The 72,089-nt window shown below is 33.4% G+C and overlaps 2 protein-coding genes across 2 annotated transcripts in view; both read left to right on the top strand.

The window, feature by feature from the left end:
* LOC142335003 (uncharacterized) overlaps positions 1–9,360 on the top strand; it is a 25,001-nt gene extending 15,641 nt beyond the window's left edge. Inside the window, exons 6-10 of the mRNA XM_075383331.1 lie at positions 220–513; positions 5,831–6,016; positions 8,383–8,564; positions 9,169–9,190; positions 9,285–9,360. Coding sequence (XP_075239446.1) covers positions 220–513; positions 5,831–6,016; positions 8,383–8,564; positions 9,169–9,190; positions 9,285–9,304 — 704 coding nt within the window. The 3' untranslated portion in view covers positions 9,305–9,360. The remainder of the gene's footprint in view (positions 1–219; positions 514–5,830; positions 6,017–8,382; positions 8,565–9,168; positions 9,191–9,284) is intronic.
* A 5,187-nt stretch (positions 9,361–14,547) lies between these two features.
* On the top strand, positions 14,548–59,973 carry LOC142335002 (neuronal acetylcholine receptor subunit alpha-6-like). Its single transcript, XM_075383330.1, has 4 exons — positions 14,548–14,896; positions 34,353–34,549; positions 37,009–37,168; positions 59,304–59,973. The coding sequence occupies exons 1-4, from the start codon at positions 14,617–14,619 to the stop codon at positions 59,933–59,935; spliced, it is 1,269 nt and encodes a 422-aa protein (XP_075239445.1). The 5' UTR covers positions 14,548–14,616; the 3' UTR covers positions 59,936–59,973.
* Positions 59,974–72,089: the final 12,116 nt, after the last annotated feature.

The following is a 72,089-nucleotide window of genomic DNA, read 5'->3' as shown; positions in this document are numbered from 1 at the left end:
GGGGTGCTAAATCAACGGCTATATGGGGCTGGGGGCGCTAGCAGAAAAGATTCCCAAACCCAAAAACCAGAAAAAAAGTCAGAAACCCCAAAAAACGCTATTTCTCGCAAATTTTCAGCCGTTTTTGCTAATTATTCTCATATACGGTTGAGTTCCAAGTTGATTTTTTAAATCACATGTTTTTGAATTATGTCTGATTGAACAAAATTATGTTCTTAGACATTCCGTGCATCTTCGGCTATCTGAACGGCATCCAAATCACAGGAGTACCATTTGAGAACAGAACTTACGTGGGAAATTTCACAAACATGCGTGACTGTGCAAATGCAGTGCAGTCAGCCGAAAGTGAAGCATGGGCTGCTATCATGGAAAGTCCTTATGATGAAGATGGAACTCTTTTGGATGTCAGGGGGACTGGAGTGCAGTTTAAGTGCTGGGCAATCGATGTTGATCCAGACTATGAGCAACCACTGGTTCAAGGGAACATCTCATACATGAGTTGCTATTTAAAAGGTGCCCCAATTTATTAAATAATGGTGATTAATTAATCATCTGTTTCTTTTGTAAAACTTGCCTGAGTCAATGGGTATATAAAATACGAGTCAATGTTTGGGCGCATTTTCAAAGCATATAATTAAGAAAATGCGCTAATTGTATCAAAATTTTACAAGAAATGAGCAGAATATGGTAATATTTGAAAATTTGTCCCTTTCCATGTTTATTTCTCACATCTTTTTCAACAAAGCAACAATCAAGCCCGAAGGTGGAAGATGACGCGACATAAACATTGACATGCAAATCCGATAAACTGTCCCAGCAAGCTATGCGATTTGCTATAGAGGGCTGCTATTTGACGGAACATGTAATCTTGGATGTTTTCCGTTTGGGCCCAGAGAACGTTATGCGCCCTCCAGTTACTGAGCACGTAGATTGCATAGTAATTTTTTAAATGAAAATATGGCACGTGCGTCCGGGGGTGCAAATAAATGCACCCACGAAGCTATTTTCGAATATGAGCCATTACCTTTCATTCATATCTGCAAAACTATTAGTAACCCGAAATTAGAACACAACTTATTTAGTACTAAGTCATATTATGAATCATTTTCTGCTTCATAGTAATTTCAGTATGTTTCACTCTTATTCAAAATATGACCACGTCAGAATAAAGCAAAAACATTTACTGATTTTAAGCCCGATTTTACTATGAAAAGAAAAAAACGTTCTATTTTCAAGAAGAATAGAATTAGATAAATAGTTCCGTTTTTTATCAGAATTTGAGAAAATTGACATAACTCTGTTTTTACTCCGAATCATTAGTTCATAATTCTGTTTATTAATTGCTCTCAAACGAAGTTTGTAGCAATTATATTAGTCCTGTCGGTCTTTTTTAATGCGATTTTTCGCTTGACCGATTTTTCGTCTGACGCTTGTGACTTTTCGTCCTCAAAAACGGGATAAACAGGTAGCGCCCAGCGGGCATTAAGTTCTCTTACAGCCTTTCAGCTCAAATTATTTTGGAGAATTATACTTATACTTGTGGTGTGAAGGACGGTTCTTAGAGGTTGAGACACCCGCCCCCCTCTGTTGACCGCCCCACCCCCACTATTGCCTCCACCCCCACCGCGCTGTTGCCCCCAACCCAGTGTTGCCCCCACCACTCCCTTCCTCATCAGCCCCCAGTGCAACCCCCCCCCCCCCCCCCCCCCCGGTGCTACGCTCGAACAACCGATCGCTAAAAACACGCAATTTTATACTAATTTTCACAATTTTTTTCAAGCTTTTTGTGAAAATGTTTGTCGTTTATTGCGTTTTTTCAGCCCTAGTTGTCAAGGAACCTCCTCCAGGATTTTATAATAGGTTGCTGCATAATTTCTAGTGGTAGTGGAACGGTTTCAGCATTTTAAAATCGCGAGTTTTAGCCTTTTTTTTATACAATTTTGCAAATTTTTTCAATTTTTTACAGTTATTGTCAGTATTAAGGTTCTTCAGTCTAACAGAAAACCTCCGTTAGGCTTTGATAATAAATTATTGGAAAGTGTTTCATGGCCATGGATTAGTTTTCAACTTTTATTATCACCAATTTTAGCTGTTTTTTTTTTCATTTTTCGTCATTTTAGTGAATTTTTAAATTTTATTTTTTAGGTTTCTACAGTATCAAGAGCCACATAACCTCCTCTAGGGTTTGATTGTAGTTCACTTCATTGCTTCTAGATGTAATGGAATGTTTTTCAACATTTTGATATCGGCAATTTTAAAAAATATTTGCAATTTTTTCAATTTTTTGAATCTTTTTGAATTTTTTTAATTATTTTTTTCAGGCACCAGGGTCCTAGGGCCTCCTCCAAGGTTGATAAAAACAATAGCGTAGTTTCCGCAGTTAACGGAATGTTTATCAATATTCTAATGTCTCCAGCTTTAGCAATTTTTTGATAATTTTTTTTTCAAATTTTCGGAAAATTGTTATCTTGTTCCAAGTTTAAGGATCTTTATGAGCCAGTGATTCTATTTAAAGCTTCAAATAGGGAGACTGGATAGTTTCTTGAGACGATGAAATGTTTTTGGAGATTTTAATATTTTGAATTTCAGCAAGATTTTGTTAAACTTTGCGATTGTTTTCAAAAATTTTTGAATGTTTTTGTCATTTTCTGAGTTTAACGATCATTACTAGCCAACGAAGCTTTTCAAGTCTGGCAGATGGGTTACTTGACTTCACTCCACAGACAAATTTTAGTTTTGAACTTTTTCATTGCGAAATCTGGACGCTTTTCTTTTAAATTTTGCAATATTTTGCAAATTTTTAAGATATCATGTTTTTATTTGATTTATTTACTAACAAGACTAGAAAACTAAAAGCTGCAGATTCGAATCAAGCTAAGGCTAGTTTCACTATATCGTGGTTTGCTACTGACCAAGTCAACCGCTTGACGGTCGTTTGAGAACAATTCGTCCGACGTTAGTCGGTTATGTTTATTCGTTTTATTATATAGTTCCGTCAGATTATTTTAATTCGGCATTTTGGTTAAAAGTTCTGTATTGATGTTTCAACTGTGGTTCCTTTTTTGTCTTTTTGCGCCGATTTTTTTAAACTCAACTCAAATCGTTCTAATTCTCTTTTTCCATTAGTGTCGGACTATATTGAGGTCTAAACGCTGATTTTAATACCGTTTATATACAGACTATAATGCACACTACATACGGACTTTATTCAATGTGTTGTGTAGAATGAGACCAGTGGAGTGGAATGCGTGTTCGTGACTTCTTCGGGCATGACTTTTTGTTTTTGGAAAACTTTATTTTCAAAAACTACTGTTTTTTCTTAAATTCCATTTGGTTGCCTGAAAATTTAGTACATGCCACAGATTATAATTGTTTAAAAAAATATTTGAGATAAAATGCATTGGTGCGGATTTTTCAGATACTAGTTTCGTACTGTGTAAGTTAAAACAATACAATTGAGGTTAGGAACACGCAGTTTATCGGCGTAAGCAAAAATTTGGGAGTATTTTATCTCTAGGTTATCATATCATCAATTTCATGCATAATTCAGTACATTGGCGCAGCAGCATTTTTATATTAGATCATAAGCACGATTCAATACTACTTAATTTTAAAGTACAGCTTGATAAGGTAAAAATTGTCGTCCATTATTAGTCGAGCTTTAAAACAAAAACGTCTCTGACAACTTTGGACGTTCTCCATTTCTGCCCTCAGTACATTATTCGCCCTCCAGTTACTGAGCACGTGCCATAGTAAATCATTATATAAAATATGCAAGTGCGTCCGGAGTGTGCAGAAAAATGCATCCACGATTCTGTATTGATGTAGCAACTGTGACGTTTTTTTTGTCTTTTTGCACCATTTTTTTAAACTCATCTCAATTTGTCACACATTTCAGTTGCCAACAGCTGTGGAAGACTATATCGAGGTCTGTACTTTGGTTATTTTGCCGTTTATATACAGACTATAATGCGCTCTACAGATTTACTTTATTTGATGTGTTGTTTAGAATGGGACCAATGGATTGGGTTTTCGGAACTTACTCAATTTGGCACGAAATTTTACTTTTTGAAATTTTTAATTTTTGAAGATTACTTGTTTTTTGAACTTCCATTTGGTTGCCCGAAAGTTTACTATATGACTTTGATTATTATTGGTCAAAATTTATTTGAGATAAAATGCTTTATTTTGGATTTTTCAGATACTTGTTTTGTAGTATATCTGTAAAAAAAATTCAACAGGGGCTTAGGCCCACCCGGTTTCTTTGGTTAAGCAAAAACAGTTTGGGGCTGTTTTTTCTCTACGCTATCATAGAATCAATTTTGTTGCACAATTCAGTACATTTGCGTAGCTCGATTTTAATAATAGACCATAAGCACAATTCGATACTACGCAATGTTAATGTATACTATCCTGATAGGGAAAATATTGGCGTCCAAAATTATTCGACTTTTAAAACAAAACCTCTCTGACATTGTATTTTTCCGTTTCTGCCTCCCGTAAGTTATTCACCTTCCAGTTACTGAGAACGTGCCATTACATAGTTAATCATTATATAAACAAGGCACGTGCGTCAGGGGTTAAAAGTAATTGCACCCAAGAAGCGATTTTTGAATATGAGCCATTAGCTTTCATTTTTTGTACCTGCAAAAAAAATATTACTAACCCAAAATTACAAGTCAAATTTTTTCAGTACCGAGTCATATTATGAATCATAATCTGTTGGATAGTATTTTCTGTATGTTCTCACTCTTGTTGAAAAATGACCATGTCAGAATGAAGCACAAACTTTTACAGTGATTTTAAGCCCAATTTACTATGAAATGAAAAAATAACATCTGTCTGTCTCTTGTTCTTTCTTCTCTCTCGCTCTCTCTATTTCGTTTTCTTGTTCTTGGTTTCGCTTATTTTCTCCTCTCTCTCAACTTGTTTCTCTCTCACACACACAGTATTCTTTCATCCCCTTTTTTCCTTCTTTTCTTCTTTTTTTTCCTTCTAGCTCTCGCTCTTCTTTTCTCTTTCTTTGTTTCTTTTTTTCTCTCTGTCTGTCTCTTTTTTTCTTTATTTATTTCTTCTATATCTCTCTCTTTCCTTGGGTGTATCAACAATTTTCAAGCAATTGAAATCAAGATGGCTCTTGCGTTGCACAGAATGCTCCAACATACCGCACAATTTTGCATTGGAGGAAATTATTTGTCTTGTTTGAACCAAAAATGTGCTGTCTTTTGCGGCAGGCAAAACCAAAACTCTGCAGCATCTTCTAGAAAGACAACTGTAGTACAACCTGAAACAAATAAACACAGAAAAACCGTGAATAATTTTTTAATTTTGTTTTTGGAAATTGTTTTGTCATTGTTCGTTTATTTATCGTTGTTTTTTTTATCTGAACAAACTGGGCGTAAATTTTTGAAGGCAATTGTATTGGTAACTGTAATTTTGACACTAAACTTTGAAATGTAACTTTATTAAGTTTGAGTTCGGCATTTTGTTATTTCATGAGCATAGTGAGTCAAATTTTTAAATCCCGCAGACATGTCATCAACGAGAATTAAGAACGTACAATTTTGGCGGTGGAATTAGTTTTCTTAGCATTTTGTACCAAATAAAGGCTTAGTTTTCCATTTATGGTGGCATATACAGCGTTCAATTCTTTTCATCAACAGATAACCGAATGACGATTTGACTACCCTACTATTATTTAAAGCATTTTCGCGGGAGTTTTCGCGGGCCTGCTAGTTACAATTATATCAGTCAATTTAGTTATTTTAAAAATTTTCTCCTGGAAAAATAGATGACTACATCAAGTTATTACTTTGATTTTGTTGCTCAGGTCGTAACAACTGTCCTAAGCTGACTTCTGGCTCAAAACAGGTGGCTAGTCAGTGGAGGCCTGGGGCTTGGCTCACTGGACTGACTGTCAACTATACCATCCCATCAGGTGGGTTTGAACCGAGTGAAGATCGCAGTCGCTGGAACGCTTTGACAGTTTTGCTGGAAATTGGCATGAAAGCTTATGGTTCCAGAGATATAGACAGAATCATCTAAGTTCTTTTGATTTTTTCAAGGGCTCGTACACTTTCGCTTTCGCTAGGCAGTGGTCAACTTTAATTTCAAAGTAATTTCAATGTGTGTTGTGTGGGGAGAGGTGCTTCAATTCTTGGGTTATATTTTATGGCAGACTCGCCTCTTGGAAAGCCTGTCAAAAATTACAAAAGTTGTTATTGTTTGTGACTGAAAAAAGAGGGCCTGAAATAACCAAATCAGTTATTGGGTGCTCAAATGAGACGCAAAAGTCAATTTGCGTCTTTACTATAATATATATGATAAGTTCTAGGAACCAATGGATTACTCCATAATGTTCATACACACACACACACATATATATATATATATATATATATATATATATATATATATATATATATATATATATGTATGTTAACGACAATTTGGTGATCTTGTACGAAACACCATCTAACCTTCACGTCCATGAAGACGAAAAATCGCCCTCTATGTGCTAAAAATTTTTGAGACGGATTTGCATATCAACAAAGATCAAGACGCCAACTAATAATCAGATAACATATAAAATAGCTATGAAAAAGGAAGTTTGTGCGGCAAGTATTATCAACTCAAACACTATAAAAAACGTTGAGAAAAATCACAAAAGAAAACAAAACTGAATATTTTCTTACATTTTGCCTACGAAATTTACCATAATCGTTTTTACTCTCCTGTTAAGCCCATTTTCTTTTTAATACACTTTCCTCCTTAAGATTTAGAAATTTTGGGTTTTGTGATTGTATTTCCATAATGATCTCTTCTAAATATGGTGTGCTGCTCTGACAGTTTTTCAATTTCTGAAATAATATGTTTGTGAGGAAACTAAACGGTCACATAACAGTCGATAAGAATGTTAAACTATTAAATGGCAGGTCTTCGTTTCTGAAAGAAATTCTCAAAAACATGTTTTCGTGGAGGAGGAAAATGGCAACAAATCTATGTTGAAATAACGTAATTAAATCTATTTGAACAGATTAATTTACAGATCTTGGCCTAGATCTCTCTAGAGAAAAATCAAAAAACACTTTTCCGTAACGAGTTCATTGCGAACCCTCATTTAGTTTAAAAGAGAAAGGAGGGATGGGACATAAGGCAAAAATTCGATTGGGTGAACAAAATATGTGTAGCCATTAGGTAAAAATCTTGAACTACGGTTTTGTGGAAATTAGGCGAAAAGCAGTTCAAACACTTATATGAGGTACTTCAAAATCCATTCGATTACATAAACATGTCTAGTGTCCCTAATAGTCGTCTTTACATGCTAACGAGTTGTTAAAAATACTTCAAATGTACCACTGCTTTAATGTTTTGCCTCTCTTTTGCTCTACTCAATAGCATTAAGGTCAACTATTTTGATTTCAAAAAATATGACGAAAAATTTGGTGAATGTTTAAACAACTTATAAATTGCTCTAAAGAAAATAATTTAGATCTACCGGATGAAAACAAAGCACGCAAAATTGGGGAAATTGCTGTTAAAGTACCCAGTGAAAATCCTCAAAATTGAAATTATTTGGTCTCTTATGTATAGTCAAATAATTATATTATAATATCAAGGGAATAATGCAGCGCTTCCTTTACGTGTTTTAGGTGGTATTCGCCTTATTTTCATAACACTTCAGCTCAGCATTTTGCCTATGGGCTAACAAATTTTTTTTTGCCTAATTGAGTTTTATCCTAGTATCCTCTGATCCGCGGAAATCCATCTTGGCGTAATTTTAATTTGATCAGAAGGCAAAGGTCATAAAGTGGCTCTAACTGTTAGTTTCAACAAACATTCCTGGAAACTTAGTGTTTATTTTGTAATTTACCTATCATTTTTAAGTATACTTTACAGACAACTTCATACTCATTTCGTAACACTTCATACTCATTTTTTAATGTCAAAAACTCTATGATCATAAAACTGTTATCCATGAGATTTCGATTCCTTTGTAACAATATGATGTGGTTGCAAAGTACATGTACATCTTTTTAATGCTTTTTTTTGTGTATATTTACTAACATGTCGCCCAAAAACAACCTATTTTTTTTCTCCCAAAATCCAGGTCTCATTCAGCGCTGATTCAGAAAGAATGCAAGTCTTGATTTAGGACTGTATCATTACGCTTTCTGGAGTGAAATCGTTTTGTATAAACTCTTAAGTCCTGGCAAATCTTTACTCAAATCTTGGCTAAGTCTCGTTGAATCTTATTACATCGAACAATATTGACGTACAAATTTTGTAGACCAAGACGTGCAAATTATTAGCGAAGGACTGATCAAGGCTTGAAACTTGTTCCAAACTGGCCTTTAATTCCTTAACCAATTTTATTCTCAGAAGCTGAAACAGTGACGTATGGCTCAAATGCAGAGTGTGATAAGATATCCCTGTGGGAGGGAGGAAGTGAAACTGTCGGCTATGTTGCAATCAAAAGGCCAGGAAGCAGTACCCAATTTGACTGCTTTGCTCACACTCGGGCAAGGGGAGGTTTTATTCCCATTGAAACTGTTTCTGACCCGGTATGTATATACATGCACGCTAAAACTTCATTGTGTAAAATCGCACATTGATTCGTTTAAAAGGACGCAATGGTTTCATGTGTGACCTACAGAAAAAAAAACGAGAGTAACGCAAATTTTTGTGTCTCTATTTGAATTTCGTGATTGATAAAGTTCCGCTGCAAAATATTTGAAATTGAGTATTTATTATTTTTAATATTAAAAATGTAGTCAGTTTTAACTTGTCTTTAGTTAATAAAGATTTACACTAATCTTTCTTTTTCTTCCTGTCAAATATACTTTTCATGGTCAGGAATCAGGATTCAAATAACCAAAAACTAATTAATCAAGCTTACTTCTTCTCAGAAACGGAACGAAAAAACTGATGACTATTTGAAAGCAATCAGCCAATGATAACAGATACTGATTAAGGCTATAGGATAAAAAGGTTATAAACCCGAGTAAAGAGATAGTTTGCTCAGATGTTCTGCGAAATATCTATATGATTCCCATAAAAATAAAAACTAACAGATTGGCTGTTCAATAGTGCTGTAGATTTGAAATCAAACGAGCATCTCAATAAACAGGTGAAAATTCTACGCTCACGTTTGTTTTTGTTTTTCAGATGCCGGCCATTTGTCTCTACGGTTAGTTTAAAATTACAACCCCGTGGACTCTCATGGATCTGTACATCTATAATTTTCCAACCATTTCAATTTCTATTTTGTTTTTATGTTTCAGATGGACAACTTACCATATGATCGAAGGAAACCTGCGATAACGTGCTCTTCAGATATGCAAAAATTAGTTAAAATTGTTAGATTAACGACACCTCATATTGATTTATTCGATTCATTCTGATATATTTCAGAAATTTTAAACTTTGAGCTTGTGTGGTTGGAGAGACTTAGTCATGTGATGCTGTGCAAAATAATCTTTGAAGTGTTTTGGTTTAGTTAGGGAGTGAGTTTACGTCAAATCGTCTAAATTTTACCCAAAAATATAAATTTGAATTCGTGTTCTGATTTAAATTAAATGTTATGCAACTACTTTCTCTGTTTTTTTTCTCTCTGCTCAGAACTCTTCGCTCAATTTTTTCCCTAGAGCTTGATTGCATTATAAATCTCGACCTCAGTTTTGTAATTGAGTACCAGTTTTCTGCGGGGGATAGTGTTCAGAAATTCTGATATAAGCATGGAGACAGAGTTGAAAAAAATGCGTGAAAAAAAGTGAATTTAAAGTTTTTTAAAAAGAAGAAGGAAGACGACTATAAAACGAGCTTTGAATTAAACATCGAGTTACGCACAAGTTACATCAAGTTACGTTACCGCATGTTGGACTTAACCCTTAATAACTGATATTTTATCCCTCTTATAATCATAATAAAGTGTTCCCAACACATCTAACAGTCAACATAAAGGTTATAAGTGTCATTCACAATTATGTATTTGGGGAATCAAATTGGTCAACAGACCAATCAAAGAGATTGCTCCTAAAACAAGAATTTGTTATGGTATTAGCTAGTTCACATTAGACTAAAAAACGCATTAGCTAATTCACATATGACTACTTTGAAACCAACACACTAAAAACTACGTACAGCATGATTTCTGCTGTTGACGCATGATTCGTGCTTCAAAAGTACGAATTGAGCTAAGGCGTGGAAAAAGGTTTGAAAATTAGACGTTTTCAGAGAAATTTCATGGACAAAATTACAAAAACAACCCAACTTGAAATCAAGATCCAGTACACAGCATGGCTTCAAGCGTTATCGGAAAAATAACATTTTCGAGGCCAAAAAATTGAGCAGAAGATCCCCAAATTTGGCAAAAATCCGAAAAATTTTAGCTAACGATGTTTTTAAAGATCCCAAAACCTCTCTGGAGCGTATAAGATTTACCCATAACCCTTTCTTTTGATACGATGCAATTTCCAGAGCTACACACAGACGAATTCTCAAAAACATGGAGTTTTTTCGAGAAATTCTGCCGGCATATAGTCCAAAATTAAATCCAATTGAAAATTTACGGGCAATTTTGAAGCACCGATTACAAAATAGGCAGTTTTTTTGGGAAAGTTTATAAAAAAACGCTATAAATTTGGAACGAAATTAACCCAGAATTAGAAACCTGAATGAAACTATACAAACCGTCCGGCAGATGTTAAAAAAAGTTAAATGTGTAATGGCGCATTATTAGGAACAAATTTGAACTGTAAATGTTCTATTATTTGACGTTTGCAAAGCTTTTACAAAAATCTTCAGGTATGCGTAGTTTTTGGTACCATAGTGTATTTTGTTTTACCCGGAGTAAGAGGATTAACAACCTTAATTTTCCCATTCTAGTCAACTGTGTCTTCTCTAAATAACAGCCAAGTCCGATTCATTATCATCAAATATCTGTAGGTGGCACTTCAAAAACTCAGTATGAAGTGCAGGCTAGGACTGAAATGAAAAGTGTTTATAGTCCAGTGCCATATTTTGATTTGTAACTACAGATGGAAAATAATCTAATTATAAATTATGCCTTTAAAAAAATTGTTGAATGAGGTCTTTGAATATGTTCAGATAAAATTGAATTCACTGCGGGCACGTTATCAATATCCCGCGGAAACAATCCAACGGAAAAAAATTCAAACAAAAATCGATTAGAAAAAACCCAATTGGAAAGAAACGCCTAAGTAAAAAAAAACCATGGAAAACCCCCACTTCACTTTTAAAAATGTGTAGTATAAATTAAATTGATTTAAATGAACAAAATTACAACAGAATTACACAGATTAGGAGCAATGATTAAAACAGCCTCTCTCAAAAAGACATAAAAAGCAGCGCTTGCTAAAAGATTGATTGGAAACCAGCCTAATAGGCTTCAATATTTGGTTTGTTTTTTGTATCTTACAGAATAAAAATTTCCTCATACCTGAACGGTGGTTGTCGCTTCCACCACTGTAGGGCGTGAGTTAGCACCATTACTGTGGTTTTGTATCAAAGCACGGAGGATGGGTTTTCCCAATCCTCCGCAAACCTTTGAGCACTGTCCCTTTTAATTGCCCCCAGGAAGCAAAACAATAAAAGAACAGAAATTCGGTTTGGACGGTACTGTTCAGAGTAGTTTGTGGTATGTTTCTGTTGGCCCCATCATTGTTAAACGTATTTTTTCTGAATATGAAGGTCATATTTTATAGAGGTCTGAAAATAGAATTTTTGGGAAAAACGGACTGACTCACATAGAACTGGGGTGACTAAAATGCATTATTTGTAAAGCTAAAGCGTAAATACAGAACGTAAAAATTTGATGCTGAACAAAGTGAAGTTTTTGAGGCATGCGTAATTAACTTTCTGATTTGACGGTTTTCATTTAAATCACATGGTCTTTGCTTCAATGTTAACAAGTGGGTTTTTTTGTGGGGGTTTATTTCCGTTGGTTTCTTTTTCCGTGGGGTTTTGTAAATTTTAAATGGAAGGGTTTGTTTTCCGTGGAGTTAGTTTCCTAGACCCGGAATCTTTATCTTGAATTACACTCAGCACCGGATATAAGCTATCTTTTGCGTTTCAGTTTTGAGAAATACTTGCGTAGTCAATCATAAAGGAACTAAATAAATAGGCAATTATTGTTTTAGGGTTTTAGGACAAATATATGGGTTTTAGGGCTTTTTCGCATATGAGAAAAATTAAAAAGTATTTCACGAACTTCATTATATTTCCAATATTTGCTATTACGGAGTATACATAGCGCTTAATTTTGTGTACTCATTCGAAGCTTCTTTTCAATTCTATTTTGTAGGTGATGTCTCTCCAGTTTAATGGCAAGACAGAGAGTACCCATTTAGATTTTGGCGTAATTTTGATGTTTTTTTGAACGCATGAGTACTTGATGTTAAAGGGGTAAGTTCACTTTTGTGAATCATAGCTTTATGCCCATTTTTTCGATGTACGTTTACTCAGTGAAATGGGTGTTTAAGCGAATTAAAGTCGCCTAGAGGGCTAACTTGAAAGAAAGCACTAATTAGAAATCCTGTTCAAAACTTCTTGGAATTTGGAGACAAAGGCCCCAAATCACCTTAGCTGACTTTTAAATTCCACACTACAATTAAACATAAATTTTCAGTTTTTTTAAGTTTTCGAGTTTTTCACGGCTAGCGTTTCCATGACGCCGCTAAAAATTCTGTGTTTATTTTTTGATCAGTCACGTTTGAGATAGTAAAACTTCTTGAGGTGCACAATTTCACTAAGCTACAGTTCCACTTAGCTTTAAGCCAAACCCAAATTGCTTACGTTGGACTTAAGTTTGACCATAGCGCAATGCTAAAAATTGGCTCTCACCAGATTGTGATTCTGGACCCAGAATTTAACGAGCACGTGCAAAATTGTCCATCAATCACAATAGCGAGCAGTATAACCTCTAAGTTTTTCAATGATCATCAAATTTTTGACCAAGGAAAAAGAAATTGGTACATATTAAACATCTCAAAGTTTGTAATCTTAGAATTGAAAAGAATTTAAAACACCACACGGAAATTATAACTACTAGGATATTGACTGATATAGTTATCTTGATCAATTTTATTGGAATCAAACTATTTGGCAATAAAGCTTGCATGAAGGAGTATTAATATATTTTAAGAACTAAATATTCCAAATTGTATTTCTCAAAGTTTCTGGATGCCGTTTTGTTTTGATGTCTGTGAAAATGTTGTCTTGGCAGTTAATTGTGTGCGCATCACATAAAAACCAATATTGATGTAAAATGTTAAAAAAGATTTCATAACGTGGCTAATATCGCAAATTTCCAAAAAAGTTAAATTTCGACTTAGGCTTAAAATTTTCTACCATTATTCATGGATGAACATACCTCATTTTCAACAATTTTGATCGCTGGAACTTTATTTGTATTTACTTGAGACGGAGTTTGAAGACTTAGTTTTTCTTGTGAACAATCATCATGGCAAGAGACAATCTGCTAATTACCTTCTAAACGTCAAAACTGCTGTTTCAGTCTAATTGACACTTTCTTAGTAAGTAGATATCGCGTTGAAAAAGGGTGACAAAACTGAGTAAATTTAACCGAGACATTGGCCATATAAAGTTTAATTGTTTCATAAGGACTGTGCTCGATCACTAATTTATCTGAAAAAAACTTGGATCCGCCTATGAATGGACTCCAGCTCAGCTCACTCTATTGTTGAACTGTGTATTTAAAGACAGTATAGACTAGACGTCTAAAAATTTTTGACCTTGCCACCCTCCTGTAGCAGTTTGAGCCAGAAAAAGAAGATTTCAAAGCTTATATAACTGCAAATTCTGTCCCATTAACTTGGAATAATCAAACGTTCGACAAAACCGCCAAAAAGTTGCAATTGAGCATATAGATGAGAAATGTGGACAGTGTTTTTGAAAAACCGATTATTTCAACTTCATGGGACACTCTATAGATGAGTGTATAAAGATATATATCGTTCTTTTTTTTAATTTCGGCGGTTTTTTCTAGAATATAAAGCGTGTTCCATAAAGTTGAAATAGTCGAACGTTTCAAAAATACTGTCCTCATTGCTCATTTGTATGCTCAGTTGCATGTTTTTGGCGCTTGTCGAACGTTCGATTGTTCAAACTTCATGGGACACTAAAAATGCTCATGCTTGTTTATATGAGATTTAAAGATTAATGTTGTCTGATATAGCAGCACAAATAATATTCCGTTTACTTGAGCGACTAGGAAAAAACAAGCATAACAAAAACAAACAAGACAGAAGGTCTGTAATGAGATATGGGAAAAGATTGTTTGTTTTTCAATTGACCATTCAAAACTACAAAAAAGCAGATGTCATACTTCAGTTATATAATTAACGAAGCTTGCTTTTTTTGTTTCTGGCGGAAATTACGTCTCTTGCGAAAATCTAAGTGGCCTTGTCCTGAGAAAAATGAAAACCATAACGAAATAGAGAACTTTATCTTCTGTCGCTGTAATTTAATAACAATCATAATTATTTCGGCCTGTTTTTTCACCCATAAAATTCATTTCTGTAAAATTTTATCTTAACTACTACAGTTGGTTTTCGTTGTTTTCTACAGTGTATCATGTTGAAATTTATTGTCGCTATTATTGCGGTTCTTAGTTTACGAGGAAGTTCAAATTCAAACTTTTCTGAAAGTAATTTACGATTGAGTCTGATTGCCGGCAATGACATGTCTGTCATACCTGTGAAAAATGCCAGTAACGGAATCCAAATACATATCACCATTTACCTCTACCAGTTGGTTGGGATTGATCACAAAGCACAGACTATAAAGTTGCTCATGTTTGTTAAATGGGACTGGACGGATGAGTACATACACTGGCAGCCCAGTTCCAATGAAGGCTAGTTTTTGAAACGTTTCACCCTTTCACCCCCCCCCCTCCCTCTCCCAGCGTTTCCTCAGCCCTTCTTATGGAAAAATATATCTAGTGGTGAATGCATTTTTTGCACACGCGTAGGACTGTCCATTACGGTTGCAGAAACGTTAGCATAGATATTCTATGGGCGGTAAAAGAAACAATTATGTTGTCTTAATTTCCCTAATCAAGACAACGTTTCCCTTATTTTCAAAATCGCTGATTGATTACCCCCAAAAAAACGTAATGTTGACATGTGCGTAGAATTGAGCTCGATAACAGTTGTACGTTCGCGAGAAAAAAAAAGTTGTATATTTGTAATGAAATTGGGCTGAATACAAAAGAAGTATGAGCTGAAGAGTTTCGTGTTTTTCAGCTAAAATTGGTTACAAGAAAGTAATGTATGAACTAATATTTTAGTTTCAATGCTTCCAACATTTAAGAATCTTTGAAAGATTCTAAATTGCTAAAAAAAAAATTGACTCTTATCTCATCTAATTATTGTTTTCACAATCTATATACTCAACAGATTCTAATATATCTGTGCAAATATCTAACAGTCTCGGATTTTTAAGTCTGTTTTTATTATAGTCAGCCATTTCTAATTGGACATGGAATAAATACAAATTGTTTGATAAATAATAATAATGTGTATATGGTGGCCTCCGGGCCCCCGAGCCATGGAGACATATACATATTCGGAAAATAAACCAAGTCGTCTGCTATTTAATTTCCCTGTTTTTTACACTACTACATATTCACTCTATATTCACTTCTTATACAATTAAAAACTATCAATTCTTGTCTCACTTAGTGCAAACCACTAGTACAAAGTTAAGCTGGTAATTAACCATTATCAGACGGTAGTTCGGGTTCTATCCCACCGACTCCGGTGGACGTATCCCAGTACTAGTATAAAACTAAGAAGCACGTAAAACCAAATTGCGAAAAAACTTGAACAAAAAATGAAAATATTAAAATAATTAAAATTTTCATATATTCCCCTAATCAATATTTAACCAATCTAAAACTAAAACTTCCTGTCTCACTTGGCGTAGTGGTTAAATCATCGAGTCTAGTTAAGTTGCTTTAGCAAACGGAAGGTTTGGGGTTCCTTCCTCACTGACTCCAGTGAACGTCCCCCGATAGGCGATGCCGCCTTTCAGGATTCTGATGAAAAAAAAACTATGAAACTAAGTGAGATAAAAAAAACAAAAAAACCAAATTCACAGTTCTTAAAAAGGATGATCCCTGCTGTGAGACTGTATATGGGACACACTGTGATGGGTATACAGTCAAAAACACTGAGATCGGTGGAAACACAGTGATAAGTGTTTTTTTTCAATGTCTTCTTGAATATTCTCTCTATATTCTCTCTATATTGGATCAATAATTAATCAGAAATTAATTTAAATTAAAAATAAGATAAAAAAATTAAAAAATTAAAGCAAAATTTACATTTCAATCTTTAAGAGCGATTCACTCTTATTCGGAGTGATCCCCCAGTAGAGAATATCGCTCTTTTCAATCTTAAGGAGTGATTCCCTTTTTTAAATATTTTTTATACTTTTATTTCAAATTATCTGTGTTTTTCAATAAATTTGAAATTTTCTTTTACTTTTTCTATATTTATTCCATTATTAATAAGAAAAAATATAAAATCATAGTATTTACATGAGCAATCTTCTTCATTTTGTCTAATGGCTAAAGTACTTTCAGTTCTAGAACTTTGTTTTTCAGTTAGATTTCTACTAAATCCTTTAGTTAATTCTACACCTGGATGCTGTTTCTTTACATGGGCTCGTATCCCATCATATCTCACAATAGAAGCACAATATGGACAATTAACTTTAGCTGAAGTACAACTTCTACATGTATACTTACTCTCATCAAAATCAGTTAGTGGTTTTATATAATTACATTTATTACAATTTCTGATCTGCAGGGCAGTTGGGGTACCAATGACTTCGTCCCTTTCACTGATTAATACTTCTGAGTTATAGTTAGGGTTAGGATTAGGGTTAGGGTTAGGGTTAGGATTAGGGTTAGGGTTAAGGTTAGGGACTGAGTTATAGTTAGGGTTAGGGTCTGAGTTAGAACTGGTGTTATAACTAGAATCAGAACCAGAACCAGAACCAGAACTAGAACCAGAATCAGAACTAGAGTTAGAGCTAGAGCTAGAACTTGAGCTAGAACCAGAACCAGAACTAGAGCTAGATTCATTTTTTAAAGAACAACCCCATGGAGAAAAATCATTAGCACAAATAGCACTTATTGTTATATTACCACATATACATTTATCAATTTTATCTTTATGACATGATTCGTAATGATATTTTAAACAAGCAATGTTTCCACATTTGTAGTTACACTCTAAACATTTTATAACCATTTATAATTGGTCAAATCTGCGAATTTGCAAAACAACTCCGTTGAGCAGTTTGGTAAAACACGAACAAAGTTCGTTCACTGATTTCAATTACACTCAACATATTTACCCAAGATTTCAATTACATCTTTAGTATTATCTTTAGATTTGATACACTCTGCTAAATCTTTATTTCCTAACGTTTTGAGTATATTAGTTTTACATCTCTTATCTAAAATTGCTTCAAGGTTTAATTGCATTTCATTTTAACATAATTTATAATTTCGTTTCTAAATTCTTCATTATTTACATATAGACTGTTTAAATTCTCTCGTCCCTCTTTATTTAAAATTCCAGTATATTTATGAGTGTAACTGCTTCGCAGATCTGTGTAACAGCTTCGCTGATCTGTGTAACAGCTTCGCTGATCTATATATTCCCTTTCATGTTCCAGATCTTCATCTTGATCTTGATCTTGATTTCTGCCAAATCCATAGTTCAATAATGTACTTGTTCTATTCAACATAGTACTCGCTGCAGTTGCCACATGTCCGGCATTTCTTACTGTTATATCAGGACTCATGAAATTATATATCATTAAACCTGAACTTATAATACCTAAAATAGTTGAAAATAATCTAAGACCATTTGCTTTAACCACTTCCTGAGTTAAAACATCATTCTGTATTTTAATACCTTTTAATGTAAGAAGTTTATTAAAATAAAACTGATAATTATCATGACTAATAGTATTTCTATCTGTTGCATTTATCATGAGTGGTTTCATATATGCTATAAGTTTATTTATATCTTCTCTTCCTAACTCATCTTTTAAACTGAGAGCTTTTAAATCAAGGAAACCAATTCTTGAATCATATATCATTGTTCTATTACTATTAATAATAATAAAAGTATTTTCTTTCTCATTATATTTAATTATACCATAACGAAGTTCATCTGACATTCCGTCTGTACGATTATAATGGTTACTATTTAACTCATTAATTATTTTACTAAAGTCATGTTCACATTTATATATCTCTTTAAAGTTTTTAAAAAGATCAGATCCATTATAAGTTGTTAAATAAATAGTATCACAACTCATTCTTGCTGTATTATTTATTTGAGCTGGTTTATGACACATTACAATCATTTGAATATTATAATGTCTACCTTCAGTAAAATAATAGTCTATATCCTTATTTAACCTATCACCCATATCATCAAGTACTATTACACAATTTCGAAATTTTTGCATATTGTTTTTTTTTGATCATATTCATATCACATTTATTAAATCCAGTATAAAACTTATTAGTCTCGGGATTTATACAGTCTCTGTCATCTTTACACACTATAACTATATTTTGATCTTGATTTTGATTTTGTTTTTGATCTTGATTTTGATCTTGATTTTGATTTTGATCTTGATCTTGATATTGATTTTGATCTTGATTTTGATTTTGATCCTGATCGGTGTAACCACTTCGCGGATCTTGATTTTGGACTGAGTATGATTTTAAGTATTGTCTAACAAAATATGTTTTACCCGTACCAGTTCCACCATAGACAATAGTGTGTAATGGTGACTTTTCATATTCAAATCTAACTAGACTCCTATTCATAAATCCACCAAAGCTTTCTTCTAGTTTTGCATATTTACTCGGTATTGAATCATATACTATAAAACAAAATATAATTTAAAAAATAAAAATTATAACCACGCTACCTGTCTCCATTTTTGTAAATGAAAACATAGATAAATATAGACATAATTAGACTTATAATTAGACTTATAATTAGACTTATAATTAAACTTATAATTAGACTTATGGGTCTTCGACCATCCGTGTAACGGTTCCACCGATGCTTCGCAATGATTAGAGTTATAATTAAACATTAATAATATTTATAAGAAAATGCTTATCCTAACTTTTGAGGAATTCAATAATAATTTTAATATTGATAATAGTGCTATAAGTGATATCAGAATAAAAGATATAGGTAAAGATATAAGTCTAACACCAATTGAAATTGTAATGAGAGATCAGACTCCAAATAACATAAGTGAACTCAACTCCAACATTATTGTAAATTTACATCCAACTGAAGGTACACACTGGGTTGTAGTTATAAGAAGAGAAGGTGGTCCAGTGTATTACTTTGATAGTTTTGGTATAGAAACTCCTCCATTATTCTTAGAAGAGTATATCAATCTAGGCTCTAATGAAAGAATACAACAATATGATGAACCTTATTGTGGGGCTTATTGTTTATACATGATCTATCTTATTGATAGAGGATTTAGAATTAACAATGCTTTGAATATTCTAGTTAATCAATGTAAATATCCAGGAATGTATAATGAGTGTTTTTGTTTAGGTTGTAGTAAAGATAAGGTTGATGATAATGCTAATGATCTACGAAGTAGCTTTGCTAATAATGTTAATCAGGTAACCTGCTTCACAGATGATAATGTTAATGATAATGATAATGATAATGATAATGTTAATGATAATGATATTGATAATCATAATGATAAAGATAATGATCTACGAAGCGGTTCAACGGAGTTGTTGTGCAAATTCACCGATAGTGAAACATGGGCGAAGCCCTATCTGCAAAGCAGGTTCCCTGATCAGCGAAGCGGTTCAACAGAGTTGTTTTGCAAATTCACCGATCTGCAAAGCAGGTTCCCTGATAAGGTGGATATATCACCCCCGAGAAATAATAATCCTATTGCTATAAATATAAATAATGATCTACAATCATGGCTAAATGATGATGATATAATTACTGAAGCTGAATTCCCAGATAACTTTAGATGTATAATATCTGGTCCTAGTGAATGTGGTAAGACATTCTTATTAAAAAAACTATTTCTAGCTAGTATATATTTTGATAAGCTATACATCATTGGTCCTACTGGTGATCAATATCAGGGAACCTGCTTCGCAGATGAAGGTGTTGATAATGGCAAAGCAAATGTAGAATTTATTAAAGATATAAAAGATTTACCATCTCCTGATAAACTACCCAAAGATTTAAAGAAACTAATGATATTCGATGATATTAGAGCCAAAGAACCAATTATTAATGAATACTTTTGTAGTGGTAGACATAATAATTGTAATATGATATATCTTAATCAAAATCTGTTCTCTTTGGATAGGCAGAGTGTTAGAGAGAACTGTAATCTATTTATTTTATTTGAACAGAGAGGTAAAGCCCTCATATCTATATATCAAGATTTCTTTAATAATGTGGAACTTAGTTATGATTTTGCTAATATATGTAATAAGGTATGGAAAGAGCCTTATAATTACATTGTCATTGATATAACTAAAAATAAAAATATTAATGGTAAACTAAGAATTAATTGGGATCGGAGAGTTTTGTGGTTTAGTTTAAGTGTAAGTCTAAGTCTAAGTCTAAATCTATGACTATGTCTAAGCCTAAGTCTAAGTAAAGTCTAAGTCTAAGTCTGTAACTAAATCAAACAGACCTTCGGTCTGCTAACTAAATCAAATGTAAAGTAAAACTTAATACATCACCATTAAAGTCTATAGGTCTTCCATGCTCATCTTTAATATGAAACTCTATATATTCTATTCTATCTTTAGTTACATTTTGATATAAGATATTAGTTGGTATAATATTTATCAAGTAACCTGGTGTTTCAGTTAGATTAAAAGTATATAATATGTCTGTATCCTTACCATTATCTTTAACACCAGATATCACATTACAATGAATGTTAATATTACTAAAACTCATAATATCAACAACTTTCTGAGATGTATATTTACCTTTATTATAAACTATTTTTCTAAATCCTAGTAATGGGGCTATTGAATTTTCTATGTCAAAGTTAATTGCACCTTGTTTTACTTCCATTAAACTTTTCATTGTATTCTTATCAATTTCTATTATAACATTACCATTAGTTTCTTCTTTTATTAATTCTGCTATTTCATATAATTCATATGCACCTGGTGTAATACCTAAAAGACGGGTATTTGACCATGTTTCACCTTGGGTATCATATATGAGTTGATTGTTCATTCTATTCACATCAAACACTGAGTTATAAACTGATAATCTAATTAAACCTAATTTTGTTTTATTAAGTATAGGTTCACTAAAGTTAAACTTTTCTGTTGGCTTTATCATTCTAAAGATAAGTGTGTGTTCTTCCTTAGTTTTAGTTAAAGCTTCATGTATCTTTTGTAGTTCCCATAAGATTAAATTGTCTGTCATTTTTTTATATTCAAATATAAGATTATATTTCTAGTTATAATTATCTGCGAAGCAGGTTCCCTGATAGCTTTGGTTATGGTGAAACATCTGTGAAGCCCCATAGTCATAGTTATAGTCATAGCTATAGTTATAATTATAGTTAAACTTTTTGGTTTATAAAAATGGATTTTAACTTGGATGCAACTTATGGTTATAATAATGATATACACAAAAGTAAGATTATAAAGTATAAACCAAATAATCTGGCAACAATGAATACAATCAATACTAACATTAATATTATACTCAATAGAGAAGAGAATCATTTAAATATACACGATTCATATCTAGAGATAGAGTTTGTTGTATCAGATGATGCTGGGGGTGTATTTGCTAATAATGCTAATATTAGATTAGTTAATTATGGTATGATGGCTTTGTTTAGTTCAATTAAGCTTGAAACTAGTGGTGGTAGGACTATTGAATATATAGATCATTGTCATCCTAATCTATTGATATTTAATTTATTAACTAGTACTGATGATGAATATGAGAGTGGTTTTGTTAGAAATCAAGGTAATAGAGATAGTCAACTTAAAGGTGACCATATTGCTGCAGAACGAGGTCATATGTATATGATGGTTAAGATGAGTGATCTATTTGGTTTTGTGAATGATTTAAAAAAGATTATATATGGTTTAGGATTTAAACTAATATTAAAAAGAAATAATAATGATAGAGCTCTATATAGAATTAATGCTGGTGCTGATGCAGTAGCTAATGATGGTAATATAGAAATTAGAGATATATCATGGTGTGTGCCTAGTATTGATCCTAGTAATGACAATAGAATTATTGTACAGAAAGGATTAAATAAAAAGAATAATATAGACTTCGGTTATTATGAAAGAAAAACATTTTATAAGAACGTACCTAATGCTACTAATTTCTTGTTTGATCTAGGTATGGAAAGTGGTATGGAAAGACCACAATATATAATAGTTGGTTTTGAAAATAATAATGTTAATGAACAAACTCATGATGCAAGTACCTTTCATATAATGAATGTTACTGAATGTTATTGTAAGATTGGTAGTGAGTTTTATCCCGAAGATAGAATGAATATTAATTATGGCACTAATAATTATAATGAGGCTTTTAAAGAGATTGTTAGCTTTAATAAAGATTATAATGGGCTACCAAATAATATAAAACCGTATATAAATCATAGAACATTCAAAAGTAGTTATAGAATATATGTATTTGATACTAGATATCAAAGTGATCATATAGGTCCACAACCAATACAACTTAATTTTAAATTTAGTGCTGCAGTTGCCGATGTTATATGTCATGCATTAGTATTAACTAGAAAGGTTTTAAGTGTTAGTAGTGATGGTAATAAGATGGTTGATATCATATCATAGATATAATTATAACTGAAGTCCTTATCATTGTTTCCTACTAGTCTTAACAAAACCTTTAGCATAAATAGTATCTAATTTCTTTTTATTCTCTAGAGATAAGCCTCTAGCTTCAAGTTTAGTTTGTGGTTTGGGTTTAATCTTAGGCTTAGTCTTCGAGCTTCGCTCGCGGGTGAAACCCGTAGGCTTAGTCTTAACAACAAAAGGATTATACTTTTTAACTTCCATTATTTTTTATATATCGAAATGAGTCTTTTAAATAATTTCAAAACCAATTCATATTGTGTTGGTGGCAGACATTATAGTGGCACTAATAACATAAGAGGAGTTATCTCAGCCAAAGGAACTAAGATGTTAAAAGGTAATTGTGTTAAGTGTAATAGAAATAAATCAATGACAGTATCTGATGCAACAATAGAAGCAGAGGGATTGAAAGATTTCTTTAAAAGTGTTGGTAGAGCTACAGTTAACTTTGGAAAGAAAGTTGCTAATAATCCAATAAGAGCATTAGAGATTGCAAGTAAAATAGGAACTGCAGCGGCATCTAGAAACCCTAGAGCTGCTTTATCAGCCACACCTGATTTTATTAAATTTGCAACTACTGGTGAAGGTATAAAGGTAGTACAAAAAGGAAGAGGTTTATACTTAGGTACAAAGAAAAGATAATTATTTGATTATGATTATATTTATGTTTATGTTTATGATTACGATTATCGGTAAATATTTATACTAATATTATTATTACTAAAGACATTGTTATTACTAAACACTAATAACTTTAGTTTAAAAAAACACTTAATTTATTTTTCTTGTTCTTCTTATAATCCTCATATACCTTGACTAATTCTTTATATTCATCATTATCTATTTCATTATCATTCATTGATTTAGTATATAGTTTATTAAATTTATCACTAAATTGTTTAGCTAGAATATACATTTGTGAATACTTTATAATTTTCTTTCTTATTTTAGTATTAATTGTTTTTGATAATGAACCACAAACAGTTGCTGTAGCAAAAGCTGTGGGTATAGAATAAGGTAATCCTATAACTGTTAATGCAACTGATGTTATTGTTGCTGTTGTTGCAATTGATGATAATAGTATTTCTGTTATCTCAGCTACGTTAATATAATTTTTATATCTACTTAACTTCTTATCAAAATTATTAGTTTCAGTTTCATAATAATTTCTAATATCTTTTATAATGTTAATATTGTTGTTAAATTTATTATTAGCTTGAATCTTTTCATTTATCTGCTGTTCATTGACAGCAGCAGCTTCGCGCATCAACCGTTCTGATACTGATGATAAATCTGGATACAGTAAGCTCTCACTCGGTGCTGTTGGCTGGCTCATTTTCATTAGTAAAAAAACTTTCTATTTCTTTCGTTATATCTTCTTGTTTAAATCCATAATGCATCTCAAGTCTATCTTGATCTTTATTATCAAGTAATTTACTTCGTAAAAGTGTAAAAATTATATATTGTACTATAACACCTCTAAGAGATTTATTGTATTCTTTCATTTCCCTTAGACCATTAGTAAAGATATCATCTAAATGTATGTTAGTAATATTTTGATTAAATTTATTATTATCAGATTCTTGTTTTAATTGATTATATTTAGAGATAGTATCAGCAGCAACTTTATTACAAAAGTTAACAGTATTTGTGACTTCATTTGCTGATTTAATGAATTCTTTAATTAGATTTTCATTAACTTGTGTTTCATTTAGTTGTAATGTTTTAATTGTAACTTTATCAAAATCACCTTTTCTTAGTTCAGTTATGTTTCTACTTAAAATTTCTATTTTATTAGGAGAGGATAATAAGTTATTGTCACAATACTCTTTGTTAACCACATCCTTTTCATCTAACGGAGGATGTACATTTGTAATTTTATAGGTATCCTTCATGTCAATATTATCATTATCTTCTAGGAATAACCCACGAGCCTTACTTAGTGTTAGGTTGTTTGTTGATGTTAATCCGAGAAGTGAGTTCCCTGATTGATTTTTAGCCTGGTTAAATCTATTTCTTGTCATTATTTATATTAAGAAATATCTATATTTAATGATTCTAAAACTTTATTATTAGATTCAAAGTCAAACTCGGATTTTAATAATTCCTGTTCGTAATAATTACCTTCTATTATCTCTCCATTAATATCTTCTATTTTATATGTTGGTGGTTGTGTTTTTAGAACTTCATTAACTTTAAACAGTTCTCTATTCCAATTAGAAGTGTAACCTTTAGAGAAGATATTACGTTTATCTGCGTTTCTAACATAATCACCAACTTTAAATTTTGGCTTAATATTCTTAAATTTAAAAGTGTATTTAACCTTATCAGGATTATTAGAAGCATCAACTGGTGTCATATTAACTGTTGAATGAATGTTATTGTTATATGTTAAGACTGCATCATCTAATATATTTACCCAATTACCATCACCATTGACGAACATTGGTTTATTTATTATGTGTAATAATGTTCTATTGAATCTCTCTATAAACACAGCTTTTAAATCACTATAAGTAGAATATAGTTCTGTTTCATATTCCTTAAGTAAAGATTTAAATGTTTTATTGTAAAACTCACTACCTCTATCTACCCATAACTTTTCTGGTTTTCTACTTTCAGAGCCACCTTGTGGAATTTCGCCTAATACTAATTTAAAGCCATTAGTTATAGATAAACCAGATTTATTCTTTAATGGAATAGCCCATGCATATTTTGTGAATATATCTATAACTGCTAATATAAACTTATAATTATTATTGTATTTACTTAAAGATGACTTATCAATTAAATCAGCTGACCATGTTTCATCTTTATATAATAGTATTATTCTTTCTCGTCTAAACTTTGTTATTTAGGGGTTGAATACTTCTTTAGCTAGGAGTTGTTGTTGTTGTTTATCCATCATTATGCGCGTAGTCAGGTTTACCCTTTATTTACCATAGTTAAAAACAAAATTATCTAGTTGTTCTTGATTAATAATATTTATTGATAATAGTTGCTTAGATATATCTAGCATTTCATCCTATAATCCGTCATGACCAGCTTTTGTTTCTAGTATTAATAATTCTAATCTTTCCACTAAATTATTTGGATCTGCAAAGCAGGTTCCCTGATCCACGTAGTGGTGACAACTTTGCTGGTTGGTATCTAACCCTCTGCCAAATATATCATCTCTTACTTCCATTAAACGTTTTATTGTTCTATATCTAGCGCTTTTCTTATCTCCTTTTCCTAAATCATATCTAATATCCTTTAAAAACCTTTTAATTTTGTTTTCATCTTCTTCGATATCATCGTTATATGTTACATTTGGGTTAGTGAGAAATTCAATAAATCCTTCTGAGAATTCGTATATATTATCCCTAACTAAAAATGCACCCTGCTCTAGGGTTATATCAACACCATTCATTTTGTATCTTCTAGTAGGCAAATCTACAAGATTTAATTTTAATTGAGGATTAGTTTGGGTACCCATTTTATGAAGATTCTTGGCTATCTTTGTATTAACAAAAACTGGTGCTATTTCTTGAGTTTCCTCTATGGTCCCTTTAAACGTTTCATTAATCTTAGAAGTGTTTTCACTGATCTGGGAAACAGCTTCCTGGATCCGTGAAGCGGTTTCACCCATCTGAGAAGCGGCTTCTCCTATCTGAAAACCAGCTTGTTCGATCATCTTAGTTTGTTTATCCAACTCTTGATTTTGCCAATCTATTGCTCTTAATGTTTGTTCATTATGAGCTAGCCATGTTTCATTGTTTGCATTTAGTGTTTTAGTTAAAGGATCAAATAACTCTTCTATTTCACCATAATTTTCTTGTTGTTTTAATTTATCTTCTAATCTATTCTTTCTGTTTTGTCTTTCTAAATAATTTAATTCTATAAGTGTTTCTAGTTTAGTCATTTTTATAAAAAATAATTATCACAATGCATTATATAATCTAATAGCGGCTTCAATAAACTTTCTATCATCATTAATTGTTATTTCTTTAATAAACTTATTATAATTAGTTATAACTTTACTTCAATCTGGGAACCAGCTTCGCTGATATTATATTTCTTTGCATGTTCTAAGAATCTTTGTTTTGTATGATGAAACCTATATCTATGGAGATATATGCATAACCTACAATAGAAATGTTTAAATCTATACTGAGAGATGTGTTTATTTACTTTACACATTCTGCATACTAAATATTGATTAGGATCATTATGATGCTTACTCAAATGATCATGTCTCTCTCTATATGTTATAATTTCCTTACATACAAAACATTGGAATGGTTTACTCTGACAATCGTCGCAACACCAACACCATGCCTTATTTTTACATTTTTATCACATTTGATGCTAATCATTTTTACAGTATTGAAAAGATATATAAATAATTTTATTTCAAAATTTGGTATATAAAAATGAATGAACAAGATTATACCGGTTACATTCATTCCACTAGTGAGCAAGTCCAATCTGTAAGTGAGCGAGCTCAATCTCATGGACAAGTCCAATTTGGGGGTGGACATACTCAATCTAGTGATAGTAGTACAGCTATCCAAATGTTAAAAAACAAAAACAAACCAAGGGAAGAAATCAAACCTGAAGATAAAGAACAACAAAAGAGGGAAGCAGAAAAAGGTTTAGAAGCAATCAGAAGGTTTAATCAGGTAAATGAAGAAGTAAAAGAGTTGCATGATAAACAGGTTGCTAAAACAAAACAAAGGAGTGAGGATATGAAAAATCTAATGCTTGAGGCTGAGGCTAAATATCATCCAGATTTAGATCTGCGAAGCAGTTTGGTAAACCACGAGCAAAGCTCGTTCACTGATCAGTCTAAAGACTTAGATCTGCGAAACAGTTTCATTGATCAATCTAAAGATTCAGATAGAGATTCAGATAGAGATTCATCCGATGATTTTGTCCAAAAGCCTAAAACAAATAAGTTTAAATGTGAAGAATGTAATGAAGAGTTAACTCAAAAGAATTCTCATAGACACACTCAATCACTTAAACATAAAAAGAATGTACGATTATACAATAGAAATAAAACTATTGAGAGTGCTAATGAGGATGGAATAAAATTTACTAATGAAGATATAGAGCAAAAGATAAATGAACAGTATACACGAAGTGGTTACACCAATTCTGAACTAGAGGGAATAAAAGTATTGTGATAGTTGTGATATGTATCTTGATAACAATACTGCTTATAATAAACATGTGACAACATTAAAACATAAGAATAATGTAAGACTAAATGATGGAGAGATAATAAAAAATGGAGATAAGTTTGATTGTATAACATGCAAGACTAGTCTAAGTCAATATAGTGTGGAACAACATTTTAAAACAAAGATGCATCTAGATAATGTTGTAGGAATAACTAAAGATAATGATAATGATAGAGACAGTTCAGGTTATTGTGGTATATGTAATACTAGATATGGTAATAAAAATGAACACAATGAATTAGATCATCATAAAGAAAAGGTTAAACAGAAAAAGCTTACTGATAGAAAGTGGAGAGAGAAAGTAAATGAATTAGGATTAGATCTTAACATGAAGCATAATCAAATAATAATAACGAGTAGTGATCATGAAGATCCTAAATTCTTGAACATACTAGAGTCATTGCATAATATACATCCATATATTAAGTTTAACACCTTTGATGTAGTTAAGTAGACAAAACCTACAGATGATCAAATAGAAGAAAACGAATTCACATTTAGACTAATGACTAGACAATATAATGGTCCTAATGATTTGGATATGTTGAATAGTGAACTAGAGACTAGAATGCAAGAACAAGAGATGAATCAATCTGGATGGAGTATGCAAAGATTTATCAAAAGAACTCTGTATATACACAGGTTTTATCCTACTGGTGGATGTACTACTGAGTTACCATTAACATCTAGATATATACTTAATATAAAGAATACTGATAACAAATGTCTATTGTGGTGTTTAATTGCTTATCTACATCCTGCTAAAGATCATTCCTATAGAGTTAGTAATTATAATAAACCAGAATATATTGATGAGATAAAATTACCAAATGGGGTTACACCTCCATATGATTATTATCATTTAAAGAAAATACAAGAATTAAATAAAGATAAAGTATTATTTAATGTATTTAATCTAATTAAAAATAAAACTATTAATTTTGTATTAATCAATCATAATGATTCTAAAGGATGTAATATATTATTTTGGGATAATCATTACTTCCTATGTAAAGATGTATCATTCCTATTAAGAAAATCAACTAAACATAAATGTTATCCATGTCTGAAGTGTTGTGTATCATTTAGAACAGAAGATGCATTAAATAAACATTTAGAGATGTGTAATAATACTGGAAGAAGAACATTCCATAAAGATGAATATCTGAAGTTTGATAAGTTCCATTATAAGAATAGAGTACCATTTGCTATGTATTATGATTTTGAATGTATAATAAAAAATGGGAAACACTTACCTATTGCCTGTGGATTATATTTAAGAAGTGACTATCCTGATATATTAGAAGATAAGTTTGAATGTTATTGTGGAGAAAAAGTAGTTGAATGGTTTGTAGAAAGAGTAGATTATTACAATAAATTATTAAAGATATTTTTAGTATAAATATTCCAATGAAAGAAGAGACTATTACTCCGTTATATAGTATATGTTATTATTGTAATGAGGAAATGGGTGAAGAAGTTGTTAGAGATCATGATCATCTAAATGGTAAATTTAGAGGATATGCTCACAATAAATGTAACCTCCAAGCTAAGAATAATATTGTACCAATGTATGCATTTAATTCTTCTAATTATGATAATCACCTATTTATAACTAAACTAGCAAAGAAGACCAGAGTTAAAGTATTAACTAAAACTGATGAGAATTATACTAGTATTGATATGGGTTATGTTAAAGCATTAGATATGTTCAGGTTCTTCCATCCACTTAGCTTAGATGCCATAAGTAAGACATTGAGTAATGAAGAATGTATAACATTAAATAAATGCGGCTTAGAAAGACGTAAAGGTATATTCCCATATGAATGGTTTGATAGTATAGATAAACTACATGAAACAGCACTACCACCTAAGGAAGCATTCGATTCTAAGTTGAAACAAAGTGATATTACAGATAAAGAATATAAGCAAGCAATTGATTGTTGGAAAGATACTAATTGTGAGACAATAAAGGATTATATGATGTTATATCTTAAAACAGATGTATTGTTATCAGTTGATGTATTTGAGAAACTTAGAGCTATGTGTTTAGAATATTATGAAATAGATCCATGTTACACTTATTCTACTCCTGGGTTAACCTGGTTGTGTGGGTTGAAATATACTATTGTTTGGCTTAAGTATTATAAAGAAAATACAGTTAATATTTATGATACAATACAACACGGTATAAGAGGTGGGTTAGCTTCAGTATTAGGTAATTGTCATGTAAAATGTAAAAATAAAGAAATAGATCCTGAGTGTACAGGGACAGAGAATTATTTAAAGTATTTAGACTTCAACTCATTGTATGCTTCTGCTATGGTACAACCTTTACCTACTGGTGAGATCAGAGTATGTGAAGATCTGGCATACACTAAATCTAGCTCTAATACTGGATACATCTATACAATTGATATAAAGTATAATGATGAGTTGAGACAGAAAACAAAGAAATATCCATTCTTTCCTGAAAAGACAAAAGCAAACATTGATCAGTTTACAGATTATCAAAATGAAAATAAAAAAGGATATAAACCTAATGAGAAGTTAATGCTAAAGTTAACAGATAAAGAAAACTATGTAATAGATGGAGAGATGTTAGATTGGTATTTAGATCATGGTTTAAAATTGGAAGATATTACAATTAAACAAAAATTAGAATATAATAAGAGTGAATGGTTAAAACCTTATATAGAGTTCAATATTCAGAAAAGAAAAGAAGCTAAAGCTAATGGTGATAAATTTGGAGATGTATTCTTTAAACTAATGAATAATGCCTTTTATGGAAAAACAATAGAAAATGTTTATAATAGACAAGATGTAGAATTAGTTAATGATGTAGATAGATATATTAAATTAGTAGAAAATATTAGTTTTAAATATGCTGTAGAGTTTGATGATGATCTAGTAGCTGTACATAAAACAAGAGGTAATGTTAAATTAGATAAGTTTAATTATATTGGATTTGTTATATTAGAAAAAGCTAAACTATTCATGTATAAAGCCATATATGATTACTTTGAGAAAGAGTTAGATTGTAGTTATCATTACACAGATACTGATAGTATATTTATAAACATAAATGTTCCATTGGATAGTACTATAGAAAAAGAAATGAATAAGATAAAAGGTATATTGCATAATAATGAATTAGGTAAGATGAAAGATGAAATACCTAATGATACTATTATGGAAGCTTGTTTCCTTAAACCTAAAGCATATTGTTACAATACTGTTAAACGAGAAGAAGAGAAAAAGTTAAAAGGAATAACTAAGGCTACTATTATAAACCAAATAAATTTAGAAGATTATACTAATGCTAAATATAAAGGTAAAAGTAAATATGTAACTAATTATACTATTGATAGCAAAAGGCATATTTTAGAAACAAAAGAACAATATAAAATAGCTTTAGATCCATTTGATGATAAAGGTATTAAAGATAGTAATTGTGAGTTTAGGTTCTATCAGTGAATTTGCAAAAGAATTTCGTTGAATTATAATATTGGTATGAGAACAAATAATAAATTATTATATTATTATAATATTTGTATGACAACATATATTAAATTATTTTTTATATTATTTTTTCTAAATCAAGTAAAAAATTACAAGAAAAAAAATTTTTGTGTAAATATCAGTCAAAATAAGGTAAATATGAAAAATGGAAAATTTGAGTAATATGTGTATATGTCTCCATGGCTCGGGGGCCCGGAGGCCATCATATACACATTACTAATAATTGCCTGCTTTTCTGCAATCAAATGCTTTTCCTGTGATAAACTTTAAAACAAATCTCCCAGGTTAAGCTTCCACGCCGGCGTGACCTCTGATTATGCAATATTCAAGTGGATACTTGAGCACTCTGCGCGGAAACTTCATCGTATGCAAAAAGATTTCAAGCGCACGAAATTCTGATGGATAACAACTTTGACAGTAGTATAGATTTTGTCTGATCAAAATTTTTGGGAGATTTTTTTAGTCTGATTACAGATAGATTCACACAAGAATCTGATCAGAGGCTGTTTCACCATAGCCTGACCACAAGCTGTTTGAACATACAAAAATCGAACAGAGGGCGAAGTTCAGATCATGATTTTGAGCTGATCAGGGGTGCTTTGTTGATTCCTAACGCACACAAAGCTGATCAGAGTCACTTTTGAACGCATGGACAACGATATAAATAAAATCACAAAGGCGTGTTTGAAAATTTAAGCTATTGAACAGTTTTTGAGATAACGCTTATTTTCTCGTCCAGGATGGAGACCCACAAAAGCAGAGTAGGAAAAAAAACTATAGGAGAATTGAGCACGGGTTAAGATCAAACCTCGTCGTAAGATTCTCCACAAAAAAACAAAAGATTTGAGTTATATAAAACAAAAATTTGACTAGTAAAATAAATGCAGACTCAAATAGTAAAGCAACTGACAGCGCGCTTGGTTAAGAAGAAATGGCTTTCGTTTTTGAAAAGTGTTTAATATCAATTTTGAGTAATCGTTAAAATTATTTTTAAATTTTTATGAAAACCTCTGGCCTGGCAGGTCGTTTTAACCGGAAAAAAATGAATTAAGCTGTTTTGGCGACAGAGGGGATGGCATATTATCAAACTTAATAACAGTGAGTGATCTTCTTTTAAACTGTCAAATTTAGGTCAAATTTTGAAATATTTATTGATTCAATGGAAAATGAAAAATTATGGATATCTAGTTGTTAGGGGGTCTATTCAGGCTCAACTACTGTGAAAATGGACCAGTACTGGATGCGAACCAGCATCTCTTACCTGCAAGCCTAGTGTGCTACCCATTTACATCAACTGTTTTTAAGCTCTCGAACTTGGGCATCTCTTATAACCCGTTCTCACGTTCTTTCTTGTTCCTCAAGGCTTCATTTCTCTAGCCAAGTATACGTTGAACAAGTAGAGCTTCTTCTCAAGCTATGTCAAACTTATCTTATGCACAATTTACATTAGGTTGTTCTCTCTCAACCTTCTAACACTAGTTATTGCACAAAATCTCGTCAAATTCTTGTCTAATGTCTTCTTGTTTCCGAGTTCCCAATACTCTTGACAGTGCTCTGGAAATGGTCTGTATCAAGATAGCACAAAGTTCTGAACAATTCTCTGAAACATGTCTCCTCAGAGGTTACTGAGTCTAGGACGGTCTGATTAAAGTTCGTTTCAGGCAATTCAACTTGGACTCCGTTTCATCACTACTGCGGCAACAAAATAAGATTTTCAGCTGCACAGAAAAGAATTTCTGGCAAAAACGAGAACGATATTTGTTGAGGACATCGTTCAGTGTTATTCCTCAATTAGTGTAATGAGAACCATTGAAACCGTAATGTGATATGGTCAACCATGACTGGTTCATTATTAGGCAGGATCAGAATTTAAATAGTTATTATAATCGCTGCCCGAGCTGTGATCCTGAGTGCATGCTACAATCCCCTATCCCTACCCGCACCCTGAAGATGTCCGTTCAAACCAGCCTGATCAGAATTAATTTTTATATCTTTTCCTTTTGGGCCCCTGTACGTTGTGCACTCCATTATGTGAAAATATGGCACGTACGTCTCGGGTGCAAATAATATACACCCAATAAGCATGGGGTGGGGGGTTTCACAAACGGAAAAAATTGTTAACACACACATCGACCTTGGGAACGTGTCCGAACAAAACAGTCCCAGAGAAAACAGTCCCAGACAAAACAGTCCCAAACAAAACAGTCCCAAACAAAACAGTCCCAAACAAAACAGTCCCAAACAAAACAGTCTCAGACAAATAAGGCAGACCCGATGTGCGCTCCTTTTACAGCCTTAAAGAATAAAGAGCTAGGGCTACTTATTTCTGCGCGCGAAGTAGACTTACCTATATCTCTAAGACTCTCTAAGACAGAGAGTAAACTTCTATTATTACGGTGGTTAAAAAGTATAGCACCGGAGTCAATGGTATACACATGGTGTATATAACTAAAAGACTGACTACAGTTAGTTCTGTTCTCTCTATATAAAAGAGAATAGTGTCTTCTCAGTCTCTGATTGGTTGAAGGTGCACGCACATTCAGTATTTCCACTGCTGCACAAAGCAGTCCAAAATTGGTGCTATTTCGTCTGGGATTGTTTTGTCTATTTTGACCCATGGGAGAGGTATTTTTCAGGAGTCTACTGGCTTCGATATGGGAAACGTGACTTGTGGACACCGGATATTCTGCCGTACAACGATGTGGGAGATCATGAACCACAGAATTTCGAGAGTACAATCCCACTTCTGGTTCGCTATGACGGACTCGTTTCTCTAAGACAGCCATCTGACTACCAGGAACAACTTTTTACTTTTTATCCAAATCTAACAACTGTCCAAAAAGAATTTTTGAGCAGATTGAACTTATAGAGTTATGTTGAACAATTTTCAAATTGATTTTACGTGAAAATACTCAGATGTTTTTCAAAAAAAACGACGTACGCGGCTCTGTTTTTTTAAATTGGTATAGTAATTTTTTTTCTATTGTTTTGCTTTTTTTACTCTTATATTATTACATACTGGTCGCTGTGTTATATTGAGCTAGCCGCATAGTTGTTTTTCTTTACGTGAAGAAGCTTGTATCGAGACCTCTTTTAGAAAAAAATATTATTTAAACAACGATTTCCAACGATTTTGAACAGAATAAACAGGAGCTTTCTAGCGTTTAGAAAAAAGGAACAAAACATTCTCACTAATATTTGACTTGTTTGTCTAGTTTGCTCACGTGCGTTGTCGATAATTCTGAAATCAGTGTCGCAATTTTTTAAAATGTTTACTGATTATAGCAAGTTTCACAAAAGAGCAAAATCAATTAATCAGTTGTACATAATGTGTTTACTCACGCCTTTACTTTCTTCAGCTTTTCTCAATTCTTCTTCATTTATCACTTAGTTTATTTTCCTTCGTAATTTGTCAGCTAGTTTTTTTGAAAGATATCTTCAAAACAGGTTTAATTCATCGAAGCCCTTAAAATCGAAACTAAACAATTTTATAGGATTTGCTCATCCCCTCACAGCTGCAGCTACCTTCAAATTGACAGACAACAAACGGCAAAAATTTTCCTCGAAGTTACGTCATTTTATGCGAACCTTTGTGGCTAGTGAAAAATACCGGCTACACTCAGACTTAGACCTCAAAATAAGGCAAAAAAGCCCTTTGGCTGTTTCTGTTTTGACGTTCAAATAGTAATTAACTTCAATACAATCAGTTGACTCAAAATTGTTCAGATTGCAAATTTATCTTCGCCTGCAAGCAATAATATGTACCATAATTCGGCTCTGCTCAGCCTTAAAGATCAAAATAAACCAATTTATCAATCCTCCGCTTAAAAGTTATTGAGTGTTCTAACATTTCTGAAAAGCGTTCTAGGTCGACAAAAATTGCGCGTTTTGAGGTCATATATGGCACAGACAAAATAGATCCATATACCTATATCCAGACTTAGAAAAATTTTTTTAGAATGGTAACTTCTGTGAACAATTCAGAATGGTAAAAACTAGGAAACTAATTCAGTTATTGCTCGGGTTCACCCTTCTTTGAAACCATGAAAAGACCTTAAACGGTTCTTGGAAAACATACGTAAGAGCATAAATGGTTCCAAGAAGGACCAAAATTTCTTGCATGTTTTTGCTTCGGTTTCTATGAACCATAAATGGTTTTGCGTATCGTTTCAAAGATTTAAACAAGTTAGCAGAAAATTGTCGAAAACATAGGAAAAGATTCTTTTTGAACAATCTTTCAGTAAAAAGAATCAATATAGAGCGGAAAGAAGCAATGATGTTGCCCAGTCAACAAATTTTTCGTATTAAAACGTTCGAAATTTTTCTAGTGTTTTTTCTGAATTCTCTTTAACATGTTGTAAAAGGTTTTTGGAGTAAAAAAATGAATTGCACAAAAAATTTTATGATCTTTTATGGCCCATAAAAGTCTATGGTCTTGGATATGGTATCCAAAACACCATAAAATTTGTTTCATGAGTAGTTTTTGGATCGCGTTTTTTCGTTTGAAACCCGCATAGGGTGTCGTTGCACTACGTGATCCACAAGACGTCAATTGAGATCACCTTTAAGTTTTATATGGTCTTATGTATGGTATCAAAGAAGCCTAACAACCATACGTTTTACGTATGGTTTCCAAGAAACATTTATCCTGGTCAACCCGGGTGTACATGGAAAACTTTTATTGCTGATCTCCAACTATACAACAGTCTTTATATGTGGTTTGAATTTGTCACGTTGTCAATTGGCATTTATCTAATGACGAGTAGTTCTCACTCCACTGCCAATCTGGCAAAAACAATATCAATCATGTTAACCAAACAAATCACATAAATCGGCATGAAAATAAATTAAATTATATTTCGCAAAAATAAGAATTGGAATTTGTCTCAAAATTTGCAGAGTGAAAATTGGCAAAAGCATTCCAAATCCGTAAAACTTTAAAGTAGGGCAAAATTGATTAAGTCCAAATATTCAAAACAATTGCCAACATGATCTGTTTTTGATATCTATCATTATGAAATGAAAAAAATAATTCCTGCTGAAACAAATAATTGGAGCTTATGAAACAACTTTTTTGGAGAACAAAAAGAGCAACTCTAGTTGCGCTCGCATTGCAACAGAAGTGGTAGACTTTTGATTACATAAGATGTCCAAAATTCATAACTATAAAGAAATTGCTGCAAAATTGTGCCAAATGCAGTACCAAACTCAACTTAAAAAAGTGTATTAATTAGCTACGAATATTTTGATGGTAACAGTGGGTAAAAAGTTGTTGATTTGGTAATGATGTAGACAACATGTTCACTGGACGTGACTAAATTCCCCTTCGATGAACAGACCTGTTACATCCAGATGGGATCCTGGATGCACAATGCTTCCTATGTGCGTGTGGACTGTGACCCACATGTCAATCTAGCCTCATACGTCACAGACTCGCTTTGGACGTTAGAAAGTATGTGTACCATTTCATTCATGTCCGCATTGCGATTTTCGGCAATTCGCTGCTAAAATTTTTTCACGTTTATTTCACCAACAAAACGATTGAAGTGAATGTCGAAAAGATTTGATGCGAATGGCTGTTAATGTGATGAAAGCGGTGAAAAAATCACAGTCGTTCACTTACAAAAATTTATTACTTAAAATTATGTTGACAGCAAGGACGTTAGCTAACTTTAAATAGCGCATAATGTTTCGATCTTGTTTATCCGCATTCTTAGCTGAAATCTCTACAATGGAAATAGAGATAGACTAGCTTCAAAAATCAAAAAGTTGTAACCATTTTCTATTTAAATTCTGACAGATTCTTAAAGAGAGAGACGTGTGAACAAAAATGGGTTAATATCAGTGAGATCAAACGTTTGTATTTCACTAGAATGAACACTACAACAAACAAAACATTTTTTAAAGCAAATTTGTCGAGAAAGAGAAAGCAATATTTATCAAGTAACTAACTAAGTTTACTTACCCAGGTTTAGGTGCGCGACCCTAGACTGCTCTGATCAGACCATTTTCCAGACTTTGCCCTATTATCAGACCATCTTGCGACCCAAAGCCCTCTGATTAGACCATAGTGCGACCCAAGAAATTGTACAACCATAGTGCGACCAAAAGAGTGAAGCTGCAGCGCCATTAAATTTAGGCAGTTGTTAAAGTGAGCGACAATTAGGGTAATGGAATCATATCAAGTGTAGTATTACGAGAGCCGTTACAAATGAACGGATAATTAATCGCGCATTAGAGCGAACGTATTTAGGCGCTAATTAACCATTCTTTCGCCGCGCGCTAAACAAACTAACGCTTGTTAAGACTACCAGTACACAAGTATTTAAACAACTCAGTTCGACTAATTTAAATAAGACAACTTTAGGCCTGGATCTCTTCGCTTATATCCAGGATAGAAAATTTACGCTGTTGAACGTAGGCGGCCTGTAAAACCACAGTTTCTTTTGATTTAAATTACTTCTGCTTTTGACAGTTGCAATGCAGATTTTTCCCCCCAAGTTCAATAAAGATGAAGCAGATTGCTTCAGGGGAAAAGACAATAGAGTCTCATAAAAAGCCCCCAAGAAAACCATAATTGTTGCGGTTTTAGAAGAGGGGAAAAGCAGAAAACAGGCGCCTGCGTGATCAATAATTGATGCTCTCAGCTTTTTAGATTTTTATTATTTTTTGGAGTTTCAATAATTTCTCCGTGAGATAAAAAAGAGTTAATTCTCTTGCCTTCTCGGCCAATAGGAAAATTAAGAAGCACCTCACTATGAACGTGAGTTTGTGATTCGCTCCCTATCGGCCCAAACGGAGCTGAGAGGAATTAATTGTTTCTCTCAGCGATGTGGGACGGAATAAAATTAGAGAGACAGAAATCACTCCCAGAAGCAAGCAGCAGACAACTGCTTTCATTTTTCTCAAAATTTAACTTCACTTTAGCAATAAAATAGTCGAACAAAATTGTTTAATAACTTAGACAAATAATTCCAGATTTAATTTTATAACTTTCTTTTTCGACAAATAACATAACTGAAGAAAAACTCAAGTGAACGATCGCCCAGCAGCTCACCTCCATTTCACCACTACACAACTGGTAATTAGTAAGCTGTAATTTTATATTTACTCTTTTATAAATTAAATACTTTCAGCCCCCCAACTATTTTAAATTGAGACTTATAGCACAGACAGGTCTTAGGCATATATCTTTGCCTTCGATTTGTTATATCTTTTGTCAAATTTGACTGGCATACATAAAGAGATCCCGTATTGTGTGATCTGTAACAGCCCAGCCAAATTTGATAACTGGTGCAACCAGAGGAAAGAATCACGCCTGAATTTTTGTTTTTCTATCCGATCGGATTAAAATAGTAAAATAACCACTAGCACAGAAGTGAAAGCACACTAATAGACAAAAAAAAGAGTAATTTATATCAAATTTACGGCCGAAATACAGTAAATTTACATTAAAATAGTAACAGGCAACTGATTCTTTGCTCTAGTAAAATTGTTCTGACCCGGGTGGGGGTAATCTATGTCCGATTTTTAGTTTATTTATATAACAATTGAAGTACTTTCACATTTTATAATAGAAATTTAACCAAAAATCATCCCCCCAAAACCTATTTAGCCTAATTTTCACCCAATTGTCATCAAATTTATGGTTAAATGTTAGTATTTACACATTAAATAACCGAAATTCAACCAGATTCTATCCCCCCAAAACATATTTAATTTGATTTTAACCCAATTTTCACCAAATTTATGGTTGAATTTTAGTATTTTCACTCTAAATAATTGAAAGTTATACAAAATTCATCCCCCCATAACCTGTTTAGTCTATTTCTAACCCGATTTTGACCAAATTTATGGTTAAATTCTAGTATTTTTACTCTAAATAATCGGAATTTATACAGAATTTATCCCCACAAAACTTGTTTAGACTATTTCTGACCCGATTTGGACCAAATTTCTGATTAAATTGTAGCATATGCACTCCAAATAACCAAAAATCATCCAAGTTTCACCGCCTCAACACCTAATTAAACTAAATTTTAGCCGATTTTCACCAAATTCACAGCAGAATTTTAGCATTTTCACACTAAATAGCCGATTTTTAACCAGAAATCATCCCCCCAAATCATATTTAGAGTAACATATGTCTAATTTTTACTGAATTTTTGACCAAAATATAGCATTTTCAAACAATTTAACGTAAATTTAACCAGAATTCATCCCCCCAATACGTGTTTAGTGTTATTTATATCTAATTTTCTACACATTTAAGCACACGTTGTTGCATTTTCACATTAACTAACCCAATTTTGGTTAAATTTAAGCCTTCCTTAATTGAATATTCACTCTGTTTTATCAATTCCTTGACCCGGGTGGGGTAATATTAATCAAATTTTAACCAAATAAACATCATTTTAACCTAAATTCTCAAATATTAACCAGACTTTAACAAAATTAACGTCACTTTTATCATAATTTAACGGATACTAATCACATTTAGGCCTTAAAACATCATTCTTATCCAATTTTAACCAATATTACTCAAGAAAATAGCCATATTAACGTCATTTTTACACAAAATTAGTAAATATTAACCAAGTTATGACCACATAAATCTCAATAAGGCTCAAATTTAACAAAGAATAACGGGTTTTAAACTAAATTTTATCCCCCCAACATAGATTTTTAGCCTGAAAATAACATAAATTGATGAGAATTCCCCCATTTTAACCGGTTTCACAAGTACAATTTCACCAATAGAGGTTTTAAACAGTGCATGGACCAAACTGGAATAGTTATTGTAGAACATCTCAATCTAACAGCAATAGAAAACACTAGAAGGGGTAAAATAACACGGTTTATTACTGACGGAATTACTTTCTTAGCTATTTTCTACGTGTTTGAACATAATTCTCCCGCTGATTTTTGTATAACTTATGCATCTGAGAACCCAAATTTTCAGAATTTACTAACTTTGTTAAAAACTAAAAACAGTGTGATCGAGACTCCCCGCAGAAAATTTAGCCAATAATTAATTAAAAGAGCGTAAACTAGCCTTTTTAACCCAATTTGTACACAAATTTATCATAGAAAAGTTGTTGTCTCATGTTAAAATACGGTCATTAACAGACTCAAGCACTTTAGAAACAATATTTAAACACAATAATAGCTACAAAAATACTACTACTGATGTACTAAACATCCCGTACTAAACGTTTTTATACTGTCTTCTGTGTAATTTCATACAAAAATACATTAATAAAACAACAAAAACAAATGTTCTATGTTATTTATATGTCATATATTAAAGTAAACGTTCAAGATCTAAATATAAGTATTAAAGTACATAACAAAACAGGCAAAGTTTCATATTATTTAACTGACCAGAACAGAAACTTTTTATGCATTTACCATCACTCTTCTAGCGAAACAGAAACTGAAATCTACATAACTTACAAGTGGACCAACCCAAACTTTAAGGAACTTTTGTTTGCTCTAAGAAATCAGAACAGTGTGATAGAATTAGCATAAACGTTATCTTCTTGTGTGTGGATGAGCCACCAAAATAAAATTCCCCCGTTTGGTTTACAAATCTTAAAAATCATTAAACCCAAATACATCAACGTTTCTCCTGACGATCCGAGTTTACCAGATAGAGTTAAATTACTTATAAAAACAGAATTTGTCACACAAATTAGATTTTCAAAAATAAACAGATTTCACCAATACTCTGTTGAATTTAAACACTCTGAAAGCACTTATCCTTGGTTATTAAATTTTACCGTTGAGCAAACCGATATTTACTCTTGGGTTGAAATTTTTAGCACTGATAACGGCAAAAACTTTGAATTTAAAATACAACCATTAAACGGTCCTAAACAAATAAAATTCACAACACAAAACAAAAAGTTCAACTTTCTACTTTAGTATTAGTGTTTTATTACTTAATTGCTATAACAAAAATATTTTCTACACTAATTACCTAAACTAATAGTACTTTCGTATAAAATATTCTTTTCATATACTGAAACAAAACATGGCAGCGAACGTTGTTGCGTACCCCGACATAGCGTTAGAGAAATTTACAGGTTTAGACCCATCTGAAGATGCCCAGGAATTCTTTAATTTAATACAAAGCAAAATCCAATTCTCACTAGGAACAAGAGATCCTGCGGATGCTGATTTGCAACCAGCATACGACGCTAGACAAAAAGCATTGTTTGGTTCGGTTTTGCGTGGGCCCGCAGCCCAATGGTTTGAAACCTTAGCACCAGGTTTAGCATGGAGCGAAGTTAGAAATCAGTTCATTGACCGTTTTACTGATGCAAAAGACAAGTATAGGAAAAGAATTCAAGTCGAGAGTATTAAAAGGCAACCAGATGAGTTGATAAAAAGCTATACACACCGAGTGACAAAAGCAGTTGAAAAAGGATGGCCAGATCCAGATTTTAACAACGACCAGCGTAACGCTAAATGTATAAAGTACTTTGTAAGAGGATTAACGCCACCTGCACTCAAGCAAAAGGCACATCAGCGGTTAATAGAAAACCCAGCTACAACTTGGCAACAATTACAGGATCATGTAGCAACTAAAGACTTAAGTTTTTCTGTTAGCAGTGAATTCACTGGTACTGCCTCAAGTAGTATCGACAATAAAATAGAAATAGAAGGGTTAAAAAACCAACTCACAGAAATTGCAAATTTAATGAAAGATCATAAAATAAACGCCACATACAACAACGACAATCCCAGATTCAAACAAAACCAGACTAGATTCTGCAAGTTTTGCAAACGTTCAGGTCACACAATAGCTTTCTGCTTTAAGTACAAGGAATTTAAAAACGAAAACCGAAACCCACCTCAACAACGAGAAAAGTTCACAGATAATTATAAACGTAGTAGGAGCCATTCACCAGGTCAAAAAAAATACAAATCAAACAATTATGACAATCGGAATTCTAGGGACAGACAAAGAAATAGTTATAACCAAAATCAATCCAATTATCAAAACAAGTCTAGATCAGACTACCGACATCGGTCACCGTACCCATCAAACTCTTCAAACAATTACCGATCGTCTTCTTACGATAACCGATCACAGGAACGAGACAATAACCATCGAAACAACTCTTACAGAGATAACAGTAGGCAAAATAGTAGGGATAGACAAAGCAACGGTCCTCCAAGATCAGATAATCGATATCGTGATAGGAGTAGAGACCATGACCGGGATAGGACACCTACTAGACAAAACAATAATACTCATTCAAGAGATAACAGTGAAGGGTGAAGCCCTCGAGTTCACTTTACCAGTGAAACTTTCAGAGACTATTACAATAATGAGAATCATAACGACGAGTATTTAAACTAGACAGGTCTCCGTTCAAAAACACTACTGATAACAAAGCAAGTTACTCACATATCTATATGAATTTATACCAATCCGTCGGAGACAAAAATAAAAATAACGGCTTAGAAACACAGTTTTTATTGGACACAGGAGCATCAAGCTCTATAATTAATTACCACACTTATCTTGAACTATGTAAATTACAACACATTGAGATGAAAGCTTCAAAAAATCATACTTTAGCGGTTAATGGTGAGAAACTAAAACTTCTAGGTCAAATTACTTTCAAAACTTCTTTCGACATTGAAGGAAAGTATCAAGTGGAAGTTACCACATGGGTTTCAGCAAAAGATGGTTGCAAGCCGAATTTGTTGGGAATGGATTTCCTTGAATCTACAGTAAAATCTATTGACCTAACCGCTCCAAAAATTGATTTAAAAACTTACCCTGAAGTAGCCGTCACATTATCTAGATACCAAACGAAAAGCTATCCATACATTAGCTCTTACAAAATTGTAACTCTTGACCAGCATTTACCATTAGCACCAAAATCAACTCGAGTAATATCAATTAGACCTCCGAATGAATTCTTCAGAAAGGGAACCTCCTTCGTAATTGGAAGTGAACTGCAAGCTCAAGGAATTTATACTTACAACGTTCAGTGTTTTAGAAAAGAAAAGGAATTACCAATAATGCTAAACAATCCTCAAAACAACAAGGTTGTCATCCAAAAGGGTCCTATTGGGCACACTTTAGAAGACATTGAAATTAGACAAGACCCAGAATTTTCTGTAATTGACAACGTTGCATTCATAAACCACCTAATGAATAGTGACACTAATTGGGATCAAATATTCCATGTTAGTGAAAAACAAGGTCCAAAAATTTCAAAAATTTCTTTGCAGGCAAAACTCCTGAAAAACAAAAGAAAACAGAAAAGCGAAAAAGGCAACAAGATTTTACCAACAACTACGAATTAGAAACAGACTTTAGCGACGACCTCAAGGATCTTAAGCCACAATTAAAAACAACTGATGAGAACATCAGACGCGTTGAACTTCCCAAAGAAAAACTTAACAGATTTGACAAAACCGATCAAGCATTTCTCAAAAAATTTGATTTCAGTCAAGCTGATATCGATGACGAAAACTTAGACAATTTACTGAGGACTTTAACTAAAAATAAAGACGTTTACTCCCAACACAAATACGATGTTGGAAAGATAAAACAAAAGTTTCATGTTAAACTTTTACCTAATTCAACTTTGACAAAACAAAGACCATCCAAAGTACCATTACATTATCAGGAAAAACTAGAAAACCTTTTGGAACAACTGTGTAAAACAGGTATAATCCGGGAAATGGGTAATGATAAAGAAATGGGATCAGAATTTATTAATCCAATCATAATCCTACCCAAGGGGAACACAGTAAAACTGGTTATAGATGCCCGATATCTGAATTCAATAACAGACCTTAGTCGATATTCATGGCCACTCGAACCAATCGGAAGTCTATAAACTAGATTAAAAGGTAATTTCTTCACAACCAGTGATCTTTGTTCAGCCTATAACCAAGTCCCTCTAACTGAGGAAACCAAACAGCTGGTAAGTTTTGTAATTGGTCTAAAGCAATACACATTTGAACGCGGATTTTACGGCCTATGCGGTCTACCTAATTTCTTCAGTCGTATAATGACTATCCATTTTGCACCATTAATTAGAAAAAAACAAGCTATAACCTACATTGATGACACCATCATGCAAGCGCAAGATGAAACCGAAATGTTTGAAATAATTGACAAGAACCATTAACTTTTAAGGAAATCAAGATTGAAAGCTCAACCTGAAAAGACTAAATTTTTCCTTAGGAAAGCACAGTTCTTGGGACATGTATTAGGTAAAGATGGGATACAACCAGTCAAGAAGCGAGTAGCAGATTTAAAAGCACTTAAGTCGCCTGAAAAAAAACGTGATGTCATGAGAGCTCTAGGTTGCTTAGGATTCTACAGCATGTACATCAAAAATTTGCATGTTGACTGCAAACCATTTTATGACCTAACCCGCACAGAAACTAAATTTGTCTGGACAACAGAACTCGGAAAACTGTTTAACGACATTAAAAACAGGATTAGCGAAGATACTATCTTAGCAATACCTGATACTAAATACACTTTCCACGTGCATGTAGACGCTTCTTCTATAGGAGTAGGCTCAATTCTCGTTCAAGAATTTCCAGAAGGGAAAAAAATAGTGTCATTTAATTCTAGAATTTACACTAAAGAGGAACAAAAAATGAGTACCACAGAACTTTGCGGTGTAATATCGGCATTACAACCTTATGAGCATTACCTAATTGGTTCTCCCCATCCCGTATATATGTACACGGACCATAAGCCTTTAATGTATCTATGGGGTAGAAGAGGAAAACTCTCTCACAGGTTTTTTAGATACCAGTTAGTAATTTCTCAATTCCAGAACTTGAAAATTATTTGGACTGAAGGAAAAAACTTAGCTTTTCCCGACATCCTAAGTCGCAATGTAAAACTTAAAGATCTGGACAAGTATCAACTTAAACACAAAAAGATACCAAAAGACATTAGTTTTTACGACGAGCATGGTAACGAGGAAAAATACTTCATTTTGCGTGATAATGAAAAGGGACCAGCAGACGACTTTTTTCCAATCCTAAAACAAAGCATAACGGGTATCGACAAATTCAGTTTCAAAAATGACAAAATGGTAAAGCAAAAGTACGACAATAATCAAAACAGACTTTGCTAAATAAACAATATTTCGGAAGATTTCTGGTATGGTTCATCAATTAACCACTATTGGCGTCACCGCAAACATGAAATAACCCCTGTATCAGAACAGGAGGAAGACGAAACGTCTGATCATTATACAGAAATTGATTCCTATCCTGATGAAGGGATAACCGAACAAAATTTTGACCCAATTTCGGAATTTGAATTGTTCAATGAGAACCAGTCACCGGAATTAGATTTTGACAAACTCTACATTGATCAAACTAATACCACAGACTCGGAGTACAGATTCCCTCTAGAATACGATAAAGTTTTTCTCGTGAAAAATAGCACTTGTATATACAAAACCGAATTAGCAAAAAAATTTCCCGAAAATATAAAAAATACAAGATGCAAGAGAACTCATCGATAAATTGACAATCTTCTCTAAAGAATTTCATTTGAATACATCGGTAATTTGTCAAGAACAATTAAAAGACCCAGTGATACAACAAATTCGCCAATTAAGGACGAACAATAACAAAGATGAAAAGAAAATTGAATTCCGACAATCTAAAGCCATAATGTCATACATTAATAACTTTGAAAAACTGAGTTTTGTAGGCAACATCTTATGTATTCAACAACAAACAGACGAACCAGATATTGAATACTTAAAAATTTGTGTACCACTGTCATTGTTCTTTAAAGTTTTTCAGCTAGCTCATTGTGAACTGTCAGGTCATGTAGGTTTAGATAAAACACTTGCTAATGTAAAACGATTTTTTTATTGGCCCGGAATGTATAAATGGATTGAAAACCTAATTGCTGATTGCCTTGAATGCCAAAAAAATAAACAAAAACGGAGAGATATCCACGAAGCACCTCTCGAAAAGTGGACTGATACAGTCCCATTCCCCTTTCATACGGTCCATATTGATCACAAAGGACCTTTAAATCCTCCATCGAACGGTAAACACCATTGTTTAGTTATTGTCGATTCATTTTCGCGTTTCATTCAAGTATACCCTGTACGTTCCACAGACGCAGTAGACACCATAAAAGCTTTAGAAAAGTTCATATCGTCCTTTGGAATACCACAAAAACTTGTTTATGATAAGGGTTCGGCATTCATGAACCAAGATTTTGCGAGTTACAATCATGAAATAGGTATAACACCCGCACCTCGAACTGCTTATGCGCCTTGGACTAATGGTAAAGTCGAGATCCAAAACAAATATCTAGAAGCACATTTCCGAATTTTTCTAGAACAAGCTCGAGGTAAATGGGACGAACTGGCACCAAAATTTGCTTTTTCTCATAACACGGTTTCAAATGCTAGTTGTGGAATCTCACCCTATGAAATTGTGTTCGGAAAAAAACCACAGATACCTCTGTCACTTAAGTTAGGACTCCTACGAAATTCACAACTCACATGCTCTTCCGAGTTTTGCAAAGACCTGCCTCTTCACAGGCATACCTTGCAAACTTCAAAAAACACCGAAATTGACAAACTTCTAAAACCGGCTATTAACAATTCGTTGCTTATGCGAGAAAACCATTTCAAACAAATATACAATAACGCTTATAAAAAGAGCTTAGAAAACAATAACCGCGCACATAAACATAGAAACAAACACAAATTAGGCAAACCACTTGAGGTTGGACAAAAAGTTCTAATGGAAAACCATCAAAATGAGTTAGGAAAGTCAAAAAAACTACATGAACTAAGATCAGGACCTTATACTGTAGAAAAAAACTAACCAATGTTAACTATGAATTAACTTTATATAGCAACCCGGCCACCAGGAAGGTCGCCCATAGAAATCACCTAGTCGAGTACTACCCAGCTACTGAAACTATACCAGAGTTAACCCTAGAGTATGGTATAGATAAATATAATTGTGACACATTTTATAATAATCTAATGACAAGTCAGATGAATAAACTCAATAGTCCCTTGACTAAATTCTCCTTCCAATGCCCCACTAACACCGAATATTTCCCCGTGGATAATTTCATACGAAGAGACTCCCCTGTGCAGAACTTCGACCCTGACCGAACACCTACCAATTTCGATTCTGGATTCAACGAAGCAAGTTCAGGTGGTCGTGACAACCCACCTCCAGTCCAAACACACCTGCCTAGCGGTAGTCGAACAAGAAGTTCAACTCCTTGCCCACAGCACTATTCTAGAATACCTCTAGACCCTAATTTAAGTCCTCTCCGCCCTAATACATCGGAACAAGGACCTTCTAATTTACAAACTTTAGAAAGTAATAATAATAGGCGAACTTCTAGTCGCTCGGCCAAGCCGCCATCACGCTATCAGGCCGGATTTACTTAGGTAGCAATAAACCCAGTCAACATTCACTGGCAGTGCCTATTACTACAACTCATAGCCTTAATTCCCGACTTGAAGCGCTAAAAAAACAGGATGAAAAGATATCCTTGTTTTGAAAAACTCTATTTTTCTTATTTACTTATAAGTCTTTTCTACTTTTGTACTCTTTCTATAGTTATTAACGCTACTGAAGATATTAATGACGTATCTAACAAACTTAGGGTCATTCATTATGACTGTTCTAAAATGAAAGAAAATAAAATGTATGCTTTAACACAAGTTTCCCCTTGCAAAATAACCCGAAAACATTCAGATGGTTGATACACATGTAACACTTTATCAACGGTTTATCGGACCTTTGTTAAAGCTCTTATGTGCAAAGTCACTGCAATGCTCATTCGTTATGATTGTTGTATGTTTTCCCATTCATCAATTGTACACAACGCTCCAATAATAACATACGATATTATTGTTTCACCCGAACAATGCCTAAATGCTAATAAAACTGGAAAAATTACTGTTACCGAATTTGACGATGATGACATGGAAATTGACATAAAACATGGAATAATAACTGTCTCCTATAAAAACCAGGGAGTTGATCTTGAAGGTGAATCATCAACATCTTGTGATAATCGTGGTCAAATTAAACATTTCTCTTTTGAAACCCTGATGCAAGAAACTGTACTCGATATTGATCTTAATGACAGAACTGTCTATAACAGTCAAGGACTAAAACTTCCTTGTGCCCTCTCAGAAGGAGGTTGTCATTCGACATCACTCGACCCCTTTGCATACAATTGGGAGGCACCGGAAAATTGTATAGTTACTAAAAGATTTTCACAAAACGCAAAAATGCTAAAACATGAAAACGAACTTGGTAACGTACAGTATTTCATAGTGAGTGATGAAAAATCGGAGACGCCCTATGAAAGACCAGGAACGTATTCTCCTGCTGAAATGGACATAAAAATTAGAGTAATTGACGAAAAAGAAAAGGTGTGTGGAAAACCAGAATTTATTTACAGAACAAATTTAGATTCCTTATATGTTTCTTATAAAGGCGGATTTAATATGAAGACTGGCAAACCTTATAAAACAAAAACTCAACAGTTTTTTCATAAACTTCGTGTTGAACCTGACAATAGCCTAAGTGTAAATGGGTTTAATAGGAAGCCTTCAGATGAACAGATCCGAACATCCGACAATGGTTTTGTTGCATGGGAACACTTAGACAAAGACAAGTTAGACTGTGATCTTAACCTTGCGGTAAAAATGGATTTTGTCATATATCATAATTACATGCAAATAAAACAAGCATGGAAAGGTTTGGTCATAGAACAATGCGAACTTGACCGAACTCAAAAACAAATGATACTAATGCAGGCTATCCAAAACAATCTTTTAGCTGGATATATGTTAACCGGCAACCGCTTGATGTTCTTAGAGACAGATGGTAGCATAGGTTGGCTGTACCACAGTCCAAAACGAAACTCACCACTTCAGGTTCTTGAACAGTGTTATGATAGGATTCCTATTCATTATGATGGTAGGACAATGTTCGTCGACCCAATTACTCGACAAACCTACCCTTTCGCAAATGAAGTAGATTGTGTTGGAGGCTACAAAAATGCCTACCAATTAGATATTGATAATGAAAATTCATGGTACCATTTGATGCCAGCACCTGTTCCTTTATAACCGCCAAAAATATTCTCTTCAAGAGTTATTAGTTCTATTCCAAAAATTTACCGGTTACGAATCGCAACGTGCCGGAATTTACACACCAAATCAACTTAAATCGTTTTGGGACAATATCTTGATTTCGGAAGCTTCAAAATCTGTTTTGACAAAAATTTCATGAGAAGTTCTAGAAGGAAGAAGCATAGACTATTCTCAAAAAGATATCTATGCGTCGGCAATGGGAATTAACAGACAAATTTATCTAGATTCTCTTCTTTCACCTACATTTTTTACAGAGCAGTTCAGAGGCGCTTTTGGAATCATCACTTTTTATCTGGAAAAAATTGGAATTTATTTTGCTTGTTTCTTGTGCATAAAATTCTTAACTGATGTAATCGTAACAATCATAAGAGCGTTCGAAATCCACAAAATATCCAACAAAACAATGGGTTTTTGGAAAATTCTATTAGGAGCAACATATAATCTTTGTATCTTATCGTTCTTTACACCGGTATTCTCTAACGAAATCAGACCGTCGGCCCCACAGAACAACAATCATTTTTTACCGCTTAGTAATTATCAACCTTACAGCACAATAGAAAAAACTTACAAATGCGTTGAGGATCAACCAAGGGAAAATAAAATTGACGAGCATTGTCATACAGAAAATAATAAAGTTGAATACCCAAATCTGGCGTCACATCAACCACAACCACAAAATGATGCAACCATTCGAAGTGTGGTGGCACCTCCTTAAAGCTGTTAATAAAAAAATCATCTTTTTCATAAAAAAATAATTTGTCTCAAAAATAAAAAAAAATATTTGTATTAGACTCTATAAATCCAGGCTGCTAATTGATATCTTGTTTAGATACACCTCAAGGATGCTATATTATGCAACCCAAATTCATAAAACAGCCTAACGCTTTATTCATTCGATTTGGACAATACACCGGACAAATATTATTATCAAGTATTTCCGATTTAAAAACTACTGTAACTATTAGAGTTGCATCTTTCTACTTCAGTGACATTATAGACTTGGACGTACCGCATTCAAATTTTCAATACTTCTCATTGTTAAGAGCCCTGATCGATGACACAATTACTTTTGTAAACATTGGAGTCGAATACAAAATTGTTTCAAAGCGTCTGAAGAAAAATATTATTGGACTTTGACTTTTCCTGTAAGAGACATGTGTGGATTCCTTTCTTGCTTTTTATTCCTTATAATCCATTTTCAACTATGTAATCGCAACTATGTCTATCTAACTGTTGCCTGCACTCTTCCCCTACTCCGATTTTGCTTCAGTGAATCCGATTGATATATTATCTATAAATATCAATCGTTGTCAATAATCCTCTTTTCAGAAATAATTGACACACCCTTTTTTATCCTTTTTTACATTTACATACTTTTATACATAGTTTTGAAATGAAGAACAATGAGTTAATTAACAACTAAAACGCTTCCATTAATGTACTTTTTGTTTCAAGATAGACTCGTTACAATTTATCAAATAAAGAAAACTTTTGAAGAAAATCACGGAGACATTTTCCCTCAAATCGTTATAAATTTTGAGTTTTGGGACACTTGGGAAAAGGATACTGTGATTTTAACCCCTCATTCGTTGTATTGGACTTATTTCGTGTATTTAGCACAATTCGACCCTAATAGTCTGCCAACTGAGCTAGATCAGCAACATGATTCATTTAACTAATAGAAACTTACAAATCAGAATCGGAAACCAAAATTTTGAGCTATTAGCCGTATACTATGTTTCCGCTATAAGTATAATGACTTTCGCAAAAAAACCCATGACAAATATTTTCAGACTTTTAACTATTTTCATTACTCATCCTCAGTTCGCCGAATTCACCATTTTTCTAGCATTCAAAGAGAACTCGGTGTTTCAAGTACAACATCCAATCTACATTGCTTAGGTATCATTCTAAACTATGATATTTGCAGTTAACAATAAATTTGTAGAGTTACAAAAAATTCAACGATCTTTTGATGCATTCCCAACTCCTGTACCTACTATGCTAGTAACGCTCAAAGAAATCCAAAGTGAAAAAATTTGTTTAATAAGTATTAATCCTCTCTCAGTTCATTGGAAATTCTTCCTCTTTATTCTAGAAAACCCAAACTGTGTACCTCACAATCTTTATTTTGAATTGCCGAAAAGTGATTCTTCTCAAAACGATTTCATTACTAAGGAATTGGAAACAATTAACAATTAAAAAACAGCAATGATATTCCCATACCAAAATTGCCTTATACAAATTCAATTTTTTGAAAAATCATTTGTGACAACAAAAAGTAACAGAGTTTTACCACAACTAATACTCCATTTCGAATATTTAAACACTTGGACTGATGGAACCATCATCTTAACACCATCTTCCCCCTATTGGACATTCTTCATAAATATTTCCCAAGCTTTAAATGGTTCCAAAATCCCTTTTAATTTAGATCTCCTATAATGGTGTTCCACTTTGGTGAGCGACTAGTCAAAGTAGAATCGCTCGAGAGATCATTCATTGAAACTCCCACTGCACAAATAAAGCCCCGTATAATCATACATTATAGTGACTACGAACGTGGATGTGAGGGTTCTACTCGAGTCACCATGGGAATGATGCACTGGGAATTCTTTCTCGCACTCATCGATATCGAAGAGCACTTCCCAGTCAACTTGGGCGCTCTTCAGTAAAATTTAAATGTAACTATCCCCAACGAACTTGAACACCATGGATTAGAACTCGTATACCCGGATCTTTCTGATTTGTCCTTATAATGGGAAACATTCTGGAAATATCGTCTCAGCATCCTCAAATTGATACAACCCCTAAAGTTGAATGCCCTGTTTGTTATCTCCCTTGCCGTCAATTCAAAAAATTGCACAAAAACCCAAATGGTCAGCCCCCCCATTTTGCTTGCATTCCTTGTAGAAATGAATTATTTAAATATTGGAACCAACCTAAATGCCCCATTTGCGTCACTCCCATTTATACAATCAGTCATTGCCATTATTTCCAGTGTGATTCTTGTCAAGAAGTCAAAAAGTTATCCACCTGCCACAGTCACTTCAGAGATTTTCACCCAAAACAATCAATTTGTTTGCAGTGTATGACCTTCACAACTACTAAATGCCCCTTATGCAAACAAACAATTGACCCAAACAACCCGTGGTAAAATCCTTAATTCAAAACTACCTTCACAAATTATCCAAAATGTTTATCCCCAGAGTACTTGATTTTTTATTAATGGCCCTCATGATTATTGCAGCAGCCTTCTCCTTCGTTTTAACCGTTTTCCTCGTTGTTGTAAGTATTCCTCTCAATTTTTTGATGTTAATAGTTATATTAGTAATAGACCAAACAAAAAAATCCCAAAATAATCAACAACCAAATCCTGCAACCATACCAGTCCCAAAATCCCCTCCAATAACAATCTTCCAAAAATGAATACAATTGACAAAGAAACCAATACTATTGAATCCAAACAGGTCTCATTAATTTGTTTATGCTGCAGACGCGAAACAATTGTTTTCAAGAAATTACACGAAAACCCCCTAACGAACTCCCCCACGTAATGTGTCTGCTCTGTTACCAATATGTTATAAAAGATATGGGCTATGATTTTTGTCCAAAATGCTCTAAATTTAATGTTATCTTTTCAATCTTTAACTGGTTTCAATGTGATATTTGCAAACAAACAAGATTTCAATACTCTATTGCAAAAACGTTTCAGCACAGTGATCATAAGCCCGTCAACTTTTGTAAATTTTGCGTAGAAGATTTTTAATTATGCCCCCATTGCGAAAGAACAATCACTTAGTCTCTATTGCGTCCAAGAACTTCCAAAATCTTAATTCCTTTTCTGCTTCTGTTTTTAATCCACTCGATATCCCTCATTCAATTCAGTTTTTACCAGGAGCAAGTCACCTCGTTCACCCTAGTCCTACACTACTCATTGAATTGACAAAATGCACGCCATAATATTGTTCATTCTTCTATTTGTTCTCTTATGCGCATTGGCAATATCCCTTTTTATTAATTACTACCTCCTTTCCGCAATTGGCCAAATTTTCTCCGGATACGGAAGATGACCAATCTAGACCTGTCCACAAAAATATTTATCCTAATCTTAATTACCTTGCTTGCTATATCGTTCCTCATTAATCTTATCCTACTCCAATTTCTCAAAGGTTTTCCTGTTTTTGTCTAAGAAAAATAAAAGAACAATCACTCAATGGGTCTCTCACAATCCCTGTTAGACGGTTTTCGTTGGCTCTATCCCCATAAGGACATTATTTGCCCAATATGTTCACGAAAAACCGTTGTTGTAGAGAAACTACACAAACAATTCCCCAAAGAAAATCCCCACTATGTATGTATTCCTTGCAGAAAGGCCCTTTTTAGATACCCCTTAAGATACCCAAATCCTAAATGTCCCATCTGTCTTCGACCTTGTCTTCCCGTCCTAATCACATCCTACTTCCGATGCAATTTATGCAGAAAAATGAAAACAGAATTAGGAGTAACAAAACACCCACATTTTTCCCAACATGAGGATCACCGATTCTGTCGAGTCTGTATAAATAAGCAGACAAAATGTCCCATTTGCAAAAATTTTTTAAACGACGTTGTTTAATAAACCGAAAACAACTCGATTCTAAAAAGTTTTTTTTCCTTTTAACTTTTTCTCGGGAAGGGGTTACCTCCGCTTTCTCCAGCCTGCCCCCCTGGCTTTTGAACCAAAATAATTCAGAATACGGTGGAACACTAACACGATAGCTGAAATTTTCAAAAAATGAACCGAATAATCTCTTTCTTTCAAGCTCAGCAAGGTTGTCTCACCAGCTGCACGGGTCGTTGCAGCCGTGTTAGTGTGACACACGCCCCAAGACTCACACCTCCGGGCAGCGGAGAAAGACGTACTTGTGCCAGGGCTGCCCGCCTGGCATAAGTATAAAAATTTTTTTAATTATTGACCCCCCTCCCTTTATTAAAGTCAACTTTGCATTTAGCAAAACAAAAACTTTTCTACCAAACTTTAATAACAAATGCACTTAGCATTATAATTTTTAAGTAAAGCAGTTAGCAACAAAACCTTACAAAAAAATTTTTACAATAGAATACTTTTTTATATTAGCAATACAATTGCAATCTTGAAAAGAAGCCATAATGTGTGATATTGATGACACAGGCTAACCAAAATCAAAATATTTTAGATCATTAACAGGAAAACGCTCACAATGACTGCCAGACCCACACTCGCAAGCTTAGTAATCCCCAGTCAACATTAACAAATGACAACACAACAAGAACAAACAAAAATCCATTCTTCTCAGCCTCCTATTTTCTCAAAGCCTCCATTTAGATCGCAGAACACACAACAAGTTACTGCAACCATTCCACCTCCATCAACTTCCAGTCAATATGATCCGCAAAACAATTGGATAGTCGACCGAAAGAGACCAGCACCAGGAAATCAACAAAGCAGTCACGCAGAGAAGATAAGAAAAGTGGCAAATATAGATGACCTCATTAGTGACAAAGAGCGAAAGGACATCCCCTATTGCTTGAAAATTCAGAAAATTAGGGAAAACGTTGTAAATCCCATGAACCCCAGATTTGTGACGAACTTGAAGTACACTTTTAAAATGCAAGCCAATAAGTTCAGAATCTCTGACAAAGTTAAGGTTCAGAACATTTCAACCGGCGAAGAATTTCTTGCGAAAACTGAAAACCTGCCTATTTTAAAAGAGTTCTCATTACCAGAAACAACAAACGTCTGGAGAATAAAAGACAGAGATACCCAAAAGTACACTTACCTCGCCAGAAACAATCAGCTGGACTCGTATGTCAACTTCCCCTATGCCCACTTAACTGCCTTCCCGACGCCTGCGGACGCCATCGAAGAAGTCACCCAAGCTTCACTAATTTCGGAGAATTCCAAGTTCCGACAGGAGTTATTTGTTAAAGAAACCGAATTGCAGGAGCTACAAATTAGATTTGAAAGATGACAAATGCAGAACAGTGAAAAGGAGAAAGTAACAAGCGATGACTATTGGCGGAGGCAGTACATCGTCTCCCAGCAAGTAAAAAAACGGAGGAAAGTAATGTTAAAGAAATTAACAAAGTTTATGCAAGAAAACATTTAGAAATCACTACAGCCAATCAGAATTTAGGAAAGGAGAACAAAAAACTGGTTGAAAAAGTGCAGCAACTCAACTCTGAATTGACAAAACTCAAGAAGAAGAACCGAAAACAAAAAAGGATAATCAAGGAACTATCAAATACAGAAAAGCATGAAGATGGAGATGAAGTAGTGGAAGTTGTTGATATCATGGACGACGGAAACAGTCCAGTACCAAGCCCAGTCATTTTGCCCCCAGAATTTTTTGAATAATACAGCACAACATTATCGCCCTTTGCGATTAATTTTATAGCATACCATTGTCGCCCTTTGCGATTAATTTCATAACTGTCTGAACTTGTAGTAACTCATTTATATGTCTCAAGCGACATAAAAATTATATACGATGCAATATATTTCTTTTTTTTAATCATTTTCTTTTCTATCTTAAAAATCGGGGTGAGCTGTAGTATTACGAGAGCCGTTACAAATGAACGGATAATAAATCGCGCATTAGAGCGAACGTATTTAGGCGCTAATTAACCATTCTTTCGCCGCGCGCTAAACAAACTAACGCTTGTTAAGACTACCAGTAGACAAGTATTTAAACAACTCAGTTCGACTAATTTAAATAAGACAACTTTAGGCCTGGATCTCCTCGCTTATATCCAGGATAGAAAATGTACGTTGTTGAACGTAGGCGGCCTGTAAAACCACAGTTTCTTTTGATTTAAATTACTTCTGCTTTTGACAGTTGCAATGCAGATCTTTCCCCCCAAGTTCAATAAAGATGAAGCAGATTGCTTCAGGGGAAAAGACAATAGAGTCTCATAAAAAGCCCCCAAGAAAACCATAATTGTTGCGGTTTTAGAAGAAGGGAAAAGCAGAAAACAGGCGCCTGCGTGATCAATAATTGATGCTCTCAGCTTTCAGAGTTTCAATAATTTCTCCGTGAGATAAAAAAAGAGTTAATTCTCTTGCCTTCTCGGCCAATAGGAAAATTAAGAAGCACCTCACTATGAACGTGAGTTTGTGATTCGCTCCCTATCGGCCCAAACGGAGCTGAGAGGAATTAATTGTTTCTCTCAGCGAAGTGGGACGGAATAAAATTAGAGAGACAGAAATCACTCCCAGAAGCAAGCAGCAGACAACTGCTTTCATTTTTCTCAAAATTTAACTTCACTTTAACAATAAAATAGTCGAACAAAATTGTTTAATAACTTAGACAAATAATTCCAGATTTAATTTTATAACTTTCTTTTTCGACAAATAACGTAACTGAAGAAACACTCAAGTGAACGATCGCCCAGCAGCTCGCCTCCATTTCACCACTACACAACTGGTAATTAGTAAGCTGTAATTTTATATTTACTCTTTTATAAATTAAATACTTTCAGCCCCCCAACTATTTTAAATTGAGACTTATAGCACAGACAGGTCTTAGGCATATATCTTTGCCTTCGATTTGTTATATCTTTTGTCAAATTTGACTGGCATACATAAAGAGATCCCGTATTGTGTGATCTGTAACAGCCCAGCCAAATTTGATACAAGCTGCATCAATTTGCAGGCAACTGAATATAGAGTAATGGGAATTAAGAAATAATAAAAACTGAACTGTTGGTGCAAAGGTTATTTCCCTTTCAAATAACTTAAACAAGCTTCCCTCGTTTTCAACCAAGTCCACAACAAATATAAACTAATTCGGGTTCAAAAAAACTGCACGATAATATTGGTCAAACAACAGAAACACTTAGCTTCCCAATTTAGGCAATTGCTGATTAATTTACACTACCAGGCTTGACGCTAAATATTTAGCGTCAAGTTATATTCGATTCAGATTATAAATCTTATTATTGAATCGATATAGTCGATTCAAATTATAAAGAATTATCATTCGAAGTACGGGCTGGTATTACTATTTATGATTCGAAACGTCAGGTTTATGACTTGAAAGACCGGGTCACAGTTGCGAAATACCAGATTTACTAATCGAAATACCGGGTCTATAACTTCTTCCTGGTCCGTGTATTTAACGAACTGGAATGACGCCCCCACACGACGTTTTGGCGAGTCATAATTCTACTACCTCGACCCGGGATGCCTTCTTTATAGAAGTTCAAGTTTTTCAGTGAAGTGTTGGTTAATTTAGTAAGTTGAAACCGAGCGTTGCCCATTTTTGAAACGAAAACGGTTTTTTCAACAAAAGTAAAATCTCCTATTGAAACATAAGATTTCGTGCTTGATCGAGTAATCGTTTTGTACTAAACTCGAATTAATTTTGCGGATGAAAGCAGGATTGGAGATAGTGCTCGGTTTCAAAGAAAACTCTGATCAGCCCAATTAGCTGAAATTCTGAAAGTGAGAGTGCCTAGTTATTAAAACACTCGCGTGCACCTTTTAAAATGTCTAAAGTTTTCTGTAGTGCCAGAAATTCATACTTAGCCAGAAATTGAGTTCCATTGACTTTCGTCATTTTAAAACGTGCGCGTTTCCTGTTTTAAGCACGGTCACGTGACCTCGCAGGAGTTAATTGGAAATTCTGACTTAATATCTCGAAAATTCTGACTTAATATCTCGACTTAATATCTCAAAAAGTTCTCAGTGATTTTCAGCAGAGTCACGTAAACATTACTTTCATGCCACTTAGAGAAAGAATGTACTACTGACTTCAAGTTTTGTCAATTTTAGAAATAAACGAATTTTTTGTCACTTAATTGAAATACTGTGAAGCAGGTTATGCTTTCCACCCAGATTGTGAATGTAGTTTTTGTAGGAGTTTCAACAAAATGTAATTGTAAACATACCGAATGGTGTCCGGTTTGGTAAAGAGTTTGAAAAAACAATCAGTTTCATCAAGAAGTTTTGTCTGTTCGTGTTCAGAGTTTAACTTATTTTGAACAGAAAACTTTGTATAATCTGCTAGAGTGGATCAGCGAAAATGACCGAAAGCAGGCAGCGCTTGCTTCATCCTAAATAACCTTCTGTTTAGTTAAAATAAGTTTGATTGGTCTTCTTAACAGGATCCCCTCACTGTTTATATCCTAGCTGAATTTCAGAAGACGAAACGTGCGATAGTTCGTGGACCTGTTCTATGGTTTTTAATTTTTCTGGATGTATAGTTTCTGTTGTATCTGATTTTTTTAATATTCAAATCCAAACGTAGATTTACATCGGCCTCTTCTGGTCAAATTTAACAATGGGTTTCTGATTTTTTTTAAAATTTGCCTGTTCATAAAATAAGAAATTAATAAACAATATTCCGCATCAATTTACTTAGTTTTCTTCTTTAACCGGTCTTTGGTTCTTTGATCTAGGAGCATCGTGCAGTGATTCTTTGACAGAAGTCACAACCAACGGACGATTCTCATTTGTAGTTCTGACCCTCGTGTACAGAAGACTTCCGAAATTCTACGTTCAGAATCTCATCTTACCAAACGCTTTTCTCCTTTCACTAAGTAGCCTCACCTTTTTCATCCCCGGAAACACTGGCGAAAAAATCGGCTTTGGGGTGACAGTAACCCTTGCGCTTTGTGTGAACTTGATGATAGTCGTGGATTTTGTTCCTGAAACGTCCCAGACTTTCCCTCTAATCTGCACGTACTACTTTCTGAGCATCGTTTTGTCCTGTTTTTCACTGTTGCTGGCAACGGTTTCGGTAAATTGGGAAACTAAGAAATGTGCTAACGAAGATTCGAACATCGCAACCTCAGAATTTCAATTAAATAACATTACGAATTTGCGGAATAACAGTGGAATTCCGCGACGGAACGAAGGACCAGGAATGGAAGTATGGCGCAAAATGAGGCAAATTGAAATAAATTTGAAAAATCTACAAGAATTGTTTGCAAAATTGTCGAAACAGAGTGTTGACAGAATACTTGGCCTCGTGTATCTCATCGGATCTGTCGTCTATTCTGTTTTGTTCATCGCATATATTCAGAGTTAAATTCTGTTCATCGCCAAACTGACCATTTCTACATAAATTGAGTTTGTTAAATGGAATGCAACTTTCACCCAGGTTGAGGTGAAAGATGGAAATCAGTATGTCCAGACCATCCCAGACGGTTGATGTAAAGACTTTTGTGCGTTTTTCGATGTTTCCGGACTGAAATTTTCAAAATTTTCAACCCATTAAAACATCAATTCGCTCGTGCGTTCATCTTCGGTCTGGATAAATTTGATTTGATTTTGCCATTGATCTCAACCTGGGTCCTTTCATTTGCTATGTTTAATTATTTGCTTAATAAAATCAACAAAACTGCTCCGTGTAATGTGATTTTTCAAATTTCCTCATAAATTGGTCTATTAAAAAGTCAGTAACATACTTATATCTTATGTCATTATATCTTATTATGATCGGCTTCAATGCTTCATTGATAACTGGGGGAGGGGGGGATTCCTGTCTATGAGATTCTTGTTCCGACCCCTCTTGAGGGGGGAGGAACTATATACTCAAATGGGTTTTTTTGTTCAGACAATTTTTGCCGATTGATATATTCATCGTAGAGAGTTGAGACTGGTATCATTAGAAAGCTTGTCCAGCATAGAATATGGAATTGAAAAGATTTTTCTTGTTTTCTTTTTTATAGGGAGTTATCGAGGTTTAAACTTTTGAGAAAATAGAGTGAATTCAGTTGATTTTGTTCATATTTTCCGGAATTTTTTATTAAAATTTCGCCAATTTCGCTGAAATATTTTAACATTATTAAGAATAGTGTTGTTGATTTTATTTTTAAAGACAAACAAAAAAGTATTGCTGATTGATTTGAACTATAATTTTTCTCTCAAACATTTGGGCTAATTATTTCAAAATTCAGCCCTTTTCATCAAAAACAGCACGAAAAAAGCTTCTTTCGTCCACTTTGATTAAATTTGACTGAAGTACACCCCCCAAAAAACACTAATACAATTTTTGTACACTCAAGCGAGGCTCTTCCTACTTCAACCTCTGTTGAGACTGCTCTGCAGTTAAAACTTTGCCATTTTTCGTTAATTTACTCGTTGATTAACAAAAACGCAGAATTTTTTATTGAGTTATTAACTAACAAATTATCTATGTCTATAGTTTTCAAAAAATTAAGTGTTCCTAAAGGGCAATAAGCATTAGCAGGGCTAGTTTTGGACCAATCTTGGACTGTTACGATCCAAAAAAAAATTCGGATTGAAACCAGTCGGTCTTTTTTTTTTAAAGAAACGATCTTTTTTATATTAACTAAAGAACAGAACATATTAAATCGAAACTCAGGAGTGATAGGTCCAATTGGCTTTCTTAAAAGCTCCAAACTAATGCATTTAGTTTTTTACTTGAAAGCTTATGGTCGTTATGGTTTTCAAAAGTAATTGATTTTTAAATAAATATTTGCTTAATGGATTTCTCCTCCACTTTTTTCCTTAATTTGGTAAATTTGTAGCTTAGTGTCATCAAAGAAAGAATCCTTTTTCTTTCTACTGATTTGAAATATAATCTCTATTGCTGTTTAAAGCCTTAAGTTTTTGTTTTTTGGCTTTGATGCAATTAGATTACAGATTTTTTTTAAATATTTTTAGATATTTGCCAGTTTTTCACGTTTTCTAATTTTGTCACCTTATCCTATTATTGAGAGTTCTCATATCACATTATTGGTGTTCAAAACAAGACACAATTGAACATATTAAAATCTTGAAAGATATGTTATCGTTTAAACGGCTTCCACATCCCTTTCTCGAAGAATTTAATTGATCTTTTTTACAATTGTCTTTAAGTGTCGTTTTTGGTCTCATTTGCTTTTCATGCAAAAATAGATGAGCCGATATTCTAATATTAGTAGATAGCTGATAGCTTTTATGACTTTTTTGGAAACATTTGTTTTCCAAAAAAAAAATTAAAAATTTTAAACTCGCAATTTTATTGTTTTTTTCTTTTTGCTACCTCGTCTCGTTAATTACAGGTCGAATATGAAATTATCGGGGTCAAAAAAGGGGTCAAAAAGGATTGATGTCACAAAATCTAATATAATTAAAGAATTCGTTGTAACCTTTCTGGCTTCGACTTCGGTTTTTCACAAAAAAATGAAATTGATTTGTCATCTTTGAGGTTTTTTGTAGACGCAAGACGTATTCTGGATAATTGCCGTTCTTAAGGGCTTCCAATGGACGAATAACGGAACCTATCCAATTATTTCATTTTGAAATTAATGGCTTTCAGGACTTCAGAAGTAAATTTGTTTCGGAATTGTTACCTAGTCTCATTAATAAAAGGATGGGAGGCCACACGCTATACTATCGGTGATTGAGGAGGGCGCAATCGAACGTATTTTGAGAGCCAAAAACAGGCTTTACGGGTTCGACATTGTTTTATGACAAGTTTTAATTGAATTTTTTGTTGTCTTTTTATTGTTCTTTTTAGCCGCGGAGAAAATTGAAATGGGACAGGTCTTACTGCCCTTCAAAAGAAGCACTGTTAATCTTTATTCGTTGGGATATTTTACTTGATTTCTAATGGTTTTCATTTTTTTAAGTTAATTGTTTAAAAAAAATAAGCGAATTTTTTAACTTTACTGTTTTTGTTCTTTTTTGTCTAGTTGTTACCTAGCCTTATTATGGACTGGTTCCATATCATTTCTCATGAATTACAAGTTATTTTGTTCAGTTGCAGTTTTATCTGACGCTATGTTGACTTTGTTATTAAGTTTTTTTTTTAAACGGACATAAAGTATTTGATTTAATTAATGTTAGTTATTGTTGTTTTTGCTGTTCGCCTTAACTCGCTTTCTTAATATTAGCTTATCATTGGCTCATCAATCTAGTGCATCATTTTTTATTCGACTGAGTTATTTTCTTTTGGGGCTATTTTTTTCGTTCATACACTACTTTTTTTAAATATTTGAGTTTTTTTGGGTTTTTTGGGATTCTCAAAAATAATTTTTGTGTTTTTCTATCTGTTTCTCTTTTGGTAGACAATTATGCCAAAATTGTGGATGAGCGGGGTCGGAACCTTATGTGCGATTGCACATTACCGAGCCTCCTTGTTTAATTGTATGTACAACTTCAAAATTCGTACGTCAATTTTTATTGTAAACTGTAACTATGCCATATCATTGTAGCTAACAAAAAATATTTTTACAAATGTTTTCAGAACACAGTGGTGAATGCAGGGAGCAACGCGTCAGTTATATGCTGTAAATTAAGCCGCCATGTTTTGTGGATGGAACGTGAAATGAAAACATAGAAAAAGGCGTCTAATTAACCCCTAGGACTTTATTATTAAATCGGTTGTCTGCGGAGCGTGGAATCTCATATAAAGTGCCACCGTCTAACTAGCAAGTGTACCTATATTTCAACAATGATTTTATTTTATTTCCATCTATCAGCTGTCAAATTCAAAGTATATTTACAACATTCGGAGAAAATTTTTCAGTTATTCAAACGAGCTACGTTATTTTGTTTTCTGTTGACAAGGCAATCTATTGGCAAAAAAAATTGTTATTTGAGCAATTATTTATGTTGATCAATATTTGAAAAGTATAAGATAACTTAAGATAATTCTATTTATTAATTTAAAATCGAACATTATCGAATTCACGACAACGAGCCAATGACAACTTCAACAATGAGTTCTGATCACAAGAATCAGAATGCTCTGTTGATAATCAGAAATCATTGTCCAATCAAATGAAGAAAAATCAGAACAGCGCTAAATTTTGCAGAAGAAATACTTCTCATTGACAGATAATTGTTTCTTGCAAAGACGCCTCACTGGAAACCTCTGGCGATCGTCTTATAAGATCTGATAAGAAGATGCATACCCTTACAGGCTATTAGCAAGATGGTTTTGTCAGAAATTTGTCAGATCTTACACGATAAAAATTCTGAGAACACTGGGGCTGAATTGCTTTTGCGCCTGAAATCTTACTGTATCAACTAAAATAATTATTTTGGTCAGTTTTTTGTGGGGCAGGAACTGCCTGCTCAATTGTTTTTTTTCCTTTTCAGTTAATTATTGGCTGATCGTCATTTATGGCCGAGATTTGTATCATCGTTCAGATCAACTGCAGTCAAGTGCAGAAAATATTGAGGGTTTTTTCGAAATTTGGTTATTTCGAGGAGTTATCGAGTCTCAAATTTTCGGATCACTTGAAATCTTTCCCTAATTTTGTTCATCTTGAACGTCAAATTTGGGACAGTTTTAGATTTGCCCAAATATGGTAGTAACTCTTTAAAAAATTCAAACTAAAATATTTGCATTCACAGCGCAGCGACGGCGAGGCTTTTTGTTTGTCTCATCAACGTGGTTTTCCTCAATACAGAAGAATTAGACCGTATGTGAACGCTTCCATTTTATAAAGATCTTCGCACACTATTTTAATGTCAAAGAGCAATCAAATTCTAGCAGTGATGTTAGTTCGATGCAAAATTTGCGGAACGAAAAGTGAGTAGTTTTACAGTGTCAAAACCAGTTTCTGAAATGAAGTGAAAAATTATCGCTCAAATAATATTTCGGTGTTTAAAAACCGGGCAAATGGACTTGTGTTTTTGGCGTTTTTCCCCGCTGATTTCTGTGTAAAAAGTCTAATCGCTAGCTGCTTAGAAGCTATGGTTTAAATTCTTTGACAGGGATCTAATGCTTTTTAATCCTTTGAAGTGTTTTCGGAAAAAAAATTGCTAACATTTAAGTTCTGCCACGTTTTGCTGCTCTCCACGTCATTTAATCACTTCTTTTTATTAATAACAAAAATTTTAAACGAGGATAAATTAATTTGTATAGTGTGTAAAAGTGTTTCATTTGGTACGCAACGTTTATGACTCTGACACCATTTGTTTGACATATAACATTAATTACTTGATGAATTTTGTCGGTCTGTTATTCTTTTTGTTGCCTTTATACTCATTATCTATACTTCGAGGTTGATTAAGAATTTATTGAGGTCTCAATGGTCAAATCAATAATTTTCATTTAAAAGAACATATTTTTTACAACAATGTTAATGAGTTTTTGACAATTTTCTTAGTTTTGTCCTCTTTTGTTGTTAGTTTATTTGCAAAATTTTTAAATAGTAAATTAGCATTTGACAAATCCCATTTTAAAAAAATGATGTCTGAGAAAAAAATATACAACGTTTTATGCTATTTGTTTATTTTCAAAATTTGTTTTCAAAAACATCCGTAGTTTTCTTGTTTTGCGCCTGAATTGATGCTCTTTCCGAGCTCTAATTTAGTCTCAAAAATGACATGTTCAGTCAATTTTCCAGTAAAATACCAGCGAATAATTCAATTTTTTTTCCTTTTCAATTGGTAATTTTAATTGTTTTTCGAGTTTTGTACGTAAATATTGTTTTTTTTGTGTCTTGTCTTTTAAAATCGTAATTAATAGCCATTATTGGCTGCTTGAGTCGGCATTCCTTCATCAATTAATTGTTGGCAGTTTGTTACTAATATTTTGACTAGGAGAGACAATTTCGTTCGATCAGTTGAGGCAACTTTTGGAGCAATGCTTTATTTTGGTCATATTTTTGAATGGCGATGTGGTGTTAGATGCTTTACAGGATTGGAATATTTGAGTTAAATTTTAGCGTGATTCGCTCCTTTAAGCCACTGATTTTCAAATTTTTGACTGTTCCTAAATGTCCGTTTTTCATTTTTTGTCAATTTTTCTTTTGTTTGTCTTCGCGAAAGTGTTCTATGCATTCGGGGGACACGTAGTAAGAATTTATTAAACGTGCATAAAACGGATGTTTTCGCGTATTTACAATGTTGAGCTTTGTAGACGATCAAGAACTAACTCCACCAAAAACTATTGATAGTTAAGTAATCAGTTCGTTTACTCTTTGAGGACCTGTTGTAGACTTTTTACAATTCAAAGAATTTGAATTGTATTGGGGCGCTGTCTTTTTTTAAAGAACTGTCCACACATTTTCATGATTTTTGAAGTCAAATTAAAGTAGTGATTTTGGTCACGCCGAAACAGGAAATGGAGCGAAAAAGCGAGTGGTTTTGCGGCGTGAATTTTTTTCCTCTAATTTTAAAGTAGAGTGAGAAAACGGTGTATGAACAAAAACTCGGTTTCTCGGTAGCAGTTATTTGTTCACATGTGGCAACTTCACTCTGATTTTTACTGTTTTTTTGGAATTTTTGGATCGAATTTTTTTCTAAATGGTTTCCCCAATCCATTCACAGCTCATTTTAGGCCTACTTTTTTGTTTGAATTAAATTTTCATTTCTCGCCAGTTCTTTTTGTTCACATGCGGCATTTTGACATTGATTTGCTGCTTTTTCTTATTTTTAACCTGATTTTTTAAAACAATGGTTGTCTCTATTCACTCATAGTCCATTCTAGGTCTATAGTTTTTCTGTTTAGTCAATGAAAATTCTTTGAATTGTACGTCAGGACTTGTCCTGTTAAGTTTTTTTAAATTTCATTGCAAGTTTTTGTTCCTACAATCTATCTGATCACGCGCCAAAATTTTCTGTTAACAGAAACCTTGTTTTTTCTGCTTTTTTTGCTCCATGTCATTTTTACTGTACTCTGTGTGAGTTTTTAATGCACTTGTTTGATTTTTGTTAAGCATCCATGGCTTTAGTTCCTCAATGAAATGCTGCTTGCACTCATTTTGTTAGTCTAATTAGATAATGCAATATATACTTGAAATTAAAAACTAACAAGGAGGCTCGTTAATGTGCGTTCGCACATGATGTTCCGACCCGGGCTCATCTACATTTTTGACTTAATTGTCAACCAAATGAAGAGATAACAAAAGTAGAAGTTGGAGTTTAAAAAAATAATTAAATAACCTAACGATTAACTGAATTGCATAGTGTCATGCCAAATTACAGCGCTCACGAGATCTTGCATTAAAAAGACTACGAGAAAAAACGTCACAATAAGCAAAAACAAAAATATCACGGTAAAAACTAAATAACTAAATTCAAAAGCACCTAGTAACAACGTCAAGATGCAACAGGACAAAACCTTAACTACAAAAAATTTAAATTTACTTTTTACTAATTGTACAGCAGATGGAGTTTTTCCTTAATAAGACTAGGCAACAAGTGGACAAAAAGAAGAAATAATGAGGCGAAGTTCGAAAATCATTCAATACTTTTAAAACCAAATAATTTTCAAAGTCTTAATAATCATTAGCTTTTCCAGAGATAACGCCAGATATATTTGCTAAAAACTCATTATGAGACCAGCAAGACTATCTTTTGTTAGACTAAGCCATAGGAAAGGACTAAATGTTCAGAAAAACTCAAAAAATTGCAAACAAATTGCGAAAACACAAATTATTGAAGCCTTTAAAATCATTGGCTATAATCTGAATGTTATATAGTTTTCTTTTTATTTTTAATTATTCTTACTCAGCTTTTGGGATCTGTACATTTATACTTTTGGGATCTGCTATGAAGAGAAAGAAAAAAGAAGAGAAAAAGGAACAGAAAAACACCGCTCACAAAACTTTTTTAAAAAAGCATATTGTCCAACAAACAAAACATCAGTTACAACATAATATCAGTAGACATGTTAATTCTTGAAATACAAGGATTTGGATAGGACCTCTCAATGATGAGAATAAGTTCTAAGTTGATGAAAAGAACAACAAAAACTTACAATTTTAAAAAATCTTTGATATTTTATCATATCTTAAACTTTAAGACAATTCATTGTAAACTGGCTGCTTCGGTAACATCATTTTTCAATCCTCAATTACAAGTTTATGAGACCGGTCAGCATTTTACGGCCAACTAAAGAACATTTAAGACAGGCCAAAACTGCAAATTAAAAAAAAAAGTTGAGCGAGAAAAGTGTTGCAGACATTAAAAAATAAAAATTTCAGTAAAACCTTTTTTAACATCAATGAGATTCTTTTCTTAACCATATTTTTTCAAAAAACCGACAAATATGAAAAAATACATACATACCGAATTTTAAGAGAAAACCCTTAGTGTCACTAAAAACAACAGCTTTTAATGGAAGCCAATAAAACGTTAAAGTATGCCTCAATGAGACGAAAAGGATGTTTGTCAGTCATAGTTCATCAAAAATACTTTAAAAAAGTCATTGACTATGAAAACAACAACAAACAGAGGCAAAAACCGAAAATTCCGTAGAAAAGTGCGAGAAGAGAGTGTCGAAGCCATTTAAGCCATAACTTTTTATCTGAAAAATTTATCTTTGATCCATTGAACGTAGTCTCTAAGCCAATGGGAGCTATCAAAACTAGGCTAATGTGACAAAATTTCAATAGGAACCAAAAATACGAAAATAACCGAAAATTTTAAAATGTTTTTGAAATCTTGTGGCATCGAAGTCTTAAAACCGATAGTTAGAAGATATAACCTCTAACCAGGTTAATTTTGGTTGCATTGAAAATACGGAGGTCCTGTCTTTGCTGGGACAGACTTACAATTTACAAAAAAAGCTGAAAATTGGTCAATGTTCAAAAAAATTTTCGAAATTTTTTTTATAATTACCAGACATTAAACTCAATAGCTTTCAACAGAAGTCAATAAAAGGGCTCAGGTTTGCCTCGATTGGATAAAAAGCATGTTTTTAATGGATAAATAATCAATAAGGCATCAAAACAAACCTTATTACTATAAATCAACAAATAGAGGCAGAAACCAAAAATTCAGTAGAAAATTGCGAGAAGAAAGTGTCATAGCCATTAAAACCAAAATCTTTTATCTGAAATCTTTATCTATGATCCACTGAACGTTTATCCTAAGCCAATGGTAGCTATCAATATTAGGATAACGTGATGAGATTTCAGCAGGCACCAAAAGTTTAAAAATATCCAAAATAATCCAAAATTTTTTTACTCTTGTGGCATCGAAGTCATAAAACCAATATTTAGAAGAGAAAAACGCTAACCAAATTATATTTGGTTGCAAAACAAAAAAAGGGGGTCTTTTCATTACTGAGATTGAATTACATTTCGGAGAAACAGGTTTAAATTCGGTAGATGTTCGAAAAAGTTTTCGAAAAATTTAACAGCTATAAGTTGTCCACTCAAAGCGCTAGATAGGTTTAATTAAGGCTCATTACTACACTTACTGCAGTTTTAGCTTTCGAATTTATGCTATGAGACTCCAAAAATTTGATAAAAATTACGAAACCTGAGAGTCGAAGCAAAAAAAAATGAGCGATTCCTTGAAAACGATTTTTTTTGTTTATTGGGCTTAATTTGACTCCAAAGCGTTTGTAATTAACGGAGGGAATCTTGACATGAGAAGTGTTTAGTCTCTAGATGACCCAAAAATACAAAAAAATGGAAAATTCTTTAAAAAAATACAGCTCTCACTTAGATTTCAAATCTTTTTATAGTAAACTTCCCTATGAGACCAGAACTGGTCTGTTAATCGCCATTCGTCTATTAGGAACATAAAATTGATTCATTTTATGGCGTGAAATAAGATTTTGATTTAATATTTTTGTATAAAATATCTTAATTTAAAGAAAAATTACTTTAGAAGTCAACAAGATAAGGTCAAATATCCTGTGTTCACACAAAAATTCAATAATCGATAACTCCTCGAAAAACGGAAAAACAAAAAAATCTTTTTAATTTCAAATTGTAAGCTGGAGAGGCTTTATAATGATACTACTCACAATTACGGGCGATACGGACCATTAGAACTACAGACTAGTTTCGATGGGCGAATAGAACGATGTGATTGGAATTTTAATACAGCAGTGAGCTCGAAAAAAGCAAATTTCAGATTGAAAGTTAACCTAAGCAATTAAGGATTGGCTGCTAGAAAAAATGTATCCGCTTGAACCAAAAACATATAAACCAATGTATAGGCGTGAACAAAATGTTTACGCATGAACAAAACAATGGATGAACAAGTGTAGCAACGAAGCTTTAAAGGGTACGAACAATGAATTAAGTCAAAAACTGAAACGTGAATTCTCTCCACATCAGATATAAACAAACCTAGCATGAAATGTACCAAATAAGGAAATGGTGAAATAGGTACCAGTTATGGTACCTTTGTACCGCATTTCCTCCTCTGCAAAACAGAAAAAAAAGCTTCGCTTTGTTTTGGTTATAATTTGTAGGTATGTAAGGAAATTAGATATCTTATGTACTGGTTATTATGAATAAAAAAAAATGTGCTGGATGTTTTTCAGGGTTGTTGAGTTTGAGCAAAATCTAATTATTTTCAGTGTCAGTGTTCATTTCTGCTTCCAGGGCAGAGCGTAATATCGTGTCCAAATATAGTGATCCGTAATTTTGGATCAATGCTCAAAGTTGAAGCAAAATTACTCCAATTTCTAGATGCGTGTTTGGAGTACAATTTTGCTCTACGAGTGATTGTATGCCTTCGATTAAACTGGTTTGCGGCATGACTGGAGAGAATGTGGAAGAGCTGCTTTGGAGGAGCGGTGTCGATTAGTGTGTTGTTTGGCTTGATTGCCTCGATTTTCTGCTCGTTTTACGTCGCTTTAGAGCAGGCAAAACCGCGGGGAACGAATATTCGGTTGCGCTTGTTGATTTGGTATTTGTGATTCGGTTTTTTTGCTGCGTCGTTGTTCGTTTGGTGTCTTGTTTATTCTTGCTGTCTCCAAATTCTTCTTGGGGGTTGGTGGTTGTAGATGAGCGGTATTTTCTACCATTTGTAATCTGAGTGCCCTTGAGACTTTCGAACTGACTGATGTGCCATACAGACCTTGACTGGTGGTTTGCGGCTAAATCGCTTGCCACCCTCTAATTTTTTCTTGAGATCAGGGGCATGCTTTGCTATTATATCTTATGTTATTTTTCCTTACGGTGTTTTCAGGTTTTTGTCGGCGGAGATTTTTTGGGTAGTGTCTTTTTCAATTATTGTGCCGAATTTCGCCACGTCTGATTCTCTAAATCCTAATTGCTTTTCACCCTGTTCCTTCCATTCTGGGCATTTGACGGCCTAGATCTTCTACTTTTTTTAAACGCGACTAACCTGTTGTGTTCCCCAATTGCCGTTTATTCGCGTCGCGAATCACTTTGGTCTTGTTGACTTTAATTTCGGTTTCACTACGGTCTCGGTTTTCCCATTTGTCTTCTGGGATGATAGTGGTGCACTGAACGGCTCCTTGGTCTAAATACTTATTTCTAACGTTTCGATAAGACAGTTTCTTCTGATTTCTCTCCGTGAATGTCTATGTTACTTAAAGTTGTATTTGGTTTGCGGCCAAAATGCGCCTCAAATGGGTTTACTTTCAGAGTTTTCTGTCTGCATACTCTCAATTGGTATATTATTGAGTTAATTGAGCTTTTCAAACGAATTGCGATTTAGTAGTTTCCTTAAAACATCAAAATATATGTTTAATTGTTTGAATTAGGCGTTGTTCTAAGTCAATACTCTGTGCTCATTAATTGACGCCGCGATTACTCGCTCGCAAAGTTTACTAACCTGCTTTCCAGTTTAGCTTCTTGCTTGCGAATGCGCCGAGCGGAACGCGGTATAATAGGATTTAATTCTGAAAGAATTGTTGAATACAATTAGCATTGGCGTGGTCATGGACTTCTGATGATGGAAATTTTAATATACGATCGATTCAGGCAAAAACATAAACTTCCTGACATTTTTATTATATATCGGGCCGCGAAAATTAAATTCAATCTCTTCGTTAGGTGCTTTAAATGTTTTTATGGGAGGGCATTATGTTGATGGTATGGCTGGCTTTAATTTTTTACCAAATTTGATGCATGTCTTGCTTTTTGAAAACTTCCCTGTTCATGTATGGCCACTACACATCAATGAAGACGCTACGAAATTTTACGTGTAAGCCCCGCAAGAGACTGTGAATCCAGGGACCCGGTTGACCCGGTGCATCTTTCATCGCTCCCCGTAACACACAATCTCCGACCTCTCTTAGTATAGCGTCTTTCGTTGTTAAGCAGACTAGGAGTTGTTTTGTAGAGATCTTGCTCAGGGTAAAAATAAAGGCTTCTCTTTAGATGTCGGTTGAGGTTGCTGGAGTTGTATCTGGTGTGTTGGTCACATCTTTGATTCGCGTTTCTGGTGTTTGTGTTTGGAAGTAAAATGTTGCGCTTCGTCGTCAAATCGGTCTCTGACTGTCTTAGAGCGATCAAATTAGGGTGATTTTGTTCAGTGATGTCAGACAGTTTGTTTATTCT

Source organism: Convolutriloba macropyga, chromosome 2, assembly GCF_964194025.1.
Source record: "Convolutriloba macropyga chromosome 2, txConMacr16.3, whole genome shotgun sequence".
NCBI classification, from domain to species: Eukaryota; Metazoa; Xenacoelomorpha; order Acoela; family Convolutidae; genus Convolutriloba; species Convolutriloba macropyga.
Note: the sequence above shows the minus strand (reverse complement) of the source record. Positions and strands in the feature narration are given on the sequence as shown.

What these genes read in the sequence shown, in the direction of transcription:
- LOC142335002 (XM_075383330.1), top strand. Translation starts at nt 14,617, where the DNA reads ATGTTGAAATTTATTGTCGCTATTATTGCGGTTCTTAGTTTACGAGGA. An exon ending in TTTATCCAAATCTAACAACT is followed by an intron (nt 34,550 to 37,008) that starts GTCCAAAAAGAA and finishes GTAATGATGTAG; the next exon opens with ACAACATGTTCACTGGACGT. An exon ending in CTCGCTTTGGACGTTAGAAA is followed by an intron (nt 37,169 to 59,303) that starts GTATGTGTACCA and finishes TCTTTGATCTAG; the next exon opens with GAGCATCGTGCAGTGATTCT.